This window comes from Musa acuminata, chromosome BXJ3-4 (assembly GCF_036884655.1).
Source record: "Musa acuminata AAA Group cultivar baxijiao chromosome BXJ3-4, Cavendish_Baxijiao_AAA, whole genome shotgun sequence".
Classification (NCBI taxonomy): Eukaryota; Viridiplantae; Streptophyta; class Magnoliopsida; order Zingiberales; family Musaceae; genus Musa; species Musa acuminata.
Genome location: NC_088352.1, coordinates 33,300,060 through 33,372,148, shown reverse-complemented (window position 1 = coordinate 33,372,148; position 72,089 = coordinate 33,300,060). Strand labels below are relative to the sequence as shown.

The window sequence follows — 72,089 nt, the reverse complement described above, 5'->3', positions numbered from 1 at the left end:
AGCAATAGAGGTTGTTTTTATTCAATTTTACACTTGACCTTCCTACGATAATTCCATCTTATGCTAAAATTTTCATCTGATAGGTAATATCGAGTCGACAGATTCTTGAACCTAAATCGAAACCTCATATAAATAAGTTACATCTCTTAGCCGTTGAGATTGTGAATGATGACTTCATCATTTAAAAAATGATCTATCAAAGTCAAGTAATCTATAATAAATTTTAGATTTTATATATAATTAGCAATAGTAATACCTTCTTGAGTTATTTTCATCAATGTGAATAGAAAACTTAGTATTCAAATGCGAAAGCCATTGATGAAGGTGATTTGTGACTTAAACTACGCTTTTACTATAGGGTTACATGAAGAAATTAATAAAGCTATGGAACTTGTATGAGGCTTGGACAGCTTATAAAATAGTTATAATCAAGATTTAGTTTTAATATTGATTCTCCTATTACTTGAATATTTTTGGGTAAAAAACTAAAAGCCATCGATATAACCCAATAGATCATATCTGAATAGGAGGCTTGTGAGTTTTGTTTGTCGAGATGCATAATTATTACCTATAGAGAATTTGAAAAAGATTAGAGTTGTTATATTATTAGATGTGAGCCTTGTAGTTGAGAAGAACTGTTATTTCATGATAAAACAATCATCGCAATGTCAAAGCTATAGTCTTGAGTTGAGAAAGAGGAATCTAGAATCTAAAAATGATATAGATCTGATGAAGAGATCAGATATGGAAAGTGCAGAAGAGATGATTTAATCTAATAAAGGAGAACAAATTTAGGAACTGTGAAGATTCAATTTGATGGAGGTAGAAGAAGACAATATGATCTGATGGAAGAGATCAGATTTGGGAAGACAGAAGAGAGCGATATCGGTGGACTATCACCGAGAGGCCAATCATAGATCGGAGATACCAGTGGATTTGACGAGTAACAAGAAGAAGATGGGGATGCCAATGTACACCAAGGTCAATGTAAGGAATAAGCATACAGTGCAGATGTAGGCACAGAGGAATTGCGTCGATCTGCCGATGGGCGTCGTGTGGTAGGGAGCTCAATCGGATAGGCACAGAGGAATGTGCCTGAAGTGTCATCGACAAGTACTGGAAGAAGGCGTTGGTGTAAGAGCACAAGGCGGATGCAAAGCAAGTAGAGGTAGGCATAGAAACGAAGATGCCTACAGTGTGGAGGTAGGCACACATCCCAATAGACAGAGAGATGAGGAAAATAAGTGTTTAAAGTAAGAAGATTCTAATATGTGAGGGAATTATATTATATTGCTCGATGATGAATCATGTTATATATTTATAAGGTTGAGAAAAATTGATCGTCCTTTAATCATCCTCATGAATCCAACAGAGATAGAACAGGCAAGTATATCATGATTTCCTTCTATCAATCATTGATTTGTGATCGATTCTCTATCAATATCAATTTATTGATGATCGCATCAAAAGATGATTCTTTCTACGATATAAACATTCAAGATTCGAATGGATGTACATACTGCATTCAAGAAAGAAAAATGAACTCCATTCCATCTCCGACCACAAGAAGTGCATTTATAAGATTATACACACAGTATGAGTTTGTTCTTACCAACAATCTGTCTGCTGCTCACTGGGACCTCCTCCCACCCTCGAACAACTCATTGATCCTCGCCTCCACGTCCTCCACGCTATACTTCGAGTATCGGTCCAGGAGCCACCGGGCGTCTCCTCCCTGCCGCAGCCGCGACACCAAGTTACGGTACGCCGGCAGGACGGCCTCCGCAATGCCCCCCCGCAGCTCCGCCCGCATCTGCTCGTCCACCGCCACCCAACTCCCCTGCGTCCTCCATATGTCTTCCAGGTAGTTGTTGAACATCCCCAGCTTGTCCCTTATGGCCTTCTCCGTCGCGACCGACGCTGACCTCGACGCCGCCCCGCCCAAACCGTCCATCCGCAGCGCCGCTACCACCTTGGTCCACGACGCCCGCTGGTACTCGCTCGCCCACTGCCGCAACTTCGAGTTCTGCCGCCTGATCCAGTCCTCCCCTAACATGATCCCCACGTCGCTGCCCTTGGCTTTCTGCAGTATGTACCGCCCGTTGTTCATCAAGAAGACGTAGGTGAGGGAGAGGTCGCGGTAGATCTTGGACTTGGCGTCCAGGTTGTCCAGCAGGATATCTGCGATCCACGCGACGCGGACGGGAAGCGGCACGGCGACCCTCGCGGCGTCTTCAGCCATGACCTCCGCCAGGGTCGGCCTCGAGCACGCCGCCCCGAGATAATTCATCACGTACCGCGTGATCGGATGGACGTCGCCGCCGGGGACGGCGGATTTGACCCGGTCGCGGCGGATCAAGTTCTCTAGCTCCATGAAGATCCTTCTGATGGATGCGCTCAGGGCTCTGTGCACGACTCCCATCTCGTCGAGGACTGCGGCGGAGTACTGGTCGGAGAGGACCGTGTCGATCTCGGGGAGGAGGTCGCGGACGGCCTCGTACATGTCGAGGAGGCCGAAGAGGCGCTCCGGTCCCTGGTCAACGGAGGCGACGGCAGCACCGAAGGATAAAAAGTCAGAAGCTACTGGGACGCATGTGACAGAGAAGGCAAGGTCAGCGAAGGCGGGGAGGGAGGCGAAGACGCGCTCACACAGGCGGCGCTCGCTGGGGATCAAGATGAGGAAGACCATCCGGGCGGCCTCGATCCAGCGGGGGATCTCCTCCTCGATTTCGTCCCAGGCCGCGGCCAGGAATCCGTCCTCGGGAGGCGGGCGGAGGCCGAGGCGGGCAACGGACTCCTCAACGAAGCTGCGGCGGAAGCCAGCGTAGGTTTCCACGCACTCACGACCGAAACCAGCGGCCACCATCCGGTGGGCGATGTCATTCAGGTTCGCGACGGATCCTGGTGGCAGGGCGTCGATGATGATCTCGTAGGTGTCAACGGGGTTGGCCACCGGTATGTGTTCTTCGACTCCTCCATGGTAGGCATCGTCGTCGTCGTAATCTTTGACCGGCGGTTGGGTGGACTCGATGACAGCACGGAACTCCTCGTCGAGGCGGAGCACGCAGCGGCGAAGGAGGTGGTCCATCCGGTCGAGGAGTGGCTTGGTGGCGGGGGAGGCCTGATTGTTTAGGTCAGTAGCGGTGTCGAGGAGGTCGTCGATCGCCTCGAGGAAGGCGGCGGCGTCGGCAGAGTCGGACCAGATGAGACGATTGAAGTCAACAAAGTGGACTACTTGGCCTTCGAGGGCTCGGAGGGTTCGGTCAAAGGAGGCAAGGGGAGAGGGAGATGGCGACTGGCGGGGGTCGGCGGTCGGGGCGTCGCGGCGGCGTTGGTGCCGATCGGAGGTCTTGTCCAGGGCGAAGAAGCGGTTGTCGAAGGAGGAGAAGACTTGGAGGATGTCATCGGCCATGGTCTGGGTGCGGCCAAGGCTTTTGGCGATGTGGCGGACGGCGGCGATCAGCTTCTCCTCTCCATCCTCCAAGTCCTCCATCTCCCCTTTACCAGTTCGATCTCTCTAAGATCTCAGCGCGTGCGTGAGGCGAGGACGGGGACGGAAGAGAAGCAACCGGTAACGAATGACGTACCTCTCGCTGTCGGTTTGGGTAGGTGTCTAGTTTCATATACAAACACGTAAAGTGATTGCACATGGGTTGACCTAGGGAGATAGTAGGTGAACGAGCTCTGGACTGGTTTGGGCTGTGCTGATGCGGTTTGGTCCGATTTGGTTTGGGTGGGTTTTAGTGTCTCCTCGGGTAAAACGTGGCGTTAGAATTGCTTAGACCGGCCGGCCCATCTGGCGAGTTGGATCGTAAGTTTAAAAGATGCTGTGGGCCTGAGTGCGAGGGGATGCAGTCATCGCGATTCGGAGCGAGTGGATACGAGATAAAAGTTGAAAGCAGTCATGAGAAAATAGGACGAAAGACGAGAGAGAGAGAGAGAGAGAGAGAGCACAACAGCACGATGCTGATGCGGTGTCGAAATGATCCTAAGTACACGAATCATGAATCCGGTCCCTCGGCAAATTCTTAGGTGGACCTGATCCAGCACCGCCTCTATGCTACCATCTAAAATTGGCTAATCCGATTAGAAAGGGTGTTGCTGGGCTTTGGTCGATATGCTACCATCGACGTCTTGCTATTTTATAAAAAGATAAAATTTATAAAATAATATTTATCTTTACATAAATATATAATTTTGGTCTTATCATAATGTTACCATCGTTAGAGCTTATGTTTAATAATTATTAGATCTATTGTTATTATTAAATATATTTTTTTATATAATTAATATTAAAAAGTTTAATGAATATTATTTGTAACTTATATCTTTTTGTCATATCTAACAAGTAGTTGTCAAAGTAGTCTAAGATAATAGACCTCTAGGGTATAAATTATAAAAAAAATATTTATCATTTTTAATATATATTATATTTTATATTGATCTTATAGTTGTCAAAGTGGCTTGGATTAATAAATTTATAAAATCATATGAAGGAATTGGTTTTGACCTTAAAAAATAATATTCATAATGGTATACATAATTTAAAAAAATTAAATAATCTAAAAAAATTATTTTAAATAATTATGTGATAAGGTATGATAAAACTATTTTAGATATACTTATAGTTTAAGGTTATATTTTCAAAGGTAATAACTTTGACTCATAAGGATAGTATTAGTTTTTTATAATTATAATTTTTTTAGTAAACATTTGGTATAACAATATTTTACCCAAAAGTATAATATAGATGATATCAATAGTTCATTATATTTTGAAACTTAAAATATTAATATTATATTTTCTTTGTTACATTCTCATGTATTTAATATCTCTATAATCTCTAGATCAAATTACTTTAAATAACCTAGTACATACAATTTACATTAGGTGTGTCAAACTTTATTCGGATTTATTGAAATGATCGCAAACTTAATTTCTGAAAGTTATGTAGGATAAATAATTAAAAAATATCTTATAGGTTTTTTTTATAATTGATAATAATATTTATATTTCATTATAATTTATAACTAGTGTACTAAAATATTTAAAGATAGATTTAAATCTACTAACAAGTCATTAGCTAACACCTTAATCAAAATACTAATTATAGCTTAATATGATAGTATTCGATAAATTTTATATCATATCTTTGTTATGACTAACAAAGTTGTAAAACTTAAAATATTGGACATGATGAGTTACTCTTATGTAAGTTATTTTTAACTTTCTTCTTCCTTGTTTTAGCTCATTTAAAATTTATTGTGACATAAATAAAGGATAATTAAAATTTAAATGAGTTAACAAGGATGTATATTTAGGAAAAAATAAGATTAAAGCATAAAGGATCTTATAATATTTTGACTACTACTTAAGTAGTGGATACTAATAAAAGAAAGCTGAAACATAATCTACTATATAAGTTAATTAAGTTTGAAAATGATATACAAACTTATAAAAAATAATTTTATAGTAAAGTGTTATTTCTTTGGTAAGAAAAATCATATGAAAAATGATTAGTTCTAAAGAAAAATTACAAACTTTACTTTTATATATTTTGAATCAGATATTACATAAATCATTTTTAATACTTAGATTGACTTTGGTACTTCAAATTATATTACTAATAATATATAGAGATTTCTTTTAACATGAAAATCAAAAGAGCATGAAAGATTTTCTATTACAAGTAATTATCTTAAAATGAAAGCAATAGTAATAGGTATTAATCGCCTATACATACAAATGATTCATTTGATTCATTTAATTATTTATCTAAAATTATTAGGATATTGACTTTTTCTAGTGATGTTAAACTCAATATATTTGTTATTTAATAAAAATTGATTATGAATCTATATAATAGTTTATATAGAATTAATATGAATATTGAGTTTCTAATAAATTTACCATCAAATATTAAAATAAAATGTAGTTTCGTTAATCAACCCCTTGAAATTATATATTTTTATATTTACAGATCATTTCATATTCTCTATTTTATGAATTATATATTTACAAATTATATATTTTTATAGATGACCTATCGAGATATATATATATATATATATATAACTAATACATAAAAAGTCTCAAACCATTGACACTCTTAAGCTATACATAAATAAAGTGGAGATATAATTAGATAAAAAGATTAAAATTATTAGATCTAAAAGAAGTGATTGAATTTTATATAGATATAATAAGTTGGGTTAGAATCATAACCTTTTTATTAGATTTATAAAAAAACTAAGATATTTATGCACAGTGTACCTTACCATATATACCACAATAGAATAGTGTTATTGAAAGAGAATGGTGTTATTAAAAGATGAAATCATACTCCTATGAATATTATTAAAAGCATGATGAACTTTTTCTTTATACTTAAGTCTACCTTAAATAGGGTTCATAGTTAGTCAATTTTATCAACTCCATTTGGGTTATGAACTAGTAGAAAATTTATTCTAAGACGTTTACATATTTAGGATTATCCTACAGAGATTAGAGTAAACAAAAATTAAATCAAAGAACTATATTGAATTATTTTATTAGTTATCTAAAAAAAATTCAAGGGGTATAGATTTTATTATGATAATCATAATATGATAATAGTTGAATTTAATGTAAGTTTCAAAGAAAATATTGAAATCAGTGATGAAAAATCTCAAAAATTTGATCTTGATATTAAAGAGATATGAGTTAATGCTCTTTTGTTATTTTCTATTCAAGAAGTTATTATTCCTTAAATCATTGAACAATTTGATGATGATAAATAATAAAATGATATTAGTTATCCTACAAAATATTAATATCATTGTCGATGAACTTATAAAATAATCATAATTAGTAATTTTGATAAGATCCCAAAAGAAAAGAAGTCTTATCATTTTTTATGATTATATGATATATCTAAAATAATTAAATTATTATATAGGAATAAAAAGGACTCTTGTTATTTTCATAAACTATAGAAAATAATGATTTTAAAAAATAGTACAATACAAGGAAACAAAAGTTGAAATGAATAGACTCGGATGATATTTAGGTACTCATAAAATTGTTTAATAATTACAAAAGAGTTCATCGTAAATGTATCTTTTAAATGAATCAAAGGATAATATCGAATAATATAAAACCAAACTTATCATTAAAGATTTTTTTTTAGAAAAGAAGCCATTAAGTATAACAAGATATTTTCTCTAATTTTTAAAAATATCTCGTTACGAATCATCATATTAGTAACTCATTATGATCCTAAGTTATATCAAATAGAAGTAAAAATAACTTTTCTAAATTAAGATATAGATAAATAACTTATATGAATAATACGAAGGGTTCATATAGAAGGAAAAAAAGATTTTGGGTGAAAATTTTAAAAAATTCATTTACGATCTTAAACAAACATATAGATAATGATATTTTAATTTTCATGATATTATTACCTCCTTTAGATTTAAAAAATATTATTAATTAATATATATTTGAAGGTCAGTGAGAGATAATTTATTATATTAGCTCCATATATGAATGATATTTTGCTTATTAATAATGATCTTAATTTATTACATCAAACCAAAAAAAAAATCTAACTAAGAAATTTAAAATGGTTGATATGAATGAGAGTGTTTATACTATTAGTAGAAAGATATTTAAAAACAAATCTCTAAAATTATTAAGACTATATCAGAAAAGATATATTGAGTAAGTCCGGAAGAGATATAGTATGTAGCTTTATTCAATAAATGATACACCTACAATAAAATATTAAAAATTCAATCAAGGTCTATGTTTTAAAGATGACTTGGAAAAGAATAAAGAATTTTTTTTTATATGTAATCAGAAGTCTATTATATGCTTATGTTTATATTAAACCATATATCAAATTTACAATTAGAATGCTGGGTAGATATTAGAATTACATAGAAATATAATATTCAAAGGCTATAAATAAGATAGTGAGATATCTACGAGGGATAAACAATTATATGCTTATATATAAAAGATTAGATTAGCTTAAAATGATCGAATATGATTTTATAAATTACCTCAACATTAGAAATCCACTTTATAATTTATATTTATATTAGATAGAAGGATAATTTATAAGAGAAGTATAATGTAAATTTTATTATCAATAATAGAAGTTAATTTTTGGACATGCTTTGACCATTAATCAAGATTTATGATTATAAAATTTTATCTTAGGATTTCGTATGGTCGAACTCAATTGTCAAGTCACTTAAGATATTTTTTTATTATCATAATTATTTTTTTTAGAATAACAAGTACTTTAATGATTCTAAATATATCGACATAAAATACTCGATGGTTGAATTTTTTTTTAAAATAACTAATGTCAATTAAGCACTTGAGTTTTATTGTATTGATTATTGATTTATTCACTAAAGCATTATAGCTTGAGGTATTTAAGGAATATATTTATATGATTGAGTTTGTAAATAATTTTTAAAGATATGATGATATATGTTTAAGTGAATATTATAATTGATATTTTTACTTATATAATGAAAGTTAATTAATTTTATTATCTTATTTATATTTATGTATATAAATATTATGATATTATGATTGAATATAATAACTAGATTATTTTGACAAGATAAATTACAAAAGTTATTTTATATTATATTAGAAAAGATAAATAGTATTATAATACATAGAAAGAAATATGATATTAATAACATACGACTATTATAACTAACATTAAGAGTTAGATTTAGTGTAGTATTATTATAATTATTAGATTTATTAGTCTATTTTTTAAAATTAGTGATCATTCATAAAATATTTTTAAAATTTTAAAATCTAATTAGATAAGATTATTTTTAAATAATTTTTTTTTATTTTGATTTCAAACCTTTGTTTTATATTTTAAATATTTTTAAATTTTTTTAAAAGTAGGAGAATGTTAAATTATATGATTAAATTAATTTAATATAAAATATATTAAAAATTTGATTAGATCCTGATTAAAATTACGATAGATAGAAAGAAAATCTTAAGAAATCTTGAGAGGTAATCTTAATAGAGAGAGTCTACTAGTTATCTTTTTCCAGATGATTCTTTCTCACAGATAAAATGATAAGACCTCGTGGATCTAAATATAGTTATCACAAATCACCTTTGAGATCTTTTTCCTCTCCTATTTAATTTCTCCCTATTTCATTGGTAACAATGATTTTTCATAAGAGATAAAAAGAATCTACAGTTCTACTTCCTAGTTTAATCGATAGATCGATCAAATAAGTTACATTCCAAGTATCCTATTATTATAACCAAACTATGTAGTCATATAAAGTGAGATGGAGAATCTATATCTATATTTACTTTGTCCTATCAAACTGTCTAATTACTTTTGACGAAACTCACTGTGGCTTTATGCACCTCCTCGGTACTACTGGCAAGATCCTGTATCAGCTATCGAGAAGAGAAGCAAAGGATGGATAAAACGAGAAGCCGTGGGCAAAACAAGGCAGAATGGCAAGTGTTGTTGCTTTTCTCACACTCTATCTAATTGATCTCCTGAATGGGAAGATTACATAAAATCGTCCGATCATTAAATAGTCAACGAGTCAACACCCATGAATAAACAATATATTGATGATATGTAAACGCGAATGCAATATGCACCGACCCACCGACGCCCAATGTTAAAAATGGCTATCAAATCGATTTTTCTCTCGACAGCACTGTGCTGCTGATCTCCGTCTTTACGCCTCCTGACAACATCACGGTAACATTCCTCCAGGATGCTCCTCGGAGCAGCGTACCGAAGCCGACCATCTCCAGTGTCTCCATTCCCATCTTTAGCCCCGTGATTGAACGTTTTATCTCACTCTCTCTTGGTATCTCCATCTCTCGATATAAAAGTGATTAACCCAGTTTTTGGTGTCTAGCATATTCTTCTTTGTACAATCATAAGGTTGCTGTTTGGCGACTTAGGAGACCAGCATTCGAGTCATAGAAACAACATTTCTTAAGCTTATTAAGAGGTAAGACTGCATATATCGATTCTTTCCCAACTCTATTGGGTCTACCCTTTTAGCAGATTCTCCATTCTGGAGTTCATTTTTGGTGCGGTGCAGTTAAGTTTCAGTTATCTACGGAATGTTATTATTGAAATGAAGAGTTGGAATATCAGATCTACTGTCGAAGAATATGTTGCTTCTGAAGTCTGAACTAAGGAATTTCAGTAGTTTGTTTTTCTTTAAATCGATGGAGTGTTCATTTTTACACGTAAATTTGTAGACCATTAATGAAATTGGAAATATAGATTATGCTTAGAAGTTAGAATTACAATTTTGTTCTTTTGCCAACTTCAGAGCAAAAGCTGACTCATTTACCATGACGTATCATGGCCTATAACTTGTGAATATATTAAACAATTTTGTACTGATTATTTCCTATTTCTTTTATCTGCTTCCTATCGTTGATTAAACAGAAAAATTCTAGGAGAACACCCATTGGCGTTCAGTCGAATGATAGCGTCATTCTTGTTATAATGTTGTATTCAAACACAAACTCTACATGTCCGATAAGGAGATCCTAGAAGGTGGTGTTTCATGCTTGTTTCATCTCTTGTTATATGTTTGTTCCATTGAGTGTGCTCATGATATATGCCTTTTAATGATACTCTCGTGGCTACTTAGAAACTAATTGAGCTAGCATCTATAAACTAGTTTTCTGCAGTCACCTATGGTCTATGCACTTGTCATTTTGCTGTGCCTGAAACACTTTTGTCTCTATGCTTGGACATAAATGCATCTCCATTATCAAAACACTTATTTTACCAATTGTAAGTGCATCTTCGTTATGACACTCATATTTATCACCACAACATAATGTTTACAGCTATATTTTGCTTAACTACATGCCTTGGATCTTTTATTTTGTGTGTGTGGGTGTTAATGATATGGAGCTCTTTTATGCCTAAGCTTATTGTGGAAATTAGGTTGAGACATCAACCATTGATCCCAACTGTTTGGAATTGTTTTTTGCAATTGAGCCCTGTCATGTTGAATCATATTTTCTAATTGAATTTCACTAAAAGGAGTTCTACTGATTGTTTGTTGAATTTGAAAGCTTGCAGATCAAGTTAATTTCCAATCACGTTCTGACTTAATCATGTATACCTGTGTATGGCACTGTGCTAATTTTTTTGGATAGTCTGATACTAGCGGGTTAATTTATGAAGCTTCATTTTTATTACAAGATATCCCAAATAAATAGAAAGAACTTCTCTAATTAGATCTTTCTTAATGCTATAGAAACCCAGAATTGAACATGAGTGTATAAGTTGCAGCAGGATGATTTTATCATGGCAATGGCAATTTTGCCTGAGAACACAAGGGATAACATGCATGAAATTTTTTACCAAAAAATTCAAAATAACTATCCTTGCTCAAAATAACTATCTGTGCCAAAGCTTCAATATAGAAATGTAGACAAGTTTTTTATTTTATTTTATTTTTTCATTTTATATTTTCAAATATTTATATTCTAATCGGACTATCTGAGTGAGGAACGACAGAATTCTGTGCTTAATCTTCCAGAACTAGGTTGGAATTTTTTTTTTAATGTTCCATCTACAGTCAAATTTCTGTTCTTTGCATAACAAACAGTTGGATTGATTAAATCTCCTGTTAAGATGATCAGTAAATTGTCCTATTGTTTCCTGCTGCTATGTTATGGTTTGGAGTTTTTAAACAAGGCATTAAAGATTTTATGGAGTTGTTAATAAGAATTTAAGTAATTTTCATTGCCAATTTAGTTGTAAGAGATTCAGGCTGCCTGTTAGTTTGTTGCCCTTTTATCAAAGCAGCTCCTACTTAAAAGAAAACATCATACAATTAATTCTCCAATTAAGCTGTTTGTCAATTTGGGCTTTGGGTCATGTTTGTCTATTAGACTTTAATCGTCTTTCTTAGTGCCATCTGTGGTTATAATTGCCAATTGGTTGCAGCTACTTGGTAGTGTTTAGCGCAGGTTTTTAGTGACCTGCTGATTGTGGTGAACTTTACGTAGCTCAAATTTGACTATTTAAATGAAAACCAAACTAGCTCTATTTACATTTTCAAGAGATGCTGCGTCTTCGAGGAATGAGTACCAGTTTGTGTTCTATATTTGGAAATACTTTTTGGCAAGGATTAGTGACGTAATTACCTCTCGTCCTTTTAGCATACTTATAGAACAATTTTACCGAGCACAAGATTTATGTGATTCTGTACATTCTTTGTTACATGAGAAGTATTAAAAGATAAAGATAATAGGGTAATTTATAAAAAAAATCCTCAGTAATGGGGTTTTAGGGGATGATGCACTCATGGGTAATTTATCAAAATCCTCATTTTTTTTGTTTTTCAATTAAACCAAAATAAATTTTAAAAAAGACATTTGATATCTTTTGACCTTAGTTGAATTTGGTTTGGGGCTTGAATCAATGTGATGGATTGAACCATATCAAATTTATTGAACTCGATCCGTTTAATATAACATAAAGTATTTAATTTTTTGTTATTATGACCTAGATTGCCCTTTAATTTTTTTTTTCTAAATCACCCCATTGCCCCTATTCTATCAATACAATAGTAACATTGACGAAGGTCGCTATTGCAAACCTTCTTGTTGGTGGTGGCTAGCAACGTTGCAATCTTCATCGCCAACACAAGGTACGACTAGTTTGGAGCCCTAGTTGTTGGGTTGAGATTCTTGCTAATAAGGTGTTAGGTTCTTGTCAATAAAGTATTAGTGGTGGCATCGTCATCGTTGGGTTCCTGCTAGCAAGGCATCGTTATAGAGGAGAGGAAGAAGGGTTGTGGTTGCCATTACCAATAGGGCAGGAGGTGGATGAAACTACGTTAGGTTTCTTGTTGTTCATCGTCGTTGAGGCTATCGGTTGAGCATTTAGCTTTGTGTAGCCTCGATGATTACCGGTTTATCATCATGTAGTTTTTTTGTAGCCTCGTTGTATCGTTATGTGACTTACCGTAGTATTTGTGGAACATTTATAGTCTCGTTGAAGCGTCGAACCTTGGCAATGTCACTGATGAAGCGTTGGTTTATTGGCTATCGTTCAATGCATCGTGAATCATTCACTACAATAATAAAAAAAATAATATTAAATAATTATATCTTTTGTAGTTTGATACTATTAATTTTGAATGTCAAAGTATAGGCTACTTATTATAAGGATGCTTCTCTTTTGAATGAAATATTAAATTTTTTTTGGTGAGATGGATGGTTTCAATGAAACAACATCTTTATCAATATCAGAATCAGTAGTGATTCAATACCAGACCTAGTTAAAGGATCTTCTACCTAACCTCAAACTTACAACCTCGATTTGAGCGAGGTATTTGTAATGGATGACAATGAAGATAGTTATAAGATATTTCAAGATTGGATTGAGCAGAGAATAGTATAAGAATTCAAAGAAGATATAGATCATAATACATTTGATCCCCATGATATCGTTGATTGATTTCAATCCAGATATGTATATAAACATCTTGGAGGATAGGGTTACAAAAGATGACTTATTATCCATGACCTATATATTGGATAGGTAGTAATTTGTCACTGTTCATATTACAATATGAAATATGATAATTTGTTGTGATATTTGACACTTGCATTTTTCATGTTTTGTAGATATTTAAAGATATTCCAGAATTTAAAAGAGCTTTATAAGAATATTTAAGAAGGAGGAATCTTGAAATAAAAATTCAAGTATATAGAAGTTACAAGCTTATAGCACGATGTAAGGTTGAATATTGTTGATGGATGATAATTGCTCGTAGAGGCGATACATGTCGGAATATAAAATTCATGAACGAGCACTAATATAATATACTAAAAGGAAATTGAGATCATTCATCTTGCACTAGTAAATTTACCCGAGTAATATTTTTCAAAGTCCAAACATCTATCGAGGCAATCATAGCATACCTAAAAAAGAGGATATGTACATATTGACGTTTTGATATATTTAACATTCCATGGTCTCATGCAATAGTTGTTATTAAGTTTTTGAATTTCAATCCATATGACTATTGTGAAAATTACTTTTTGATAGAATATTTAAAGAAAACTTATTATGACACCATCAAAATAGGTTCCTCATCAAAATATCAACTTGATATCAAAATGCTAATATCAATCAGCACAGCATAAACAATAGAGTAATAAATCAATCACACAGTGAGACCAAATCTTTTTAACGTGGAAAACCCAATGTGGGAAAAATCACGGGACCGCAGTCCACCTCAAACTTTCACTATCAATAATAATGATAATAGGTTTACAATAGGTCTTCTCTAGAATAACTAGAGGATCAGAATAACATCAAGATCATAGATCTTGGCTCAAGAATAGCATATCTTCATCACGTAGGATGGATCTCCTCAAAAGAGAATTATAGGTTTCACGGAGTGGATATCGTAGGAAAGTACCTTAGAGAGGGTAAACTGTAGATCAACACCGTTAGGATTGTAGAGTTTGCTGCAAGGATTCTCCACATAAAATTTGGGCCGAAACTGACAACGTTTAGCCACCGATCGTGAAGCAGAAAACTCAGAAACCTAATCTTTCTCTCTCTCTTTTCTCTGCACGCCGTCGCAGCGTGCACGCTCACTGTGCACGCTGCACTCTCACTCAATTTTGCCCTTTCTTTCTTGATTTCTTTGATTTGGGCTGATGGCCCAAATTTGTCCAAGCCCACATATGGGTTCGACCCAACAATTCTCCCCCTCTAGCTCATATGGTGGGCTGTACCAAGCCGCTCTTCGCCTACATGCTTCAAGCTTCTCCTTAGGCAAAGACTTTGTCAACATATCTGAACCATTATCATTGGTATGCACCTTTTCCAACTGTAATTCTTTCATCTCAAGCACATCACGAATCCAGTGATATCTCACATCAATATGCTTGGATCTAGAATGGTATGTTGAATTCTTGGAGAGGTGAATGGCGCTCTGACTGTCACAGTAAACAGTATATACTTCCTGTTTCAAGCCCAATTCCTGTAGAAACTTTTTCATCCATAAAGTTTCCTTACAGGCTTCAGTAACTGCTATGTATTCTGCTTCTGTGGTTGATAGAGCAACACACTTCTGTAACTTAGACTGGCAAGAGACTGCTCCTCCTGCAAATGTCATCAAGAATCCTGAAGTGGACTTCCTGGAATCAGTATCACCTGCCATGTATGCATCTGTGTAGCCTTCTAACACAGGTTCATCACTGCCAAAACATAAACACAACCTGGAAGTACCTCTTAGATATCTTAATATCCATTTCACTGCTGCCCAATGTTCCTTTCCAGGATTAGAGAGAAATCGGCTGACAACTCCAACTGCATGAGCTATATCTGGCCTAGTACAAACCATAGCATACATCAAACTGCCTACTGCAGATGAGTAAGGCACTTTGGACATTTCTTCTTTTTCTTTCTCACTTGTAGGATATTGTTTCGAACACAGTTTGAAATGACCTGCAAGTGGAGAACAAACTGCTTTGGCTTTACTCATATTGAATCTTTCAAGAACCTTTTCAATGTAAGTCTCCTGAGATAGCCAAATCTTCATTTTCTTCCTATCACGAAGAATCTTCATGCCAAGTATTTGTCTCACCGATCTTAAGTCTTTCATGGCAAAAGACTTACTTAGCTCTCTTTTAAGCTTTCCAATTTTTTCAACATCATGGCCAACAATCAGCATATCATCAACATATAGCAGTAAAATAATAAAATCATCATCTGAAAATTTCTTCATAAACACACAATGATCAGATGTGGTTCTATCATACCCTTGGCTCATCATAAAGGAATCAAACTTCTTGTACCACTGTCTAGGTGCCTGTTTGAGTCCATATAAGCTTTTCCTAAGCTTACATACCAGATTTTCTTTTCCCTTGACTTTGAAACCTTCTGGTTGCTCCATGTAAATTTCTTCTTCTAAGTCACCATGAAGAAATGCTGTTTTTACATCAAGTTGCTCAACTTCTAAATTCAAGCGGGCAGCCAAACCAAGAACAACTCGGATAGAGGACATTTTTACAACCGGAGAAAATATTTCTTCAAAGTCAATACCTTTCTTCTAACTGAATCCTTTCACAACTAGTCGTGCCTTGTATCTTTGTTGTGAGCTATTATTTTCAGTCTTCAATTTATAAACCCACTTATTCTTGAGAGCTTTCTTCTCTTTCGGCAGCTTTACCAAGTCATAGGTGTGGTTCTCAAGCAAGGATCTCATCTCTTCTTGCATGGCTTTAACCCACTCACTCTTATTCTCATGTAGAATAGCTTCTTGGTAAGTTTCTGGCTCTCCCCCGTCAATAAGCATAACATACTCATGTGGAGGATATCTGGTAGAGGGTTGTCGCTCTCTAGTGGATCTTCTCAATGAAATCTCAACTGGTGGTGGAGGTAGCTGTTCAGTTGGTTCAGAATCATCAACTGTAGGTGTATCATCACTAGTATTCTCACCACAATCTTCTTGTTCATCTCCCCCATGATCATCATGAACTACAGGTGAAGGAACTGGACCCAAACTCCAAGGAATATAAACAGAGGTTTCTGGCTTCTCAACATTATCACCATCATCAAACAATTGGTCTTCAAGAAACACAACATCTCTGCTTCTAATAATCTTCTTGTTCACTGGATCCCATAATCTGTACCCAAACTCTTCATGACCATATCCCAAGAAGATACATGCTTTTGCCTTATTATCAAGCTTGAACCTCTCATCTTTGGGAATATGAACAAATGCTTTACACCCAAAGACTCTCAAATGATTATAAGATATATCTTTTCCTCTCCATACTCTCTCTGGAACATCACCTTGCAGAGGAACTGATGGAGAAAGATTTATCAGGTCAACTGTAGTTCTCATAGCCTCCCCCCAAAATGACTTCGGTAACTTGGCGTGAGAAAGCATACACCTAATCCTTTCTTCAATGGTTCTGTTCATCCTTTCTGCCACACCGTTCTGCTGAGGAGTTTTAGGAACTGTTTTCTCAAGCCTGATACCATGGAACCTGCAATAATTCTCAAAAGGACCCCTGTACTCGCCACCATTATCTGATCGAACACACTTTAGCTTTCTATCAGTTTCTCTTTCAACATTGACATGAAACTCCTTGAAAGCATCGAGTACCTGGTCTTTAGATTTCAAAGCAAAAGCCCACACTTTTCTAGAATGGTCATCAATAAAAGTAACAAAATAAAGAGCACCTCCAAGAGTTCTAGTTTGCATAGTACAAACATCAGTATGAACTAAATCAATAACATCATATCTTCTAGATGATGGATATGTCTGAAATGCAACTCTATGTGTTTTTCCAGCTAAGCAATGATCACAAGATTTAAGAGATGTACCTTGCAACTCTGGTAAGAACTGCTTTCTAGCAAGAGTTTGAAGTCCCTTCTCGCTGATATGTCCAAGCCTCTTATGCCAAAGATCTATACTTTCACCTTTTCGAATTGCATTAATCTCTCCTTTGTGTAGCTTAGCTTCCATGACATAAAAAGAGTTAATCTTCTTTCCTTTTGCCACAATTAGAGAACCTTTAGTGAGTTTCCATTTACTTTCACCAAAATAATGTGCAAAGCCCTCATCATCAAGTCTACCTGTAGATATCAAGTTAAGACGAATATATGGAACATGCCTTACATCTTTGAGTATTAATTTGCTCCCAATACTGGTCTCCAAGCAAATATCTCCAATACCCACAATCTTAGATGTACCATTGTTTCCCATTCTAACATTACCAAAATCACCAACAGTGTAAGATCTAAAGAAATCACCATGAGAAGTAACATGAAATGAAGCACTAGAGTCAATTACCCAGTTATTGTCCTGAGCTACAAGACTGACACAACCTTCATCACAAACAATAGTGATATTACCTTCAACAGCAACTGTATTGGTCTCTTTTTCATTTTTCTTCATTTCATTCTGTTCTCGCTTCCAAAACCTACACTCTTTCTTCATGTGACCTGGCCTATTACAGTGAAAACATTTGATATCTCTTCTAGACTTGGATCTTCCTCTATAACCATATGGATTTCTGCTATGACTTCTTCCACGTCTTTCTTGTTTTTCAGTAACAAATGCACCAGAAGAAGATTCACCCTGTTCTTTCCTTCTTGCATCTTCATTTAGCAAACTATCTTTAACCATATCTATGGTTAGAGTCCCCTCTGGCGTGGAGTTACAAATAGTCACCACATACGTTTCCCAACTTTCTGGTAAAGAGCTGAGAAGTAATAATCCCTGCATCTCATCATCTATATTCATTTTCATAACAACCAACTTGTTTGCAAGACTCTGAAATAGGCTTATGTGCTCAACAATGTTACCACCACCATCTTTATACTTCAAATTTACAAGCCTTCTGAGGAGAGAAATTCTATTTCCCACTGTCTTTTTCGCAAAGAGATTTTCTAACCTTTGCCAAACAACATCAGCTCTGATTTCATCTGAAATATGCTCATGCAAGTTTATATCCATCCATCTTCTAATATAGGCAATAGCTTTTCTATATTGAACTTCCCATTCTTCATCGTCCATAGTAGAAGGTTTATCTTTAACCTTGATAGGCTTATATAAATCTTTGCAATAGAGCAAATCTTCCATCAAACGCCTCCAAGTGGAATAATTTGATGAGTTCAATTTAATCATACAATCTGACTCCATTTCAATCACACAAGAAAACTAGCACCAAACAACCTGATGCTCTGATACCACTTGTTGGGAAGAAATCTGTTAATGCGGAATAATTCTTTTCCCTCTTTGTGTATCAAAATAGGTTCCTCATCAAAATATCAACTTGATATCAAAATGCTAATATCAATCAGCACAGCATAAACAATAGAGCAATAAATCAATCACACAGTGAGACCAAATCTTTTTAACGTGGAAAACCCAATGTGGGAAAAACCACGGGACCGCAGTCCACCTCAAACTTCCACTATCAATAATAATGATAACAGGTTTACAGTAGGTCTTCTCTAGAATAACTAGAGGATCAGAATAACATCAATATCATAGATCTTGGTTTATCTTCATCACGTAGGATGGATCTCCTCAAAAGAGAATTATAGGTCTCACAGAGTGGATATCGTAGGAAAGTACCTTAGAGAGGGTAAACTGTAGATCAACACCGTTAGGATTGTAGAGTTTGCTGCAAGGATTCTCCACATAAAATTTGGGCCGAAACTGACAACGTTTAGCCACCGATCGTCAAGCAGAAAACTCAAAAACCTAATCTTTCTCTCTCTATTTCTCTCTCTCTTTTCTCTTGCACGCCGCCGAACGCTCACTGTGCATGCTGCACTCTGACTCAATTTTACCTTTTCTCTCTTGATTTTTTTGATTTGGGCTGATGGCCCAAATTTGTCCAAGCCCACATATGGGCTGGACCCAACAGAAAACAATTTTGGATTAAAAAATCTAATAATAAGATTATCTTACCTCCCAAGAATATAAAATAGCCGAGTAAAAGAAAGAAGGCAAGGGTAAATATGAGACACAATGGTAAAATCTCTGGAAAGTGTTTAAGGTGTCAATAATTGATCACATGCAAATTTCTGATTGTATAAGTCGATGTTCTAAAATATAAAATAGTATAGTTTCTTCGATCTTTTTGTATTACCACATTTTGGTTAGTTTTTCATTATCTACATTGGCTTTTTATGTATTACTTATATAAGTATACAAATATAATTTTTTGACAAGTGCATTGTAATATTATGAGACATTATGAACTTGTGATAATTTTAAGTATAAAGTTATCATTTTGTAATTGATGTTACAATTGTTGTTGTAGAAATATTTTTGATGATATTTGTAGAGTGGATTTGTTAGGATAACATGCTTAATTTTAATAATTACACTAAGTTCATCTAAAAAATATAAAATTGGTATTACTTAATTTAGAATCATGATAGTTTTAGAGAATTTGGTTTTGGTTTAAAAGTCAATTTTAACTCGAATTTGGTTTTAACATTTGGATTATTGCATACTAAAATTTATTAATTACATTAAAATTTTTGTTGTGAATGTTCAACCCTCCTGAGAGATATGTGGGACATATCAAGGGTGATGACATTGAGGATATTGATCCTCTACGAGGAGGCTATTACGAGTATAGACTCGAAGAAGTGGTAAAATGTCATGAATTCCAAGATAGATTTCATATACTCTAACAAGATTTAGAACATTGTTAATGCACATAAGAGTAATGTACCATTGGTTGCAAGTGGATCTTCAAGAAGAATATCAGAGTAGATAGAAATATAGAAACCTATAAAGTAAGGTTGGTAGCTAAAGGGTATTGTGCAAGTATGATGAAACCTTCTCACCTGTGATTATGTTGAAATTCATCCGAATTTTATTGGTCATTGCAACACTATGATTATAAGATCTGACAGATGGACGTGAAAACCGTGTTCCTCAATGACAACCTCGATGAGGTGTATATGATACAGCTTGAGGGATTTGTATCCAAGAAAAGTTCAAATAAGATGTGCAGATTCCTTAGTCCATCTATAGACTAAAGTAGGTTTCTCGAAGTTGGAACATAAGATTTGATGAGGCAATTATGTCTTATGACTTTGTTAAGAACAAAGATGAGCATTGTGTGTACAGGAAGATAAGTGGGAGCGCTATCACCTTCTTGGTGCTATATGTGGATGACATTGTAATCGTTGGGAATGATGTAGGAATGCTCTGTTAATGCTTAGTTATTTAGACACTTCTCTATAAATGACTTAGGGGAAGCATCTTATATTTTAGAGATTCGAATCTATAGAGATAGATCTAAGTGGATGCTTGGCTTGTCATCGTCTAGGTACATAGACACCATTATCAAAAGGTTTGACATGAAAAATTTCAAAAGTGATCTCATACCAATAAGATATGAAATATCACTTTTCATAAGTATGTTCCCAAATACTCTTGTTGAAAGGGTAGACATAGATAGGATACCCTATGCCTCTGTGATAGGATCTATCATATAAGCTATGCTATGTACCAGACTTGATATAATGCATGCTTTAAGTGTTACGAGGAGGTATCAGGTGGATCTAGGTTTGGAACACTAGAAGACAGTAAAGTGTATCCTTAAGTACTTAAGAAGGACTAAGGATCTTTTACTAATATACAAAGGAGGTAACCTCAAGATTGAGGGCCATATGAACTCGAGTTTCCAGTCTGATATTAATGATAGTAAGTCAAACTCAAGGTATGTGTTTACCCTGAATGAAGGAGCAGTAAGTTGGAAGAGTTCCAAGCAAGACACTATTGCTGACTCAACCACTAAGGCAAAGTATATTGTTGTGACAGAACTAGCAAATAAGGTAATTTGAATGAAGAAGTTCATTGCAGATTTAGGAGTTGTGCCTGGCAGCAAGGAGCTGATTCCCTTATATTATGACAACAATAGAGTGATTGCTCAAGCGAAGGAACTCATGTCTCATTAGAAGTTTAAGCACGTTCTAAAGAGGTTTCATTTGATCAGAGAGATCGTAGTCTATTGTGATGTAGCATTGGAAAGAGTTCTATCTAAGATAACATTGCAGATCAATTGACAAAGCCGTTGTCTCAGCTTGTTTTTTAGCGTCATCGGGACCTAATGGAGATCAGGCATATGGGTGATTGGCTTTAGGTCAAGTGAGAGATTGGTAGTTACAAGTGTCATACAAGTCAATCACGTGAGTGATGACACATGTGATATGCTACACGATCTCTTTTGGTTATTGTTATTATGACATTTTCTCATTTTATATAACATAGATTGCTAAATATTCTCGGTCATAGGTTACTCGAGAGGGACATCGAGATAACCGGATAGGTCGGTGTGTTATATATCTGTCCATATGATGGAGGCAGTTGATCTCATAGTTGTTTGTGTTGAGACACTAGGGATATAATGCAAGTGCTCATTGAAGAATGAGTTTTCTGAATGATCCGCTTATGGAATGCTAGATGATTAATGATACCTCATCGTTAGACAGCGATTTCGTAGTCTCAGTTTTGTATTTGGTTCTTAAACTTGAGATACCAAGCATGTCTTATTTGAGTATTCTATTCTTTGATACCAAATTTATAGGTTTGAAAGTTCCGGATCTAGTACAGATAGTCATTAGGAATGACAGCCAACTTTATGAAATCAATTGGGTGTTAACAAATGATCATCCACTCTTGGTATCATAAGAGGAATATCTCATGTGTTTTCACTCAAGCACATCCTTAGCTAGGGTCAATCGGATCATGATGAATCCGATAAGCATTTGATTCAGATTGAGAGAGGAGTTTTTTTAGAGAATTCAATTAGAGTGAGGCTTACATAAATTTCGTATATGCTTGACAACATCATGCCCGGTATACGATCTCTAGGATATTAGATGGATGAGATACTATAAATACATAGTAACAAAGGGTAGATAGGTCAAATAGATTAGATCCTCTTGTATTGTTTGGGGACTATGGCGTAATGGCCTAATACGTCCATAGTCGATGAGTTAAGTGAATTATTATGAGGTTAATAATTCATTGAGTTAGAAAGAGTTTGGAGTCAAAAGGAGTTATAACAATTGCAACTCATGGCCAACTCGGTATTGGACCTAGAGGGTCACACACATATGGTGGATAACACGACAAACAGAGGATCAGATATGATATCTGATAAGCCCATGTTTTAATGGATTCTTGGGAGAGACCTAATAGAGCTTATAATAGTTATTAAATGAGGATTGAATACCCATTAAATCATGGGTAATTGGATGAAGATCCAATACTCAATAAGAAGGATCCATTATGGTTAGTCAAAGGAGGCTCTCTATAAATAGGAGTTGGAATTAAAAGGATCATAAGCTAGACTCCTATTGTCGCCAACCTCCTCATCTCCTCCCCCCTTCTTCCTCCAATCAATTGCCCCTTCTCTAGTGTGAGAGGACAACAAGAGGGACTGATCCGTCCTCGTGTGATGCTACATGGTAGTGCGTGATCACGAGGAAAGAACATACTGCGTGATGAGGTACGTCATCACTGCGTCCATCATGTGGATCACCACTATAGAGGAGTTTGCGAGAGCTCCTTCGTTCACGGACTAGAATATGCAAAAAATAAAAAACAAAACTGGTTTCCCAAAAGAGGCCATGACATTTGGAAGCCGAATAGGACGAGAATCATAAGGAGTTATGATTGACAAGAGTTGCCTACCTTTTGAGCTTAAGTGTGATTGGTCAAGTTCCTCGAGGTCATACTATGACATCAATTAGATCCTGATCCATACTAGAAATTTGTCGAAGATTTTCAATTCACATGCCAAAGGGTGTCATGTGTTTCGCGAGTAAGTAGTGAGAGTAGATTAAGATAAAATTCTATATCTTAATTATTTTTTCATAAAATCTAAAATCTGTATGTAATTTATTTTCTGTTACATCTTTACTTTTCAAAAATGTCGCTTGCAAATCCCTTACGTGGCATACAAGATGTTAACTATCTCACTGGTCCAAACTATACGGATTAGCTCCGCAACTTTGAGAATTATTCTTATGGCGGAGAAATTCACATATGCCCTTGACACAGTTGTGCTCGTGCCTACGGAAGGGGCAAGCGAGGATGAGATTGCTCGCTACATAAAGTATATAGATGATTCCACTGTTGCTTAGTGTTACATATTGGGCTCTATGACTCCCGAATTATAGAGGCAGCATGAAAAGATGGATGTCAAATCCATCCTCCATCTCCACAAATTATTTGAGGAATAGGGAAAGACTCAGCGATATGAGATATCCAAGAGTCTCTTCCGCGCAAGGATGATTAAGGTGACATCGATTCAGAATCATGTCTTAAAGATGATTAAGTAGATAGAGAAGATTACGAGTCTATGAATGGTTCTAGAGGATAATCTGTGTGTGGATTTTATACTTCAGTCCCTCCCAGATTTTTTTTTTCATAGTTCATAATGAATTTTAACATGAATAGAGGTGATTCTCTCTAAGCTCTTAATATGTTGAAGGAGGTTGAGGGCACCATCAAGAAAGAGAAGTCAGTTCTCTATGTTGGTGAGAACAAAAAGAAAAGGAAAGTAGAGAAGTCTCTTAAGAAGGGTAAGGGCAAGGGCAGGCCGAGAAAGACAAAGGTTGCTAAAAAAGGCCTAGCAAAGGACAAAGGGCAGTGCTTCCACTACGGTAAATACAAGCACTAGAAGAGGAACTACAAGGAGTACCTTATAGAAAAGGCGCAACAGAAGCTTAGAGAAGCTTCAAGTACATTCATGATCGATCTTCATTTGTTAGAAAGTTATGATAATGCACGAGTATTGGATACTGGCATTGCATCTCATATCTGTAATTTGTTATAGGTTCTGACAAGGGCTAGAAGATTGGCGAGAGTCGAGGTGGACCTCAGGATGGGGAATGATGTAAAAGTTGCTACTATTTCCATTGACGAGGTTATCCTATAATTGCTTAGTAGAGTTATTCTTGCATTAGATACATGCTATTTCGTCCCTTTGATCCTTAAAAATATTAATTTTATTTCTTATTTGACAAATAATGGATATAAATTAGTTTTTGAGAATAATGTTTGTTCACTGATTTTAAATTATATCATCAATAGAGGAACATTAAATAATAATTTATTTGTGTTAGATGTTGTTCCGTATGTTATGAATATTGGTGTGTCTAAGAGGAACTGAGATGAGGTGAATGATGCATACTTGTGGTACTGTAGGCTAGGTTATATCAACAAGGGAAGAATTCAAAGGTTGCTAAAGGATGAATACTTAGATATATTCGATTATGAATCATATGCAACCTATGAGTCTTGCTTTTAAGGGAAATTGATCAACTTACCATTTAGTGGAACTAGAGAGAGAACTACTGAGTTGTTAAGACTCATACATACTGATGTATGTGGTTCTATGTCAACTAAGGCTATAAATGGTTATTTATACTTTATTATATTTACTGATAATTTCTCTAGGTATGGACATGTGTACTTGATGAAGTATAACTCCGAAGCCTCCGAGAAATTTAGGGAATACAAGAATGAGATAGATTACCAGATTGGAAAAAGTATCAAGACTCTTCGATTAGATCAAGGAGGAGAGTACTTGAGTACAAAGTTCACCAAATTCCTCAAAAACCATGAAATTCTATTCCAATAGACTCTTCTTTATACACCTCAGCTAAATAGTGTATTATAAAGAAGGAACCGCACACTGTTGGACATGGTGTCGTCCATGACGAGTTTCGTCGACCTACCCGTCTCTTTCTTGGGCTACTCTCTAGAATTTGCAACTTGCTTTCTGAATAGAGTTTCATCTAAAGTAGTAGTGTCTACACCATATAAGATATGAAAAAGAAAGGAACTTGATCTTAAGGTTGTTAATATTTGGGGTTGCCCTGCTCACGTTAGGAGACACAAACCCGACAAGTTGGAATTAAGAATGAAACGATGCAAATTCGTGGGATACCCCAAGGAGATTTGTGGGTTTTACTTCTATCACCCCGAGGACCAAAAGGTCTTTGTTGCTAAGAGGGCAGTATTCCTTGAGAAAGAACACATTCTTGGTGGAAATAATGAGAGCATGATAGAGTTGAGCGAGGTTGGAGAACTTAGTTCAAGCACTATTTTGCAAGACGAGTCTGTTCAGGTACTTAGCACATAAGTTTCGACTTTGCGTTGGTTTGGTGGAATGTCTAACACTCTTGACAGATATGTGGAACATATAAAATATGATGACATTGAGGATATCGATCCTCAGACATACGAGGAGGCTATTACGAGTATAGACTTCAAAAAGTGACAAGAGGCCATGAATTCTGAGATGGATTTCATATACTCCAACAAGGTTTGGAACCTAGTTGATGCACATGAGGGTATTGTACTTATAGGTTGCAAGTGGATCTTCAAGAAGAAGATCGAAGTAGATTGGTGGATCTTCAGGTAGACCTATAAGACAAAGTTGGTGGCTAAAGGGTATCATCAAAGACAATGTATTGACTATGACGAAACCTTCTCACCTGTGGCCATATTGAAATCTATCCAAATTCTGTTGGCCATTGCAGTACACTTTGATTATAAGATTTAGTAGATGGATGTGAAAATCACGTTTCTCAATGACAATATCGAGGAGGAGGTGTATATGATACAACTTGAAGGATTCATGTTCAAGAAAAGTCCAGATTGTTGAATCTCGGATTTTGATGATGAAGTCAATTGTCATTTGTTGTCTAATCTATGTATTGAGATAAGTGTGCAGGATTAACTACGATGAAAGTTAGACAAGCAGCAGGAGTTGCGCCGGAGTCAAGTCAATGATCACGTTGGGAGTTCGAGAGTTCGACGGAAGTTGGGACAGTCGTCGGAGGTTCTGCGAGAACAGATCCGAGAAGTCCAGAAGCTTGCCAAGAGAAGCTCGTCGGAACTCGCCAAGTGGATCGTCGCAAGTCCAGGAGTTTGCCGGAAGTCCGCAAGAGCATCACCGAGGGTTCATCGGATGATCGACGGAAGTTTGCCGGAAACTCGCCGGAAGAAACGATTGATGCACCGAAGCAAAGCTGCAGAAATTATCTTAGAATTAATCATAGTTAGCACGTTGATTAAGTTGGAAATGGGAGGTGATCCCATTAGCTTAATCTTGGGGCAATTGGGCCCCTGAAAAACCAAAATTGGGCCGAATGGAGCTAACCATTCGGACCCTGATTGCACCAGGAGGTGCAACCGCCCAAGCCAGGAGGTAGCACCGCTTGGGCTAAGTCTCCCAGGGAGACTGGGCGGTGCAACCGCCCCAGCCAGGAGGTGGCACCGCCTGAGCTCAGTCTCCGAGTGAGACTGGGCAGTGCAACCTCCCCTGACAGAGAGGTAGCACCGCCTGAGCTCAGTCTTCGAGCTCTGGTAGGAGGTGCAACCGCCTCAGTCAGGAGGTGGCACCGCCTGGGGCTCAGTCTCCGAGCCAGACTCAGGTGGTGCAATCGCCCCTGACAGAGAGGTGCAACCGCCTGGGCTCAGTCTTCGAGCTCTACCAGGCGGTGCAACCGCCTGATCCCGGAATTCCGGGATTTGATCGTTTTGAGCTCCAAATTTGAATTGGGTTGGGGCCTATAAATACCCCACCCATTCAGCACTGAAAAGATATAGACCTACACCGAAATCTTGATCTTTTCTGTGATTCTAAGAGCTCAAAATTGTTGTAAAGCCTAAAAGTTCTCCTCCTTCTGTTCTTCAAAGTTTTGAGTTGTAAAGAGAGGAGAGAAAGGTTCTGTAAGGGTTGTCTCCTGAGCCCGTCAAAAGGAGTGAAACTGTAAAAGGGCAGTTGGCCTTCGCCTATTGAAGGAAGGCCTCTAGTTGACGTCGGTGACCTCGTCGGTGGAGGAAGCCAAAAGTGGAGTAGGTCAAGACTGACCGAACCACTCTAAATCTCGGTTTGCATTTACTTTGAGCATTTTATCATTACTGCAAACCTCCTAAATAGCAACTGCCTTCTGCGCTTTTACGAACGAGTTTCTAAGTTCAGATCTTTCCGAATCTGCGTTTAGACGTAAATCGGCGTTTTCGTACGATCATTACATTGCAGTTTACGTTTACGTTTTGACTCCACTTATAACTGCAAACTGCTTTTTGCGCATTTATAAAACGCATCTCAAAGTTCAATATCTTCATAATCAGTATTTAGACGTAAACTACGTTTAGACGTAAAACTGCGTTTAGACACAAACTACGTTTAGACGTAAACTGCGTTTAGACGCAAACTGCGTTTAGACGTAAACTGCGCTTAATCTTAAGTAATCTTAGAATCGGCTTTTACATCGAAATCATTTTTATCGAACGAACGCAGCTTTCGGTTTTAATCGCTGAAAGATTTCCGCTGCACTAATTCACCCCCCCTCTCTTAGTGCTCTTGATCCTAACAATTGGTATCAGAGCAAGGTTAACTCTCTAACGGATTAAAACCCAAGAGAGATGGCATACGCCGGAAACCAAGAGGGGCATTCTATTACACGTCCACCCATGTTCAGTGGGATGGACTACACCTACTGGAAGACCCGAATGAGGATCTTTCTTATTTATATGGATTTTGAACTATGGAATCTTGTCGAAAATGGATTTTCGAAGTCTTCTCTTCCAATGATCGATTGGAATGAATTGGAGAAGAAGGCTTTCGCTCTTAATGCAAAGGCTATGAATGTCTTATTTTGTGCACTTGATAAAAACGAGTTTAACCGTGTTTCAACTTGTGAAACCGCATTTGATATTTGGCACACACTCGAAGTGACTCACGAAGGCACAAGTAGAGTGAAAGAGTCAAAGATCAATCTGCTGTTACATTCTTTCGAACTTTTCCGGATGAAACCGAGTGAAACCATTGGCGACATGTTTACCCGTTTTACGGATGTCGTCAACGGTCTAAAAGGACTCGGAAAAAGCTTTTCGGATTTTGAGCTCGTAAATAAGATACTAAGATCCCTTCCTAAGAGTTGGGATCCTAAAGTCACTGCTATTCAAGAGGCAAAAGATCTACGCAACTTCCCTCTTGAAGAACTAATCGGGTCATTAATGACCTACGAAATGACTTGTAAAGCTCATGAAGAGTAAGAAGATATTCTTCCAAAGAACAGGAAGGATATGACACTTAAAACTTCAGAATGCCACTTGAGAGAAAACTCTAAGTGATGAGGACTGTGATGATGACTTGGCACTTCTAACAAGAAAATTTAAAAAATTCTTTAAAAGAAACAAGTTTAAGAATGATGCAAAAAATAAATTTGAACCTAAGAAGGACCAAGTTATTTGCTATGAATGCAAAAAACCGGGACACTACAAGAGTGATTGTCCCCAAGTCAAAAGGAGAACATCAAAGAAGAAGGCGCTTCAAGCAACATGGGATGACTCGAGCGCGTCCGAAGAAGAGGAGTCCAACACCGAGCAAGTTGCTCATTATGCCTTAATGGCCATCAGAGATGAGGTATCAAATTTAATAGATGCAGATTTATCATTTGATGAATTATTAAATGCTTTCCATGAATTATTTGATGAATGTAAGACTATTAGTAGAAAATACAAATTGCTAAAAAAGGAGCATGATAGTCTTATCTGTAATTTCGATAAGTTAAACGTTGAACATCATGATAGTTTAAGCTCATGCATAAAATGCCATGATCTAGAAACTCTCCAAAAAGAAAACTTGCTACTTAAGGATACCTTGAAGAAATTCGAGGTTGACAGCAAGTCATTAAACATGATCCTTACAAATAAGGGTCACGTTCCCAAAAGAAGTAGAATTGGATTTGTGAGAAGTCCTCACCAAAATCCAACCACCTTCATAAAAGGCTCCATCTTACATGTTCAACATCAAAACAAATGCAACTTTTGTTGCAAATTTGGACACAAGACGCATTATTGTCCATTCAAGAAAATAAGTCCAAACAAATTGATTTGGGTTCCTAAAGGAACCATGATAAATTCTATGCAACCTGATAGACAATTTAGATCTATTTGTGAGGCACCCAAAAGCAAATGGGTACCTAAAAATCATCCCTTCCTGTAAAAATATTAAAATTTTAGGCTGGAGCAAGAAATAATATTCTGCTCCTTGTTTCTCGATTCAAAAAGGAACTTGCACTATTTAAATAACAAGTGGAAATTATGAAATCACAAATGCGATTTGGATACAACCTTATTTGACTTTTTAGAATTAGAAACGTATGATTCCCAAATTCACATATCCCCTTAATCTTCGAACCTATTAATTTCATCCATTCATCATCTTCGAATTCAACCTTGTATCATGAAGAAACTAAGTATGTCATGAACTTGAAAGGGTTACCAACTTACTATCACAAACATGTGTACGACATTGGGAGTATGCACGTTAAAAGATATATCTTGATCGTACAAGAGTCTTTGCCTTAAAATAAAAAAACTCATACGTAATTACGCAAGAAAAGTAAATTGCTCTGAATGAAAACTCTTCTCAAAACAAAAAACTCCCAGATCAAATCACGCTGATCAGAACAAAGTGTTCACTGCCTACAGGAGGTGGCACCTCCCCAGCAGGCGGTGGCACCTCCAGCTCTCACGGGTTGCCAGCGGTTGCACCGCTCCAGCCAGAGGTGCAATCGCCCGCAACTCTGCCCTTTTTAACCCGAGCTAGGGCCGGCGGTGAAACCGACCCCAACTCACTCCCTTCCTTCCTCCACTCTTCCAAGCCTCCTCCATCCTCATTTCACCCCGTTTAGCATCCCCAATACCCCTCATTTCGGAGCAAAACATCAACAATCCTTTCCTCTCTTGAAGATTTCACTAAGGTACTCTCCAAGAACCCCTTAAACTCTGTTTTTTCTTTCACTTACTCTTGCTTATCATTATCCCTCTAAACAGTAGTAGTTATGGGATCTAGAAGATCCTCAAGGGACAAGGGAAAGAGGAGATTAGTAGAAGATTTTGATCTCACCCTTTTTGATTAAAAAAACCATGCTGAAAAATTTTCCTATTTCGAACTTAGGAGTGTCAATAAGGGAAAATACGTAGATCTGAATGAACTAAGAGACTTAGAGACTATCCAATGGTTTGCAAACCTAGATCTACTTCCAATCTTGCAAATTAACGAACCCATCTATCCAAGACTAGTTAGATTGTTTTACAATAACATACAAATAGATGATGAAGAAAGAATGTCCACCTATCTTTTAGGACAACACATCTCAATCACTGATAGATTCATTTGTGACATGATAGGCATTCCCATGAAAATCATAGGACTTTACTTTAGAGGATCATGGGATGATGAAACTATTGGAACATCCTATGTTGAAGCCTTAGGAACAATCTTTGCCAATCCCAACTTAGCATTTGTTCCTAAAAGTTGTGAACATCTACTGCCTTTAAACACTAAGATACTTCATCATATCCTGACTAGCATAATTCTTCCTAAACAATACCATCATGATGAAATGAGTCAATTAGAATTGGGAACTATGTATTTGATCATGAAATGACATGACATTTGCCTTGGTTATCTTATCCAACAAAACATGTTAGAACTATATAAGAAAGACATGATGCTCCCATATGGTGGTATAATCACTAGAATAATGAAAGCTTACGATATTTTAATACCACCGGAAGAAGAAGTAAAAAAAGTAGATAGATTTAGCATAATAAACAAAAATCTACTAAGATGTTATTATAGAAACGGTAACTGGGTTAGAATGCCAAGAAGAACTGATCCCCCTCAACCTGAACCAGAACTGAAAACACCAGTATTTAGGGGTACCCAATCTCCTCCGATCTGTCCCTTTGAGGAAACACATCCATTTGAGCAAACTCATACATCATCCGTCGAAGATATTGGGATTCGGATGGACCGATTTGAATAGAGACAAGAACGGCTTGAACAATGACAAGATCAAATCCTATCTGAGCTACAGCAAATTCATAGTCAATTTGACTCCTTGTTTAGGCACTTTAATTTTTCACCTCATGAATGAGCTTGTATGAACATCTGTTGTTATTGTAAACTCCTTATGTTACTCACCATGATGTGCTTTGTCTTGATCCTTGATATAGTTGTAAACATCTATTGTGGTAAACATATGCCTTGTGCCTTGTGGTAAATATAAACTGAAAGGTTATCTCGGATTTTTATGGTATTATTTTTTGGTATGAAATGTTGATGTGTCCAAATAGACAAACTAGTTAAAATCATTTTTCGGACTTTATTGAATGATCAAATCACTTGATTACATAACATGTGTTGAAATGTTTTGTCTTCATGATTGTATTTGAAAATCAGTAGCATAATCGTGTCCGAATGCATCTCATTATCCAAATGCTATAAATCATATTTTCTCGTACACTTTTATAAAAAATATTTTTCTAAAATAAATTTGATGAAATGATTCCTGCTTATGAATTCCATCAAATATGGGTAAAAGTATTTTTTGCAAAAAGATGTTTCAAACACATATCTTGACTCAAAGAGCTGGAATCACTAATGGCCTTCCTCCTTCATGCACAAAGGGTTATACAAAGCAATCTACATACCTTCCCTTATATGCTTGATAACTTGCTTATATTGTTTTCCTGCTATCACAGCTATCATGCTTTTTGTTGATGACAAAGGGGGAGAAATATATGAATTGATACTATAAATTGATGCTAGAATTGATGCTATAAACACTGATCTGATGCTATGATTATGCTGCCATGCTTGCATCACCAAGAGATATATGAACAGATGCTATAATCTGCATTATGCCTTGAGTTGATATCTTACCATGTGAAGAAATGCAATACTTGCTTATATGCTTGATATGTGTACATCATGTAATGATATCAAAATCTAACTTCACAGCTTCACATGTTGATATCTTACAATATGATGAATTGTTACTATTATCATCATTCAAACTTGAAATGTAAAAACTGAAAATGGATGTCAAGCCTTGACATCATCTTCAAAGAGATACATCATGATGGGTATCATGATGGGAGTATTGATAAGTTCAAATGATTTGACTTATCAATAGGTCTTATCTCAAGTATGGCATATAGACAGGGGGAGTTAAGGATAACTCCATTATCAATTGATTGTCATCATAAAAAAGGGGGAGATTGTTGAATCTCAGATTTTGATGATGAAGTCAATTGTCATTTGTTGTCTAATCTATATGTTGAGATAAGTGTGCAGGATTAACTACGATGAAAGTTAGACAAGCAGCAGGAGTTGCGCCGGAGTCAAGTCAATGATCACGTTGGGAGTTCGAGAGTTCAACGGAAGTTGGGACAGTCGTCGGAGGTTCTGCGGGAACAGATCCGAGAAGTCTAGAAGCTTGCCAAGCGAAGCTCGTCGGAACTCGCCAAGTGGATCGTCGCAAGTCCGCAGGAGCATCACCGAGGGTTCATCGGATGATCGACAGAAGTTCGCTGGAAACTCGCCGGAAGAAGCGATTGACGCACCGAAGCAAAGCTGCAGAAATTGTCTTAGAATTAATCGTAGTTAGCACGTTGATTAAGTTGGAAATGAGAGGTGATCCCATTAGCTTAATCTTGGGGCAATTGGGCCCCTGAAAAACTAAAATTGGGCCGAATGGAGCTAACCATTCGGACCCTGATTGCACCAGGAGGTGTAACCGCTCAAGCCAAGAGGTAGCACCACCTGGGCTAAGTCTCCCAGGGAGACTGGGCGGTGCAACTGCCCCAGCCAGGAGGTGGCACCGCTTGGGCTCAGTCTCCGAGCGAGACTGGGCGGTGCAACCTCCCTTGACAAAGAGGTAGCACCGCCTGAGCTTGGTCTTCGAGCTGAGGTGCAACCGCCTCAGTCAGGAGGTGGCACCGCTTGGGGCTCAGTCTCCGAGCCAGACTCAGGCGGTGCAACCGCCCCTGACAGAGAGGTGCAACCGCCTGGGCTCAGTCTTCGAGCTCTGCCAGGCGGTGCAACCGCCTGATCCCGGAATTCCGGGATTTGATCGTTTTAAGCTCCAAATTTGAACTGGGTTGGGGCCTATAAATACCCCACCCATTCAGCACTGAAAAGATATAGACCTACACCGAAATCTTGATCTTTTCTGTGATTCTAAGAGCTCAAAATTGTTGTAAATCCTAAAAGTTCTCCTCCTTCTGTTCTTCAAAGTTTTGAGTTATAAAGAGAGGAGAGAAAGGTTCTGTAAGGGTTGTCTCCTGAGCCCGTCAAAAGGAGTGAAACTGTAAAAGGGCAGTTGGCCTTCGCCTATTGAAGGAAGGCCTCTAGTTGACGTCGGTGACCTCGTCGGTGGAGGAAGCCAAAAGTGGAGTAGGTCAAGACTGACCGAACCACTCTAAATCTCGGTTTGCATTTACTTTGAGCATTTTATCATTACTGCAAACCTCCTAAATAGCAACTACCTTCTGCGCTTTTACGAATGAGTTTCTAAGTTCAGATCTTTCCGAATCTGCGTTTAGACGTAAATCGGCGTTTTCGTACGATTATTACATTGCAGTTTACGTTTACGTTTTGACTCCACTTATAACTGCAAATTGCTTTCTGCGCATTTATAAAACGCATCTCAAAGTTCAGTATCTTTAGAATCAGTATTTAGACGTAAACTACGTTTAGACGTAAAACTGCGTTTAGACGCAAACTGCGTTTAGACGTAAACTGTGTTTAGACGCAAACTGTGTTTAGACGTAAACTGTGTTTAGATGCAAACTGCGTTTAGACGTAAACTGCGCTTAATCTTAAGTAATCTTAGAATCGACTTTTACATCGAAATTGTTTTTATCGAACGAACGCAGCTTTCGGTTTTAATCGCTGAAAGATTTCCGCTGCACTAATTCACCCCCCCCCCCCCCCCCCCCCCCTCTTAGTGCTCTCGATCCTAACACAGATAAGGTATGCAGATTGCTTAAGTGCATCTATGGACTAAAGCATGCTTCTCGAAGTTGGAACATAAGATTTAATGAGGCAATCAGATCTTATGACTTCGTTAAGAATGAAGATGAGCCTTGTATGTACAAGAAGGTAAGTAGGAGCGCTATCACCTTCTTGGTGTTATATATGGTTGACATCCTAATCATTAAAAATGATGTCTTCATGGTTAAGGTTTGGTTATCTAGACACTTTTCCATAAAAGACGTAGGGGAAGCATCATACATTTTGGGGATTTCAATCTATAGAGATAGATACAAGATGATGCTTAGCTTGTCCCAATCCATGTACATATACACAATTGTCAAAAAGTTTGGCATATAAAATTTCAAGAGAGGTCTCATACCAATTAGACATGAAATATCACTTTCTAGAAGTATATCCCCAAAGATTCCTATAAAAGGGCAGACATAGATATTATACCCTATGCCTCTGTGATAAGATATATCATGTATCCTATGTTATGTATCAGGCCTGATATAGTGCATGCTCTAAGTGTTACGAGCATGTATCAAGCGGATCCAAATTTGGAATACTAGAAGGCAGTAAAGTGTATTCTTAGGTACTTAAGAAGGACTAAGGATCTTTTATTGGTATACGGAGGAGGTAACCTCAAGATTGAGGGCTACACGAACTCGAGTTTCTAGTCCGATGTCGATGATAGTAAGTCAAACTCAAGGTATATGTTTTCCATGAATGGAAGAGCAGTAAGCTGAAAGAATTTCAAGCAAGACACTACTGTTGACTCGACCATTGAGGTAGAGTATATTGCTGAGGCAAAAGCAGCAAAGGAGGCAATCTGGATGAAAATGTTCATTGCAGGTTTGGGAGTCATGCTAGGTAGCGAGGAATTGATTCCCTTATATTGCGACAATAACGGGGCGATTGCCCAAAGCGAAGGAACTTAGGTATCATTAGAAGTCCAAGCATATTCTAGGGAGGTTCCACTTGATCAGAAATATCATAGCCTATGGTGACGTAGCATTGGAAAGAGTTTCATCCGAAGATAATATTGTAGATTCACTAGCAAAGTCATTGTCTCAAATTATATTCAAGCATCACTAGGACCTGATGGGGATCACACATGTGGGTGATTGACTTTAGGTCAAGTGGGAGATTGCTAGTTATATGTACCATACAAGCCAATCATGTGAGTGATGACACGTGTGATATGCTGCACAATCTCTTTTAGTTATTATTATTATTATTATTATTATTATATTTTCTCACTTTACATGAGATGATGAATATATATTGTTGTATCCTTAGATAGTGGGAGCTTGATAGAGTTAAGCGAGGTTGGAGAACCTAGCTTAAGCATTACTCCACAGCCCGAGTCTACTCAGGTACCTAGCACATAAGTTCCAACTTTATATAAGTTTGGTAAAGTATCTCATCCTCTTGAGAGATATGTGGGATATATTAGAGGAGAAGATGTTGAGGATATTGATCCTTAGACTCAGACCTACGAGGAGGCTATCATAAGTATAGACTCCGAAAAGTAACAAGAAGCCATGAATTCTGAGAGGGATTCTATGTACTCCAACAAGGTTTGGAACCTAGTTGAAGCACCCGAGAGTATTGTACTCATCGGTTGTATGTGGATTTTCAAGAAGAAGATTGGAGTAGATAGAAAGGTAGAGACCTATAAAGCAAGGCTAGTAGCTAAAGGGTATCGTCAATGGTAAGTTGTTGACTATGACAAAACTTTCTCACCCGTAGTCATGCTAAAATCCATCCGAATTTTATTGGCTATTATAATACACTATGATTATGAGATCTGACAGATGGATGTGAAAATCACGTTCTTCAATAACAACCTTAAGGAGGAGATATATATGATACAACTTGAGTGATTCGTGTCCAAGGACTGCTCAGATAAGGTGTGTAGGTTGTTTAGGTCCATTTATGGACTAAAGCAAGCTTCCCGAAGTTGAAACATAAGATTTGATGAGACAATCAGATCTTATGACTTCGTTAAGAACGAAGATGAGCCTTGTGTGTATAGGAAGGTAAGTATGAGTGTTATTATCTTTTTGCTGTTATATGTAGATGACATCCTGATCATTGAGAATAATGTAGGAATGTTATCCACAGTAAAGACTTGGTTATCTAGACACTTCTCCATGAAAGATTTAGGGGAAGCATCCTATATCTCGAAGATTCAGATATAAAGAGATAGATCCAAGAGGATGCTTAGCTTGTCCCAATCCAGGTATGTAGACACCATTGTCAAAAGGTTTACCATAAAAAATTTCAAAAGAGGTCTCGTACCGATGAGACATGAGATATCGCTTTCTAGGAGTATGTCCCCATATACTTCTGGAGAAAGGGCGAACATGCATAGGATACCCTATGCTTCAACGATATGGTCTATCATGTACGTCATGTTATGTACCAAGCCTAATATAGCGCATGCTTTGAGTGTCATGAGTAGGTATCAGGCATATCCAGGCTTGGAGCACTGAAAAGCAATAAAGTATATCCTTAAGTACTTGAGAATGACTAAGGATCTTTTACTAGTATATAAAGGTATTAGCCTCAGGGTTAAAGGCTACACGGACTCAAGTTTCCAGTTTGATATCGATGATAGCAAGTCGAATTCAGGGTATGTGTACACAATGAATGGAGGAGCAATATGTTGGAAGAGTTCCAAGCAAGATATTACTACTGACTCGACCACATAGGCGGAGTACATTGCTGTAGCAGAGGTAGTTAAGGAGGGAGTCTGGATGAATAAGTTCATCATAGATTTGAGAGTCATGCCGAGTAGTGAGGAGCTAATTCTCTTATATTGCGACAACAACGGGGCGATTGCTCAAGCGAAGGAACCCAAGTCTCATCAGAAGTCTAAGCATGTTTTAAGAAGGTTCTACTTGATTAGAGTGATCGTGAACCGAGAAGATATAATAGTGGAAAGAGTTTCATCCGAAGATAACATCGTAAATCCACTAACAAAGTCGTTGTCTCAAATTATCTTTGAGCGTCATAGGGGTCTAATGTGGATCAAACACATAGGTGATTGACTTTAGGTCAAGTGGGAGATTGCTAGTCATAGGTGTCCTACAAGCCAATCACGTGAGTGATGGCACATGTGACTTAACACATAGGTTTTTTGCTTATTATTATTATTATTTAGCATTTTATCACTTTATATTACTTGTTTTATATATATATATATATATATATATTGTAATGTCCATGGATCTGTGTAATGAGAATCAGATCGTGATGAGATCACGATAATGAGACTGATTTGTCTTTAAACACAAACCCTAAATAATCTTGTTCAAATGTTACTCGAGAGGGACATCGAGATAACCAAACAGACTAGTGTGCTATATACCCGTATATATGATGGAGACAGTTGGTCTAATAGCTACTCATGTGGAGACACTAGGGATATAGTGCATGTGCTCATTGAAGAATGAGTTTACTGATTGATCTACTTATAGAATGTTGGATGGTTAATGATACCTAATTGTTAGACAACAATTCCATTGTCTCAATAGTGTACTTGGTCCTTAAACTTGAGACACCAAGGATGTCCTGTATGAGTGCTGTACTCTTTGATACTAGACTTATAGGTTTGGATGTTTCAAATCAATCACAACTAATCATCGGGAGTGATAATCTACCTTACAAGGGCTATTGAGTGTCGATAGAGGATCATCCGCTATTGGTGTTGTGAGAGAAATATCTCATGTGTTTTTATTCAGATAAATCTCTAGCTAGGGTCATTCAGATTGAGAGAGAAATAGTTCTTCGGGAGAATCCGATTAGAGCGAGACTTGAGTAGAAATTATATGGGTCTGATAGCACCATGTCCGATATACGGTCTCTAAGATATTAGATGAATAAGGGACCATAAATACACGATAACTGAATAAAGACATGTCCAATAGATTGGATTCCCCTGTATCATCTAAAGACTACGGTGTAGTGGCCTAGTACGTTTGTAGTCGATGAGTTGAGTGAATTATTATGAAGAATAATTCATTGAGCCAGAAGGAGTTCTGACAGGTATGACTTATCACAAACTCAATATTGGGCCTAGAGGGTTACACACATATGGTTGGCGTTGCGACGAGTAGAGGTTCGGATATGAGATATCCGTCGGAGCCCCTATCTTATTAGATATTCAATAAGCCCATGAATTATTGGATCTTATTGATGAGATCTAATCAGAGTCGATGAGAGATTATTGGATAGGGATCCACTAATCTAAGATGTTTGGATAGTTGGATGAAGATCCAATACCCAATAGGGTATGATTCATTAGGGTTAAGTTGATAGGGGACCTCTATAAATAGGAGGAAACCAAAGGCTCCTAAGTTAGAGCATCTCTTAGTTGCCACCTCCTATTCTCCTATCCCCTTCTCCTCCTCAAATAGCAGGCTTGGAGATTTGAGGAGCATCGTCGTAGCCTTGTTCTGTGGATCACCGCTAGAGAGGAGGGCGCTTGACTTCCTTCCTCATCTCCTAAATATCTGCAGGGATTCCATGATATACGATCTCCCTAGGTAACACAACTATCTCACCTGTGTTTTTTAGTTTTACGGATTTTACACACCAATCTTCGCACGACGACGAACATATCTTTAGAAAATTTGGGGATTTTGTTTTTTGTTCTTTCACTATGCATGTGATGTCGCCTCTAGATTTCCCTATAATATGAACCTGATAGCACTATGCCCAATATATGATTTTTGAGATATTAGATGGATGATGGATTATAGATACATGGTAACTGAGGGCAGATAGGTCTAATAGAGTATATTTCCTTATACCATCTGGGGACTATGGCATAGTGGCTTAGTATGTCCACAGTGGATGAGTTGAGTGATTTATTATAGGGATAATAATTCATTGAGTCAGAAGGAGTTCTAATAGGCATAACTCATGGTCAGCTCGATATTGGAACTAGAAGGTCACACACATATGATGGACAATGCGACGAATAGAGGATACGATATGAGATATCCGATAAGCTCATGTTTTAATGGATTCTTGGGAGAGACCCAATAGAGCTTAGAATGGTTATTGGATGAGGATTCAATATCCATTAAACTATGGGTAATTGGATGGAGATACAATACCCAATAAAAAAGGATCAATTAGGGTTAGTTAAAGGAGGCTTTTTATAAATAGGAGTTGAGACTAAAAGGGTTATATGCTAGACTTTTAATACCGCCAACCTCCTCATCTCCTCCCCCCTTCTTCCTCCAACCGATTGCCCGCCCCCTCTTTGGTGTCAGAGGACAATAAGAGGGACCGATCCCTCCTTGTGTGCTGTTGCATGGTGGTATGCGATCATGAGGAAATAACTTGTTGCACGAGGAGGTGCGTCGTCGCTGCGTCCATTGTGTAAATCACTACTAGAGAGGAGTTTGTGAGAGCTCCTTCATCCACGGATTATGATATGTGATCTTAGGGGATATACGAGTTCTCTTAGGTGAGAACGTCTCAACCACTTTTTGTAGTTTTTTGGTTTCATGAGTGTTACGCTTTCGATCTTTACACAATGATTCAATAAGATTGTTTTGGGAAATTAGTTTTTATTTATTTTCCGCTGCCCATGTGATGCTCTCCAAGGTTTCCCAACAAACCCAATATATGTCTTATCTTGTTATTTAGTAGTGTGAAGGACAAGATCTAGTGCTTGCTAAAAGATTGCAAGATCCAACACTATCTAATAGATCTAAGGGTCTTTGGACAATGAGAATGGGGAGGGTCGGGGGAAGGTGAGTGTAGTGATAAAATAGTCTTGCAAATTAGTTCTTTCTAAAAATTTAAAAATATATATGAACTCTCACACCCTTTCAAGAAGAAAAAAACCTTATCAAATAAGCCATATCATAGGTGAAGGATTTTTTTATATAAAAGAAGCAATTTTTTTTATGATTTGCAACCAAATGCATAGAAAGGAGTCGGCGTTAATATAATTTAAATATAGTTTACTTGTTTTTGAGCTAATTATATATTATTCTCTATAGTTAGCCTTAATTAGCATTTTGATATCTATACTTTAAAAAGATTAAATTAGGATCCTTGTATTTATGTAAGTAAAATATTTAATTCAAATTTTCCTCACATCGTCGGTCGATTCTATTGACGAAAGTTAACCCTGTACTTACTGCATTTGCAGTCACATGTAGTTTCTGACACTAAAACAATAATTCACAATCTTGCTGAAATATTAATTTCACAATTGCTATTTACCCTTCTCGCTTTCCTTCTCGACTTCTTGCCCTCTATCTTTACTAACCCTCCGAGAACTTACCCAATGACAATGTGTGACAATGATTACGATTTGATACGGGAGGAGAGGAGAAGAGCAAATCAATAATATTTTCATCATAAATCTATGGTCGTAGAAATGCTACACTTTCCTTTGCCTTTTGTCACCCCTCTTTCCTTCCTGTTCCATTGGATCTTCTTGAGGAGCTTTTGTTCCCATCGAGCCACAAAAATTATCATCACATAAATGATCAAAGATTGCATCTTGTTTGAACCCGAAATTAACAATAAGAGTTCTTCCACTTCAAGCTCTGCATTCGATTTCTTTGCAAAACGACCTTTTATCCGAGGCTTGGTTTTAGCATTTGCCTTTCTCGAGACATATCTCATGGTCTTCTCAAACTTCCTCGTCTTACTCTTCTCCCTATGCCTCGTGACCGGGGCTTCTCTATCCATGGGATTGAACTATGGTGGAACTTGGAGAGGATGATGGCCTAAGAAGAGATCTATGGTTCATTTTGGATGCTCGAATGTGAGATGTGTTGGATGTATCACGACACTTGCATCAATTAATGACAAGAAAACCTAAATGACGTAGATAGGAGAAGAGAGAACAACGAGAAAGATCTTAGTGAAATCAGTAATATTTTTTTCACTAAAATTAGCAATAAAATCTAGGTATGAGGCTAGGGCGGACGACAAGGCCAACATCGACCAAGACGGGGATGATGAGGATACTAAAATTAATATTTTAATGAGACTATAAAATTATTATTTTATTTTCATTTTATCGTCAGAAATCATACATGACAACATAGGTAAAAACTTCCGTTAAGTGCGAAGAAAAACAGAATTAAATGTTTCACTTATATAAATAAAAGAATTTTAATATATTTTTTTAAATATATAAATTGAGACGCCCACGGCCACGGCTCCCCCTCCTCCTCGGCCGCTTCCGCCGCCTCCTCCAACTCGCCCATTGGCGCCACCGTGACTGGTCACCTGTTCCTCGCCTCTCCCGCCTCATTCAACGATGCCCTCGGCCGCCTCAACCTCCTCTCCCTTCGCCACGCGGCCGCCTCCTCCGGCCGTCCCGCCGCCTCCCTCCTTGGATGGTTCTCCGGCCGACGCCGATCTCCCCTCCGCCCCTCCATACGGGACCGCGCCATCTCCCACTCCCTCTTTCGAACCCTAGATCTCCTCGATGTCTCCGATGACGCTCCGCCCGATTGGTCGTCGGAATCCCCCGATCTTCCTCTTCGGCCTTCCATATTTCTCCTCCTGTCCTCCTCCACTACCGGAAACCAGGCCGTCCATACCCACGAGTACAAGGCCTTCATTCTCTGCCCGAGGGCCGGCGGCGGCGTTCTTGAACCGAAGTCCCTGCATATCGTCAACGTGGGGCCAGCTTTTACGGCACGGTACGGCTCCTTCTCGTCAGTGACGGCGTTCCCATGGATACAGTCCCAGTTGGGGGGGGTTTGAGGAGGGGGAGCGTGAGTTGGGGAACAAGAGAGGAGAGGGGAAGAGCTTGAACCATCTCCGGCAGTTGGCAACGGAGCAGCAGCATTTGTTGGATTTGCCAGCGGAGGGGTTCGGCTTGAACAGATTAGGGAAGTTAGTTGGTCCTGCAGTCACCGAGTACGCCTCAGAATTGGAAGATTTGTATGGAAAGATGGTGCTTAAGTTAGAGAATTTGTCTAGGCTTGTGGAAGAGAGTTCTTCCAAGGTTCTTGAGCAGGTTGTTATTATATCTTTCTTCTCGTACTTCTTGAGCAATTTCGATTGATATCTCTCAGTTGGCATCTTAAATCGATAGATCATAGTTAGTTATTTTATGTGCAAGCTGTTTTCCTACACTGCAAGTTCAAAGAAATTATAGTGATTTGTTGAGTAGCACTTGTCTCTGAATTTGCTGTTGTTGTACTCTCTCTCCTAGTGACTGACATACATATAACCCATCATACAAATGGACAGGGAGAGAAAAAAAAAAAATCAAAAGATGAGGATACAACAAGAGTAATTGTAGCAAATGGACAGGGAGCATAAAGCCATAGAAGAATAGAATGAGAGTGGTAGTTGATACAGAAGTAGGAAAAGGGGGATGAGTAACACTGACAACAATAGATAGCAGAAGAGGACAGAGGAATAGACTAGCTATAGGAGCAGATGCAACAAAAGGGTGAACCAACATGCATAACTGAAGAAATATCAGTAGTGCAGTTAAATTAATTTGGTAGGTTTTCTCTACCATGTAGAGTACCTGGACTCATGGACTCCATTGTTCTCTTATCACTGTTTAGATAAATTGAAGTAGGGCCTTAGTCATGTTAATTACCTCGTTTATTTGCGAAATAGGTATTTCTGGGAGAGGATGGTTGTAGCCTGTGCCAGTCCATCACTTAGAATCATGGTTTTGATGGATTGGTTGATCCTAATATAGGTGGACAACAAAATAATTTTTTAGCTGAGATAGGATTAGAGGACTCCTAGAAATCAGAACAGGTCAATTCCAAAGGGGAATTGACTTCATGCACCGAGGTATAATATTACAAGTTTGTTGGATTAAAAAGGATGCTTTAAGTAACCTATGTTAAGGTTTTGTTGTACTGTAATAGTAACTGGTTCTTAATTTACTTAATATTGTTATTTTATGAAGTTTTTACAAGTTAGAAATATATTGATAATCCTTGTTATCTGAGATGAGGATGCTCGAGTTGGATGGGGTTATTGCATTAGAAGAGATTTGATGATAAATGATTGCACAATTGTTAAGTTGGAAGTAGCTCCAATCAATGTTAATTTTTAAGGGAAAATATGATTTGGGCAATTCTGGCAAAGGCAATTTTGTTTCCATTTAAGAAAAGAACAATTACCTTATGTTCAAGGTGTAATGACAAGGGATGAAGAATAGTGAAATTAACAGATGCAATTATTTTCAGACTTTGTCGTTATTGCTTTTATAGTTATTGAGATTCTTTATTGTTATCATCATCCTCATTTTAGGTTTCATATATGTCATCCTCATTTACTTCTTCGTGCATATGGCCAACATGATTAAATTCCCTCTATAGGGATTGAAATGTCTTCTGTTAAAGGTGCTTACTTTGTGATTTGACAGGAAAACCGGATTTCTGAATTACAAAGCAGAATGGAAGGATTAAAATGAGAAATTTTCAGTTGAAGTCTGTCCATGTGGTATGTTGTTACATTTTATTGCTTTTGCTGTTGATTCATATCTTTTTTGGTATTTCCTATAGTTATTAGTGACCTATTCTTACAAAGGTAACTCTTGTATCTGGGAAGAACATTCATCTCTTGTTAGTTACTGGTTCAATTTTACATATATGTTGATCACAATACCATTGTTCTAATTTGTCAATATGATGTTATTTTTCTCTTTAAGGATATGTTGGAATATTCTATCAAAAAGTAGCTATGCCATTATAGGATAGATGACTAGAGATAGGAACAGTATAGGTTTACAATATAATCAAGTTTTTCTAGTAAGATTCAGCTGATCATATCTTCTTTGAATGTGATCTTGCTCTTGAACTTTGGAATACTATTGGAAACCATCTCATAGTTGATTTCCCCAACTTTGATAGTTGGCATCTCGGCTCTGGCTTTTCCAAACCTCCTCTTCCCCTTTCATTGACCCTACTCTACTAAAGAGACATCATTGCAAACTCATTATGCCATCCTTGGCCAAACCAAAATGATTCATGCTTTCACAACCACCAGGCTAGGGTGCTCACCATATGGAGAAATGTGGTTACATATCCATCGATGACCTCATCCGATACGGAACAAAATATGAGGAGACTCATCCTCCCATCCAAAACCTGTATGCCCTAAATCATCTAGCCAATAATCAACTGTCTAACTATAACCTATATGGCTCAGTTAATTCTGATCTGGATTGTGCGTGCAGGTTTTGGTTAAACGGCTTGCAGAAGGTGCCCCGACCTGCTACGCCTCTATCCCTCTTCATGCTAAAAGCTATGCAATAATCGAAGGACGTAAAAAGCTCATGATCAGGGGCTCCAACAAATTTTGCTTTAAATAGACTTGGTACCTTCACTCCTTGTTTTCCGGATATTTTTAGTTCGTTCACTAAAGTTGTTGAGGCTGTTCATATTCCTAGAAATGTCGATAGGGAGGTGCATCTTCTCTTCTGGTCAAGAGGGGCTTCAACTCCTCTAACAACAGCATCCGGAGGGGTCATCACTCTCTGGCTGATCCTTTTCGTAAACAGCTCTTTTGATTATTTAGGTAGCATCCTTTTCGTAAACAGCTTCAAGTATGTATCATACCAAAGAGGAATTGATGTGGGGCATATTTCCCAAGTGATGGTTGGTGCATTTTTAGGTAGCATCGTTGTAAATTAAATGGTCTTTGGACACTATCTTCGTTTTTTGCTTGATACAAGAGAGGACTTGGCACCCACAAACTTCAGCATAGACAGCTCGATTCAGATCTAACTGATATAAATAATGGGTTTTGAGTTGGGTGGGATTGCTTCGTCTAGATATTGCTTTCATTGCTTTTAGCCACATTAGATGACCAAATCGATTTGGTCTGATTGAACTATACAATGCTATTAAGCAGGTCAAGGAAATAGAGCTAACAAGATGGGCGTGGGCCGAGAGTCGCCGCGGTCCCCTACTGCTTCATCATTTTGCCCAAGTAACTATAGATACAAATAAGAGAATACAGCTTATCTCACCCATTAGGATTGTATCTGTCTATTTATTTTCTCCGGTTAATTTCTTTTTTAATCTACCAACAGATCTACTTAGACCTCAATGATATGCAATGAACAAATGGAACCAACATAAAAAAAATCAACCAAAAAGAAGGTTCCTTTGTAAAAGGAAAAAAAAGACGCAAAGGATTCCAAAAAAGAACCTCAAAAATAGACATCACTCTCGACAAATTCCATCCACTTTCTCTCACCGGAAAAAGGAAAAAATGTTAAATTCAGACAAGATTTTGTTTAATCCTCCAACTAAGAACACCAATTTTTTTGTTTATAAAAAAACAATTTAAAAAAAAAATATAGGAACCGATTTACCAAATCCCATAACAAAAATCTAATCAGAGATTCGTGGGGGGAGTATAATCAAATCATTCTTTAAGCAATATAACTCCCTTTTACTTTAACAGATAGGAGTAAATATTTTTTTGTGCATATCTATATGTTAATTTAATGAGCATAAAAGACTTGTCTAAAACATTGCCAGATAATCTTTGTTTAAAATTTTATTTTTAGCAGAGTAGATAATCCTTAACAAAGCTGATTTTCAATTAGAATATTCGATGATTAATTTGAGGTAGTTGGATTACCATTCACTTTAACTTCACCATTAATTCAGTCTATTTTTTGGGACTATTTTCCATTTTTGTTGCTTGGAGTATCATTGTTCTAAGATCATAACTGCTCACTAGACGATGTAGGTCAGTATCATTATATGCATGACTCGTTTTTTTCTCTTTGTTTTGGCTACTGAATTAAGCAGGAAAACTTTAACCATGTCTCTAAAAATATGTCGGCATCGCCTTAATAATCATGATCATGTCTCATTTCAGTAGAGCTTTATAATGTTTACCATACATCGCCTAAAATGTTCATCAAGTCAAGTCAATACAAAAGCAACGAGAATAAAGCAACCGACAAAAGGAACATAAATAAATAAATAATGTACAATCACTGATGTCTTTGATAATTGAAGGCGCAAAAGAAAGTGTGTTCTACGATGGCAAACATTTTTTTGTTGGCTTCACGAGGCATTGCCATCACCCAGCTTGACCTGCCTCATGAGATGTTTTCCTTTCTTTTAATCCCCAACTTATTTGCACGCAAGATGAGCTTACAAGAGTGCTGATCAATGCTTGACCTCGCCTTTGCAACGGGTGGCAGAGATCGATTCCTTGTGTGTGCCACACCTGTAAAAGAGAAACATGGGGACAAGGAAGAGCTTTTTATTCCTGGGCTTGAAGTAACTAAGGGCATGTGACAACCTTAGTACCATCTCATGAATGATAGACTACAATAGAGACCACTTATGCAGCCCTAACGATGCCTACAACCAGAAGAGGTCATCCCTATTTTATTTGAAGTTAATGAAAGAAATAATGTCGAATATATCAGTGGTTGTTGCCTCGCATGCAAGATCCTACGATGGGACCACTAATAGCCACCCACCCTTCAAAAGGATGTTATGGAATACGTATAACGATACAACTGATGCTAATGAAATGCTCAAATCTAGTGATTGCTTACAGTAGAGCCATCCCAATCAGTTGTGCTTGGCCTTTGTGAAATGTGAAATTGATGCCACTTTCCTTCAACTTCTAGGCAATAAAAGTTCTTAACAGTGAGAATAAATTATTTCACGAGTAGGCAGAATCAAACTCTTGAGAATCATAACAAAAAAATAAAGTAGAAAGATTCATCTAAGAAAACATAATCTCTTGATTCGACATTCTAAAGGCTTTCATTGACAATACGACGTACTTCAATAATACTTAATTTAAAGAATTGAATGACTCCTTTGACATATCATTACATTTCAGGTCATTATAGAAGGACTAAAGTAAAGGATGATCAAGCCAAAGACACTAGACAAGTGTAGTAATTACATCTTGTGCAACAATAATATAGTCGAGACTTTTCTAATTAGTTATCGTATATTGCCTAAATGAGAATAATGGGCCTCCCATTTCTGACTTGAGTTGAAGACAATATTGGGCGTAAAATAATTCATCCGTACCACCTTGTCATGGACATTCGACTTGAAATCTAAACCTGGATAACGCAATCTACAACAGACATTTGATGTACAGGTCTTAAGCCATATGCGTATGCAGCCATGCATTCAACTTCACAAAGAAGAATTAGGACCCAAACCTTAGAACCAATTTGAAACACTGAAGTCTCGAAGCTTCCGAAGGTGATGCTCCATCTCTTGTCTGGTCTTTGCCCACTCTTCTCTCTCTATGACAGTGGTTGGATCATCCCTTTCACTCTAAAATAAGTTCCAGGCATTAGGCAAATATCACAAAAGATTAGAAGAGGCAAATGATAAAGATCACAATACCTTATCAATAATTTTGAATAGGTTTCCACCATCACGTATGATCAAAAGATCATTCCTCCTATCTCTGTTTCTCCCTCCTGTCACAGTAACCTGTCACCAAAAATACACATCATCAAAGTAACTAAATGTTTCTATAAGCCAAGGTTCCTTGAGCATGAAGTGACGAATATTCTTTTGAGGGAACATTGATATTGTGAAAAGAAACATGCAGAGATGACATATAACACATAATATCCTAAAAAGAGTACCACTGCCACATTAAGGCATCTAACCAAAATGACCTGTGACTTAAAGATCAATACATCAATCTTACATCAACTTTTGGTAATGTAATAGCCACCTAAATACTAATACTAATCTGCATCTTTGAGTAACATTTTCCAATTCTCCTTTTGTGCTTCCCACATTTTGAATGTCTATGTAAATGAGGATGCTGGTCTTATAAATTTCAATCTTTAGATTGTCATATAGGCTTAAATATAAATAACCATTATTAATGTTATTAACCAGTTCCTATGAAGATGTGTATATGATTTCTGGATTCAATTACACAATAGTTGTCATCCAAAGAAAAGCTCTCACATTGTACTTGATAATAACCACAATAGCTTGACAAGTTGGGTGCAGCCGATAGAACCAGTTACAAGTGGATGGAGCAGGAAAAAATAAGCAGGTCACTGGATAGGTAGGAAACAGGAGAAAAAGTTTAGTGGCTAGGTAGGAAATTAAAAAATAAAATTTTACCAACCTCGGGTCGGTATTAATATTTGAATACATTATTCTTGTGGTATGTCAGCTCTAATTTTGTTAATAAAAGACACAAACATATACGAAACATCAGTAGCTAAACGCAAAAGGATAGAATCGAAAGACATTGTGCGATGACATATAAAATTGACAAACAGCTAATAAAAAGATCACTTACCAAGACTTTAGCTCTTGTAATGGATTTAGTTTTTGAGTCAATGACATAAATTTCTTCAAAGTCGAGAACAAATTCTGCATCACCTAGTCGTCTGTTTCTATAATGTTTCGTTAAGAAAACCTATAAGAGAAAGAAACAATATCACATGAAAGAGGGAAGTTGATTAAACTACAGCAAGCTGGATGCATCTAAGCATGCTTGAAAATCGTCATATAAAGAGAGATTCTTATATTCAAACTCAGCATATAGCATTGCAGCAAGCATATGATGCCAAGACAATTAAAGTAGAATGAAATGTGTCGACATAGTATGAAAGCAATTACCATGTACTTAAACTAGAAATTTATAATAAGTAGAACTAACAAATCTAGCAAAATATAGAAAAACCTAGAAAATAGTTCACTAGAGCTTGTCTACATGTTTGTAGAATCCCCAACTGAAAGGGATTGAACAATCACTCATCTAAAAATTTCTAAATAAGAAAGGAAAAAACAAATTTTAGTGGTCCCCAATCACAAATTTAGAGCAATAAGAAAAGAAGATGAATATTAAATAGGATATATGGTAGATGGACTGTGACATGCGTATGATGGAAAAAGAATCACCTGCAAGTTAACAAAGCTTTAAAGTAAAGATACAGGCAGTGGGTACCTTATGTTTCTGATGCCCTGTCAAACAATTTGGAGGACAGGTCGAGAGAAGAAGATATGATAAATCATAGCAAACTCAAACAAAAGAACTTAGTAAACTGGATCTAAAGGGTCCCTTATGTTAGTTAAGAGCCATCAGAATCCATATAGACTAGAACTGGCAAAATAATTGGATTAGGATGCAGCTAGAAAAAGATAGACTGGAACTGGCAAAAGAAAAAACCAGAGAGACAATGAAAATATGAATCGTATCCTTGTCGTGGCACCAGGTAATCTATCTTTTGGTAATAAAAAAAAATAGCTTGAGCTGGTATTTACTAGGCTGATTCCATAAGCCCTTTAATTATCTCTCCATTCATTAATTTAATTAGATCATATCTCCTAGTTTGACATCAACTGATTTCCAACAGCACAATCAACAGACAGGGAAAGTAAACTTCTAATACGCATCCATAGCAGGAAAGAATACTGCAGGAATAAATAGATTGACATATATGCATATATTTATATCACCCAAAGAAATGAAAAGAGGGCTTTACATGCATGCATATATAATTAACTTGACCATGAATCAAGAGCATATTCTAAGGGGATATAGAGAAACACGAACCAATTGTCAGAAAACAACTAGATTTACAAGGTTGATTCCATAAGACCTTTAATTATCTCTCCAATCATTAATTTAATTAGATCATATCTCCTAGTTAGACAACAACTGATTTCCAACAGCACAATCAACAGACAGGGTCTAGAAAGTAAACTGCTAATACACATCCAAAGCAGGAAAGAATACTGCAGGAATATATAGATTGACATATATGCATATATTTATATCACCTAAAGAAATGAAAAATGGGCTTTACATGCGTGCATATATAATTAACTTGACCATGAATCAGGAACATATTCTAAGGGGATATAGAGACACATGAACCAATTGTTAGACAAGAAAATAACTAGATTTCGAATGAAATATAGAGAAAAAAAGAACTGTTTTGTATTTACTATAATGACAGAGCAATCATAGTGATCAAAGAAGCTAACATCATCTGCACAAGAACTGAGGAAGCATTGAAAAGAGCATTATTCAAAACCAAAACCATCATTAGGACAAATTGCACTAACAAGGAGAAAACTGACTGTTTGTGAATATTAGTTTAATGGCTAAAAGATTCTCTCAATCAACAAATAACACAATTACGCAACACCTGAAAGAGCAAAGCATGCACTAGCAATTGGGTCTCAGTGTGTACCTTCAGGATCTCCCGCTCAGTTTTGTATAATGGATCTCGAGGTGCATCTATCGGTGGCTCCATAACGTTGTAGCAACCAAAATTAGTTTTGGAGCAACGGATGTACTATCGAATGCAAGAAAAGATGGAAAAGTGCAGTTAACAATAAGTACAATTTTGATGAACCAAAGCAATCATCCCTAATGGATGATCCCTTCAACATTATTTTGTCAACAGCAGAAAGCACCCACTTTAAAACTCAAGCATGAACTAAACACGATAATACTGACAAAACATTGCAGCAAGCAAATTCTCCACCAGGAACATGACATCAAGGAGGAAAGAAAAAAGAGTTGTGATTTTCTTTTGGATACCTTCTGAGGCATAGGCGCAAGGACCTTCGGAATCGAGTAAACATCCGTGTCGGGAGGAGTAACATACATCTGCTTGTTGAAATGCCACAACGAGATTTGCATGAGAGTAACAAGAGAACGCCACTATAGAATTTTTAAAACGAGAAAGATGGAAGGCTGAAGACCTCTCGAAAGTCATAGACGTTGTGATCGGGGTCGGGAGGCTTCCGGATGAAGAAGTCACAGTGAAGGAGGCGGATCTTGTGGAACTCCTCTTCATTGATGCGGTAGTCGACAACGGTGTCGGAACCCCAACCCTGGGTGGACACGAAACTCTCGCTGGTGACCATCTCGATATCATCCGGCGATGAGTCGGCGCCGGCGGCAGCGGCAGTGGCGGGTGCGGAGATGGGGGAGCCTAGGAGGCGGTCGTACTCGACATCGTAGTCCTTCTTGTTGTCGAGCTCCTCTACCTCGTCCTCCTCCATGTCGTAGTCGTCGCCAGCGCCAGCCTCCACGTCGTCGTCGTCGGCGGCCGAGGTCGCTGTAAGGGGTCTTCGGCCTCTCGCCGTTTTCGTTATTGCCGCATGCTTGGGGTTGGGCCATGGTGAGGAGCGGGTGGTGGCTAGAAGTGGGAGCTGGACTGTGGACAGGAGACGCTGCGTGGAGGTTGCGAAGAAGGGGAGAGAGGGTGGTGGTGGGGGAGTCAGGAGGAAGAGAAGGGTAGAAGTCCTCATGATGTACTTGGTCTTTTTCTTTTGTGTTCGCCGCTGCTGCTGCTTTGGCTTAATATTTCCATCCGCTATCGTCTGGGATTCGAGGATGCAGTAGATAAAGAGAAGGTTTGGGACTTGCGTGAACACGGTCCCGTGAGTCGTTCCAATACAATTGTGATCTGAGCGTTCATTTTCAGAACGACGGTTCTGATGGTTCACAGCCCCATCTATTTCGCCATACATAGGGCTCTGCGCATTCTGAATGACCGTCCTGATGTTTCTGGAGGATGTGATGTCTACGCGAGACGCATAGCTAATCACCCTCGTGGATTCATATGACGTGTACTTCGATTGCAGCAACCTGCTTGCCTGCTCCTGCCCAGCGGAAACCAAACACCCATCTAATCAACAAAATGAGAGGTGAAGCCTTGTGAATCTTTGTCTGTTAATGAAGTATGCAGATGCGCAAAGATTAATAAGTATAAAAATTATAATATACTATTATTTATAAAAAAAAGTTAATATTAAAATATGAATCAAATTAATATAGATCCCTAAATTTACAATACACACTTTTTGATGATTTTCAAAAAGCTTTTATCTAGAATGTGAATATAACATCATCCAATTTAGGGACAAAAGGTATAATTTAGAGAAGATATTTAATTTCTGGTTTACATAACTAAAATAAAATAAAAAAATTTATAATTTCTCAGTCATATTATATATCCACACATCCGTGTATCCATGTATTTAATTATTATGTATATAGTACCTACGAGTTTCTATTTATATATATATAGGCGAGAATAAAAAGTCCAAGATAAATAATTAGAAAAGTCCCTCCCATAAATAAAGATCATCACCTAAGTAATTCGATCACAATTTAACTTTTTCTATTGATCGATAATCATAATTAAATTCCAATCATATTTATAATATATCTTACCTAATTAGATAGTATCATATAATCTAACATTCTTCCACTTGCCCATTAATTAGTAAAATACAAAAGCGTTCAAAATAAAAAATAAATAAAATAAAATTTATTTAAAAAATAATTTTATCTAATTGGATTCTAAATTTTAAAAATTATTTATATATATACGAATTAAAAAAAAATAATAAGTTAAATAAATATAATAATATTACATTAAGTCTTACTAGCAATGCAAGTCATAGTGATTATATGACATCGATGTCATACTTTCTTCTATGCATCACAACATTATTAGTTTTTCATAATATAGTATAAAATGACCCTTATAATTTATCTTGTCTAGACAATCCTATCATCATATTCAGCAATAAATAACTTTAAGCACATAAGGAATATCAATTATAATGTCAACTCAAATATGCAATCATAAAATGACCCTAATGTAGTTGCTCACAAATTCAATCATAACAACATGTTCTTTTAAATACTTTATGTTGTAAATCCTAAATGAATGAATTAGTAATCAATATAGTAGAACTCAAGTTATTAATTAATATTAGTTATTTCTATACTCTTTTATCTAACCATCAAATACTTTATATCATAATAGAGTTATAATAGTACTTGTCATCCTTAAAGAAGAAAGCTATTGTGATATATTACAAAGTATCTCCAATGACTTAATAATTGAGTCTGACCACACTAAGTTCTAAGAAAAATATTCATATAAAGTTTGATTAGTAGCATCAAAGCATACCATAAAATCAGCTTCTATTGTTAGTAATATAATAATATATTACTTTATATTTTTTCTTGTAAATTGATATAGATATAAATTAGAAATTGGACTTTCGAGATAATTTACAAAATCAGCACTTGAAAAATACCATCATTTCAAGCTAATTTAATTTCATATATATGAGCATATAATAATCTCTTCTAAATATTTTATTATTTTCTTTGTAGTTTTTTAGTATTTTCATTCTTATGTACCTATAGTATCTATATAGTATTTCAACTACAAAGCTAAATATGTATAGGCTTGAGTACATAATAAACTTCCAACTATGCATACATAAAGAATATTTTTCTTTATCTAATTATTTTTTAAGTTATTTTTAAAAAATATTTATTTTAACTAATTTTTTTACTTTTATCATTTGTTGAATAAAACTATATACTAAATCTCTCGAAGACTCGATCAATATATAATTTCTAAGACAATCCTAGCGATCGTTGGGATCTATTATTGAAAATTCTTGATGAAATTTTTTTTTGATTCAGTACAATAATCCAAGATCATTACTAGTAAATAAAATATTATTCATATATAAGATCAATATAATAAACTTGCACCCACTAATATTCAGATATAAATATTGATTAATAGTATATTTTTTAAATCTAAAGAAAATAATGGTATCAAGAAACTTTGTATACCATTCTTTAGAAGCTTGTTTAAGATAATAAATAGATTTTTTAAATTTATATTTCTTTCATTTTCTTTTCAAATCGTGTAGGTTAATATATATAAATCTAGATTCCCAATCAGAAATTTTTTTTTACATCATTTTGATGTAACTTAAAATCATAATGAGTTACTAATATCATGATGATTCTTAACGAGTACATTTAAAAAACTAAAAGAAGATATCTTGGTCGATATATTCTTTATGAGTAAAACTTTGATCATAAGTTTGATCATTGTATCGTTCAATATTATCCTTTGAGTCATGTTTACGTAATAGACTCTTTTATAGTTATTTGACAATCTAATGAGTTCTCAAACACCATTTTAATAATTGATTTCAATTTTTTTTTTTTATATCATATTACTTTTCAGAATTATTACTTTTAATTAACTCATGAAAACAATGAGAGATCTTTTTGATTCTTATATCATAATCTAATTTTTATAAATATATCACATAATAGTAAAAAATGATATGTCTCATTTTCCTTTAAGATATTCTCAAAACAATCGATTATGATTGTTCTACAAGATCATAAGTAACGATATCAATATCATGTAGCAGTTTACTAATGTTATTTTGTTATTCATCTTTTTAAATCATTTAATGATTGAAATAACAATAATCTCTTGAATGATAAAAGAGTATCAACCTGTATCTCTTCAATGTCAAGATTAAATTTTAAGATTTTACTCCCACTAATTCATTATTTTCTAAGAATCTTATATTACTATATTCAACTATCCTCATACGATTAGGGTAATAAAATATGTACTATTTTAAAAAAAAATTAGATAAATTATAAAATATCTAAAAATAATCATTGAATCTAATTTCTTTTCATATGAATTTAAGACAATTATCTCTACTAATAATCCTAAATATGTAAATATTTTAAATTGGGTTTGCTACTAGTCCACAACTCAAAAGAAGTTGATAAAATTGACTTACTAGAAACCCTATTCAAGATATATATAATCGTCCTTAGAGTTTCTTTTCACATTAATTCGAGTATAGAATAATAACCTATCATACTCCTAACCACATCTATAAAAGTATGATTTCACCTTTCAACAATCTTATTCTACTATGGTATATATAATAAATCATACTAAGCACACATATTCTACATTTTTATGAATCTAACAAAAGAACTAGAATTATGATCGAATTCATTATAATTACTATAAAATTTATCACCCCTGTTAGTTTTCATAATTTTAGTTTTTCTTATCTAATTATCTCTTGACTTTATTTATGTATACTTAAAGGCGATAACAACTTAAACTTTACATGAATTAGATATATATAGTTATATCTCAATAGATTATCTATAAATGTGATAAAATGTCTTTCTTTGCTAAAGCAAAAACATGAAGTGACCCATAGATATAAGCATATTTAATTTTAAGAAGTTTATGAAACTATATTTTATCCCAATATTTGATTACAGGATCATTGTAAACTCAAGATTTACATTAATTCTATATAAACCATTATACAGAATTTAAATATTAACTTTTATTGAATCATACTGAGTTTACAACCACTAATAGAGTGTTGAATCTCGAATTTTGATGATGAAATCAATTAATGAGTTTATGGACTAATATGCTTATGAGATAAGTAATATAGGAAATACTTCAATCATGAACTCGAACTATCAAAAGACAAATTGTCAAAGTAAGAGAATAGGACGTTTTGTTAGGAAAAGTATTATATCTAAAATTGGACGTCGATTTGGAGGATTGGTTGACATACTGAAGATTGGACTTCGTACTATAAGTTTGAGTATCATATTGGAATGATCAAGTATTACGCTAAAAGATCGAATGTCATGGAAAAGTTGACATGCTGATAGATTGGGTGATATGCCGAAGATTCTGATGAAGTGCTGAAAGATCGGACAACATGCTGAAATAGCATATAATGTACTAAAAGCTTTGTAATTGTGTCGGATATGTGGTTGAATTGTTAAAGTCTTGATTGAGGTCTTTATAGATCAAATTAATTTGGTATTGGGCCGAAACTATGCTAACTTATTGATTGACTTGGGCTTGAACCCAAGCTTAATTGAGCCTGTTAAAAGGCAAACCAATGGTCTAATGTAGGCCTGGGTGATGGTATTACCTGAGTTAGCTAGCAAGCACACATAGTACTTATCAACACTATCAGTAGTGGTACCACCTATGTTGACGGTAGTACTACCTAGGGCGATAGTAATGCTACCCAAAATTCAAAAATTATGATGTTAATATCGAACAAAAGTATAAAATTACAGCATCAAAAGTTATAGTGATAGTTTTGCCATATGTTAACATGGTACCGCTTGTACCCCAAAATTTCAAGGATTTAAATTTTTTGGCTCTATTTTTTAAGCCTCTTAAGACCTATAAATACCCCAGTAAGGCTTGGTTGATGAAGAATCAAATTCTAAGTTGGTGAAGGGTTGTAGCTCTCTATGAGCATTATTTGAGTCTCTTCCTCTTTGATTTTAGAGATGATTCTAGATTGTAGAAGGTGAGAGATCTCATACAAGAGTGAGTATGGAGGTTCTCTCCTAAGCTTATTAAAAGAGAAAAGGCTATAACAAGGATAGTTGATCTTCGCTCATTTGAAAAAAGATTAGTAGTAAAAGTCGGTAGCCTCTAGGTAAGAGGAATTGAGAGTAAACATAGGTTGAAAGACTAAATCACTATAAATTGGTTCACATCATTATTTTGCTTTTGGTTTGTTGTTGTTTACTGATTCACTTTACTGGCAACCCTTACTCACATTTTTGGTTAATTATATTTTCAATATGGATTTATCGATCAAACTTTAAAATTAGTTAAAATTTGTTATAGCACTAGTTATGTCAAACTAGGAAGAAATAAAAGTTAGAATAAATTGTAGGAGAAAGAACTCAACTACCTTCAATATTCCTGAGCTTATAGTTTTGTCAGCTATATTGAGAATATAATATTAAATTTCTCAAATACTATCATACTAAATTTTAGTTAGTTCTTTTGTTAATATGTTAGCTAATGAGGAGATAACATTTATACTCCTTTCTTACAAAAAGACCTTTCACCTCCCTTAGAATACCTTCTAGATTCAGGGAGGAAGAGACTCAATACTTTTCAAGAGTTTACAATACTTTAAAATCATAAGCTTTTCATACACTTGCAAGCAATATGAGAGGGGTATTTATAGGCCCTAAATGGCTTTAGAATTGGAGCTAAAAATTTAAATCATTGGGTTTTCATGGTACTACTTCCTACCTAGGCAGTACCACCACCTGATATAGTCTGAAAGACTATATTATGGTGATACCACCATTAGTCTGGGTAGTACCATCGCTAACTCTGGAGATGCCACTGTCAGGTTTTTTGGAGAAGTATATTCCGTACTTTCCAACTCACAAGCGATTCCACTGCTTGGCCTAGTGGTGCCACCACTTGGCCTAATCTCAAGTCATTGAATTGGCCTTCCAATAGGCCTAATTTAGCCCTGATTCAAGCCCAATTGGCTCATAATTAAGTCAGCATGGTTATACCCAAAACCAACTAAATTAAACTCTATGTTACTTCGATCAAGACACAACAACTACAAATTATAAAGTCTGCATTGTCCGTTATGTCCTTAGTTTATCCAATACTTTGTCCGAACTTCCAGTGCGTCATCCTTTTTTTCGGTGTATTGTCTGATCTATCAGCATGTTGACCTCCTACAATATCCGATCTTGGTGCAATGCCCGATCCTTCTGGCCCTACATCTGAGTCTCCTACTTCAATCGATTTATCTTTCCATAATCGAAGTGTGTCCTACATCACTTTTCTTAAATGTTTATTTATTCACAAACTCATCAATTGATTTCATCATCAAAATTCGGGATTCAATAGAGACCTCTCTTGAAATTTTTCATGTCAAATCTTTTGACAATGGTGTCTATATATCTGGATTATGATAAGCCAAGAATCCTCTTAAATTTATCTCTATAGATCTAAATCCTCAAAATGTAAAATACTTCTCCTAAGTCTTTCATGGAGAAGTGTCTAGATAACCAAGCTTTAACTGTGAAGAGAATTCATACATCATTCTCAATTATTAGGATTTCATCAACATATAGCACCAAGAATGTGATAGTACTCCCACTTACCTTTATGTATATATAAGGCTTATCTTCATTCTTAACGAAATCATAAGATCTAATCGTCTCATCAAATCTTATGTTTCAATTTTTAGAAGCTTGATTTAGTCCATAAATGGACTTAAGCAATCTGCATATTTTATCTGAACTTTCTTTATATACAAATCTCATATACATCTCCTCCTCGAGGTTGCCATTGAGGAATATAATTTTCACGTCCATTTGCCAGATCTCATAATCATAGTGTGCTACAATGGCCAATAGAATTCAGATGGATTTCAGTATAGCCACAGGTAAGAAGGTTTCGTCATAATCAACATCTTATTTTTTATTATACCATTTAACCACTAGCTTTGCTTTAACCTTTCCGTCTATTCCGATCTTCTTTTTGAAGATCCACTTACAACAAATAGGTATAATGCCCTCAAGTGCATCAACTAGGTTTTCAAACCTTATTGGAGTACATAGAATCTATTTTGGAATTCATGGTCTTTTGTCACTTCTTAGAGTCTATACTCGTAATAGCCTTATTATAAGCTTAAGGATCGATATCCTCAATGTCATCATCCTTATATATCTCACATATCTCTCAAGAAGGTTGGACACTCTGCCAGACCTATGCAAAGTCGGAACTTGTATGCTAGGTACATGAATAGACTCATTCTATGAAAAGGTGCTTGAGATAGGTTCTCCAACCTCACTCAACTCCATCACGCTCCCACTATTTCCACTAGGAATTATTCCTTCTCAAAGAACATTAACCTCTTGGCAATAAAGATATTTTGATCCTCGGGTTGATAGAAGTAATACCCATAAGTCTCCTTGGGGTATCCCACGAATTTGCATCGTTCCATCCTTGATTCCAACTTGTTAGGGTTGTGTCTTCTAACGTTGGTAAGGCAGCCCCAAATCTTAAGAACCTTAAGATCAGACTTCTTTTCTTTCCATATCTCATATGTGTAATATCTCTCACTTCTGAAATTTATAAATAAGATCCTTATTTATAAATTTCAAAAGTGAGAGATATTATAATATGGTATAAATACTACTATTTTAGATGAAACTCTATTCAGAAGATAAGCTATCGACTCTATGGTGTAGCCCTAGAATAAGACAAGTAGATCGGTAAAACTCATTATAGACCACACCATGTCCAATAGTGTGCAGTTCCCCCTTTCTAATACACTATTAAACTAAGATGTATGAAAGAGGAGTCCATTGGGATAGGATCCTATCGCCTTTGAGGAAATGGGTGAACTTTGTACTTAAGTATATTGAATCTTGAATTTTGATGATGAAATCAATTGATGAGTTTATGATCTAATATGTATTTTTGAGTAACACAGGACTAGTTTTGATCAAGGAGAGGCAAATTGATTAGAGCAGGAAGAATCATATTGGGCCGGAGTGAACATGTTAGAAGATTGGACGTCGGGCTGGAAGATCGGTTAATGTGTCGACAGAAGACTCGTGCTGTGAATTCGGGCATCGAGTCAAAGGAGCGGATATTATGCTAAGGAGATCCGAGTTGCGGAGGTCAACATGCTAATTGGGCAAAAGACTGCAAAAGAGGATGATGTACCAAAGGATTAGATGAGTGCCGGATGAACCAATGACATGTCGGATAAAGAATTCATGCTTTGTAATCATATGTCTAAGGTCGAAGCAGTTTAGGGGGCTAATTGAGTTAGCTTTCGGTGTAATCATCCTAACTCAATTAGGGGCCAATTGGGCCTTAATTGGGCTTATTGGGAGGCCCATTCAGTGACCCAAAAGTTAGGTCAAGTGGTGGCACCGCCAGAACAGGCGGTGGAATCACTTGTGAGTTGGAAAACTCGAAAAACCTAGTCTCCGAGACTGTTAGGCGGTGGTACCGCTAGTCTAGGCGATGGTACCGCCAGTCTAGGTGGTGGTACCGCCAGTCTGAGCTATGGTACCACTAGTCTGGGCGATGGTACTGCTCAGACATAGTCTCCCAAGCGATAGTACCACCAGACAGGATAGTGGTACCGCCCAATGTCAGGCTACAAGTGGTGGTACCGCTCAGTGCAGGCGATGGTATTGCTCGTACCTCAAAATCTCAAGAATTTAAATTTTGGGCTCCAAATTTGAATCCATTTATAGCCTATAAATACTCCACTTTTTCCTGCTTAGAATGATAAGAATTGGGTAGAAAGGGGGAAAGAATCCTTGATGAAAAAGAGTTGAAAAAGCTTGAAAAGTGTTGAGTGTTCCCCTCCATCTCTTAGAGTTTAGAGTTCATTCTAAGGGAGGTGTGAAATTTGTAAAGGTTCTCTCTTGGGCCCGTCAAAAGGAGAATAGAATTATAAGAGGTGATTGGTCTTTGCCTATTGAAGAAAAACCGTTAGTGGATGCCGGTGGCCCCGACGGAAGAGGAATCGGGAGTGGATGTAGGTCACGACGAACGAACCATTATAAAATGGTTTACATTTATATTTAAGTAATTTATCTTTACTGCAAACTACTTAACTTGCCTACTACTTTCACTACCTTACGAAAATGCTTTCAAGTTAACATCTCTCCGAAACGACTTTCGTCGAAATTGATTTTTATTATACGAAGATATTTTAAACCGATACTTTTATCCGCTACACTAATTCAAACCCCCCCCCCCCCTAGTGCTGACTCGTTCATAATAAAGTTCTCTCCTCATCAATCTGATCGAAGAGTCTTAATACTCTTTTTTATCTATTTTTTTATCTCATTCTTGTATTCTCTGAATTTCTCAAAGGCTTCAGACTTATACTTTATCAAGTATACATGTTCATACTGAAATAAATCATCAATAAATGTAATGAAGTATGAATAATCACCTATGACCTGAGTTGATATAGGACCACACACCTTAGTGTATATAAGTTTTAGCAATTCATTGGCTCTCTTTTCAGTTCTACTAAATGAAGAGTTAGTTAATTTTGTTTGAAGACAAGACTCGCAGGTTGCATATATTTTATAATCGAATAGAACTAAGTATTTATCCTTTAGCAACATTTGAATTCTTCCTTCATAGATATGACCTAGCTTACATTATCATGCTAGTCATAGGTGCCCTGCAAGCCAATTACGTGAGTGATGACACGTGTGACATTATATGCATTCTTTTTATTCATTATATTTTGGCATTTTTATCACTTTATATTGATTGTTATATATATGCATATATATTATGATGTGATCTGTGCAATAGAAATCGAATCGTAATGAGATTACGATAATGAGATCGATTCGCCTTTAAACATAAACCCTAAATAATTATGGTTATATGTTGCTCGAGAGGGATATCGAGACAATCGGATAGACTAGTGTATTGTATACCTATCCATATGATAGAAGCAGCTAGTCTTATAGCAACTCATGTGGGGACACTAAGGATACAGTGTAGGCGCTCATTGAAGAATGAGTTCACTGATTAATCAGCTTATGAAATATTGGATGGTTGATGATGCCTTATTATCAAACAACGATTCCGTAGTCCCGGTAGTGTATCTGGTTCTTAGACGTGAGACACCAAGAATGTCCTGTGTGAGTACTCCACTCTTTGATACTAGACTTATAGGTTTGGAAGTTCCAAATCTAGTACAACCGGTTACTAGGAGTGGCAGCCAACCTTACAAGGGCTATTGAGTGTCGATAGAGGATTATCCACTCTTGGTATAATGAGAGAAATATCATGTGTATTCTTACTCAAACAAATCTTTGACCAAGGTCATTCGGATTGGAGAGAAAGAGTTCTTCGGGAGAATCCGTTTAGAGCGAGATTCGAGGAGAAACCGTATGGGCCTAACAGTACCGTGTCCGATAAATAGTCTTTGGGATATTAGATGGATGAAGGACTATAGGTATATGGTAACTAAGGATAGATAAGTCCAAAGGATTGGATTTCCCTATATCGTCTGGGAACTACGGCGTAGTAACCTAGTACGTCCATAGTCGATGAGTCGAGTGAATTATTATGAAGATAATAATTCACCAAGCTAGAAGGAATTCTGATATGTATGACTCACGGTCAGCTCGATATTGGGCCTAGAATGTCATACACATATGATAGGTGTTGCGATGAGTAGATGTTCGGATATGAGATATTCGCTGGAGCCCCTATCTTATTGATATCCATCCTCATTCGTCTCATCCTCATCGATCCCGTCGGTATCTCGGCGCATCTTCATGTCGATGATTATCTGACTCATCCTCATCGCCTCCATATTCCTACTGTATTTTCTTATGTAATTACAACTTAATTACAAGTATGTACACCTAAACATGTATATATATATATATATATATATATATATATATATATATATATATATATATATAAAAGAAACCTTGATCTTATCAAGAGAATGTATAACTTTGAGAGAGATAGAAATACATGCCAAATTTAATGAGAGAGAGAGGGAGGCCAGAAGCCTCAATAATAATCACATATACACACATCACACATAGTCCATGATCATTTATCCACAACACACATCGTATATATATATACATATCAGACTAACTAGGTAGTAATCAATTAAACTCTTCAATTGATTTTGGATTAACTCTTAATCAATCGAATTTGGATTAACCTTTAATCTAACCTAGGAAAACACTATAGATCCATGGGGCAAGGTGCCCATAGCAGCCAGGAAACCCTAGCCGCTTAGCCCCTTGGGCGGTCAGGAAACCCTGGCAGCCAAGGTTGCCCCTTCAACCAGGAGTCCCTAGTTGCTAGGGCTACCTCTAGCTAGGTGGCCCTTAGCCATGGCAACCCTTGGTCAGGCCAAGAGCAGCTAATGTTGCTATCAGCCAAGGTTACAAGCAGCCTACGACTAAAGATGCAAGGCAACAACCTTTGCTGCCCTCCTTCCCTATCAAGTCTGATGTCAAAAACTATTCATATGCCAAAAACTATGCTGTTCTAATCTCAAATCAATGAAAACATAACTTATTTACAAGGAACCAATTCAACACAACAAGCGATTAATAACTTACCATCGCACAAGCAACCTAGCTCTGATACCACTATTATGAAACCTTAGGAAGCATCACATATATGCAGTGAAAATAAAAATAAAAACTAGTTTCCCAAAATAATCTTATTGAATCATCATACGAAAATCAAGTGTGTAAAACTTATAAAATTAAAAACTACACAAAGGTACGAGACATTCTTACCTAGGGAAACTCATATATCCCCTAAGATCACAAATCCAAGTGCATGGATGAAGTGACTCTCGCAAACTCTTCTCTAGTGGTGATCCACATGATGGACATAGCGATAATACACCTCTTCACATAGTACATTCCTTTCTCGCGATCGTACACCACCATGCAGCAGCACACAAGGAAGGATTATTCCCTCTTATTGTTTTCTCACACTAGAGAGAGAGCAATCGATTGGAGGAAGAAGGGAGGAGGAGATGATGAAGGTGACAACAATAGGGTTTTAGCTTATATCCCTTTTAGTCACAACTCTTTTTTGTAGAGTCTCCTTTAACTAACTATAATAGATTATTCTTATTATGTATTAGATCTCCATCCAATTACCCTTGGTTTAATAGATATTAATCCTCATCCAATAACCATTCTAAGCTCTATTGGGTCTCTCCCAATGATCCATTAAAACATGGGCTTATCAGATATTTCATATCCGATCCTCTACTCGTCGCGTTGTCCACCATATATGTATGACCCTTTAGATCAAATATCAAGCTAGTTGTGAGTTACACCTATCAGAACTCCTTCTGATTCATAACTCAATCTAACTCAATGAATTATTATCCCCATAATAATTTACTCAACTTAACGATTATAACGTACTATACTACTACGCCATAGTCCCCAAATGGTACAGGGGGATCTGATCCATTGGACCTTTCTACCCTCAGTTATCATGTATTTATAGTTCATCATCTATCTAAAATCTCAAAGATTATATATCGGACATAGTACTATTAGGCCCATATAAAATCTATCCGAGTCTCACTCTGATCGGATTCTTCCGGAGAACTTCTTTTCTCTCAATCTGAATCTTATGCTTATTAGATTCATCATGATCCGATTTACCTTGACTAGGGATTTGCTTGAGTGAGAATACATGAGATATTTTTCTCATGATACCGAGAGTAAAATTTCTTTATTGACACTTAATTGCCTTCGTAAGGTTAGTTGTCATTCCCTATAAGGAAATCTAGGGGCGATATCACATGCGCAGTGGAAGAATAAAAAGAAAAATCTCATATTTCCACAAAAAGGTTTTATTGTCATGAGAAGATTGGTGTGCAAAAATCATAAAATCAAAAATCGTATATGTCAGAGAGATTTGTTTTACCTAGGGATATCGTATATCCCCTGAAATCCTACAAATCTATGAGAGAGAATGAAGGAGGTTAAATGTCCTCTCCTCTAGCGATGATCCACATGATAGAGGCTGTGAAGAAGCTCCTCAAATTGCTATCCAAATCTCCATACACTCTAAATAGGGGCTACTGGCTAAAGAGGAGAAGGAGAGAGGAGAATAAGAGGTAATGACCAAAAAGGCCTAGCCTATGATGCTTTAGTTCCCTCCTATTTGTAGAGATCCCTTATCAATTTAACCATAACAGATCCTACCATATTGGGTACTGGATCTTCATCCAACTATTCAGGCCTCTTAGATTAGTAGATCTCTACCCAATAATCTCTCATTGTCTCTAATTGGATCTCATCTATAAGATCCAATAATTCATGGGCTTATTGGATATCCAATAAGATAGTGGTTCCAATGGATATCTCATATCTGAACCTTTACTTGTCGTAACACTTATCATATGTGTATGATCCTCTTAGCCTAATAACGAAATGGTCGTGAGTCATATCTATTAGAACTCTTTTTGGCTCAGTGAATTATTATCTCCATAATAATTCACTCGACTCATCGACTGTAAACGTACTAAGCCACTATGTCCTAATCCTCAAACGATAAAGGGGAATTTAATCCAATGGACTTATCTGTCCTCAATTACTATATATCTATAGTCTCTCATGCATCTAATATCATAAAAACCATATTCTGGGCATGGTGCTGTTAGACCCATACGATTTCTACTTGAGTCTCGCTCTAATCGAATTCCCCCGGAGAACTCTTTCTCTCTCAATCCAAAATACCCTAGCCAATGATTTGTTTAAGCAAAAACATATAAGATATTTATCTCATGACACATAGAGTGAATGATCCTCTATCGACACTCAATAGCCCTCGTAAGATTGGTTGTCACTCTCGATAACCGATTGTACTAGATTTGAAATTTCTAGTCGTATAAATCTGGTATCAAAGAGTGGAGTACTTATACAAGACATCCGCGATATCTCAAGTCTAAGGACCAAGTACACCATTGGGATGACAAAATCATTGTCTAACAATGAGGTATCATCAACCATCCAACATTCCATAAGCAGATCAATCAGTGAACTCATTCTCCAATGAGCACTTGCACTATATCCATAGTATCCCCACATGAGCAGCTATAAGACTAACTATTTCTATTATATGGACGGGTATATAATATACCAATCTATCTAGTTATCTCGATATCCCTCTTGAGTAACCTATGACCAAGATTATTTAGGGTCCATGTTTAAAGGAGAATCGATCATGGACTCGAACCATCGAAAGGTAAATCATTGAAGTAGGAGAATCAAATATTGGATCGGAGAGCATCATGTCAGAAATTGGACATCAGGTCGAAAGGATCAGGTATTGCGCTAAGAAAATCTGATGTTGTGAGAGGTCAACATGCTGATAGATTGAGCAATACACCGAAAGAAAGGATGATGCGTTGGAGATTCAAACGAAGTACCGGATGAACAGATGACATGCTAGACAACATGTTGAAGGCTTCATGATTGTAATTAGAGTTGTTAAGTCTTGATCAAAGTCATTTAGAGTCTAATTGAATTAGTTTTGATGTGTAACCATACCAATTTGATTAGGAGTCCATTGGGCCTGAACCATGGTCAAGTTAGGCCTATTGGAAGGTTAATTCAGTGACTTAGGGTTGGGTTGGGTGGTGATACTATCAGGCCTAGGTGGTGGTACTGCCATGCCCAAGCAATGGTACCGCTTAAGAGCCGAAAAGCATGAATTATACTTTTTTAGAAATCCCAACAATAGTATTGCCCTAAGTAGGCAGTGGTACTACCAGAGTGAGAAAAATATTAAATAAATAATAAACAAAAAGAGTGTGTGTCATATCACACATGCCATCACTCATGTGATTGGTTTGTAGGGCATCTATGACTAGCATTCCTAATGATCATCTATACTAGATTTGGAACTTTCAAACCTATAAGTCTGGTATCAAAGAATGAAGTACTTAAATAAGGCATCCTTGGTATCTCAAGTCTAAGGACCATATACACAATTGGGACTACAAAATTATTGTCTAACAATGAGGTATCATTAACTATCTAATATTCTGTAAGTGAATCATTTAGTGAACTCATTCTCCGATGAGCACCTGTACTATATCTCTAATGTCCACACATATGCAGTTATAAGACAAGCTACCCCCATTATATAGACAAGTATATAGCATACCGGTATGTTCGATTATCTTGATATCTCTCTCGAGTAACCTATAACTAGGAATATTTAGAATCTATGTTTAAAAGTGAATCGGTCTCATTATTATGATCTCATCATGATCTAATTCCCATTGTATAGATCCAAGGATATCACAATATATATTCATCATCTAATATAAAGTAAGAAAATATAATAATAATAATAACCAAAAGAAATTGTGTAGTATATCACACGTGTCATCACTCATATAATTGATTTGTAGGGCATCTATAATTAGTAGTAACAATGGTAGTTAATCTTCATCTATTGGAGAGAATGTCGATAGTGAAAATTAGAGGCCTCGAGAAAAAAGAAATCAGGAGTAAATGTATGTCAGGAAGACCGAATCACTATAAATTGATTTGCCTCTTTTTACTTGTGACCTAGTTTTATTCTCTTTACTTATAACTCTAACTTAATCAATTGAATTTCTAAAATATGTTAATTTATTTATCAAGCTTTAAAATGATTAAAAATGATATTACACTAATTCACACCCCCCCTCTCTCCCCCTCCTTTCTTCGTAAGTGACCTAGATTATATGCTACATGATGGGTATGCATTTTATTAAAGTAGATTATTTGAGACCTCACGTAGTCCTAATATGGGATTTACATGCTGGAGGTATAGTTGGACACCATGGTAGGGATCACACAGTTGCACTCGTAGAAGATCAATTTTTTTAACCTAACCTAGCAAAGAATATAGCTAAGATTGTTAAGCGTTGTCACACCTATCAAGTAAACAAAACCAAAAAACACAACATAGGCCTATACACCACACTATCAGTCTCGTACTTATCTTAGAAAAATATAATTATAAACTTTATCTTGAGTCTCCCTTGCACTATTTCCAAGCACAACCCCAAGACTCTGATGTCTCTCATATAGCAAAGCTATTCCTTAAAGAGGTCATTAGGTTTCAGAGTCTTTCCAATTCCATTACTGATTGAGATGTATATTTTGTTAATTATTTTTGGAAGATCCTATAAAAATTATTAGGAACTAAACTTAGGTTCTCATCAACATACCATCCTTATGTTGATGGTTAGATTGAAGTGGTCAATAAGTCATTGGATGACTTTAATTTTTTATAGGTTATTGCATCTAGGATAGGATACTATATATAGTTGAGTTCATATTTAATAGCGTTATCAATCACTCAACTAGTATTAGTCCACTCTAGGTTATCCTTAGTTATCAACTTAGAAAACCTATCGATTTTGCCCCTCTTCCCACCCACTTTCGTCTCTCAAATATTGTTACGTTTTTACTAAACACATTCATGAGTTGCATGATAAGATTATACGAATGATTACTTTGAGCAATTAATTATATAAGCTAGAAACTAAACACATTCATGAGTTGCATGATAAGATTATACGAATGATTACTTTGAGCAATTAATTATATAAGCTAGAAACAAATATGCATTGTAGGTATCAATCTTTTTACGAGGGAGAGTAAGTGATGGTAGGAATCTAACCTGAGAAATATCCCACTAGGATCATAAAAAAATAGTATCTAGGAGCATAAGTTCTTATAAGATACTACATATGATTGGTAATAATGCTTATGTCCTACTAGAAGACATGGGTATCAATGATGTCTTCAACATGGAAGACTTATTACCCTATCATGAACCGAAAGAGCCCACATTAGAGATATTCTTTGACATGCAATAATGACAATAAGATCATTCTTTTTCTTTTATGCTAGTATCTCTAATTCTAGAATTCCATTCACACATAGACCATTGAGGAGTAGGAGGAGAACACCCTAGATGACTAGCTCATGATCTCTCCCATTGCCCGAGAGCAAATATATTTGGTATGATGACATAGACAATCCAACCTTGAGGACCCATGGATTTCAAAAGAAGACTTAAAATTGACAAACCCCAACCTCCTAGAATAGTATCTCAATTTTCATTCTTTAGAAATGAATTTGTCCCACCCAGGGAAAGTTGATGAGGATCAAAACACTAACACACTATTATAATGGTCCAAAAGAACATGGAGAGCTTTGAATTTTTATGTGAGTCTTATGAATCTTAAAGCCTATGGAGAGCCTTTCCTACATATATTTTATTTTTTTATTAGATTATAGTAGAATTTATGCATGAGATAGTCATCCAAGGAGATGTCATGCATATATCTTAAAGTGTGCATGGTATAGAATCTTAAAGTAATTATATATCTTCATCCTATGAATATCTAACCCTCTCTCTGTCATATTCATGCAAGGGTAGATACTTATCTTTATCCTACGGATTCCTACCCAACACTCTTCTAGAATGATATATATATATATATATATATATATATATATATATATATATATATATATATATATATATATATATATATATATATGGTATTCATGTACCGATAAATACTTATCTCCATCCTATAGATCTCTATCCATAACTTTTCTAGGAGGGATGCAACACTCATTCAAGAGACATTCATTCTTATAAAAATATTATAAACCCCACATTTTGAAATGAATGAATGGAATAAAGAGTTAAGAGCTTATAGCTATCAAGAACCATAGGTGAGATATCTAAACGAGGAAAAAGTACTCAAGTGAGAAGAAAGTCCTTAAGATTGAGAGGCATTGTCATATTTATTCTTTCTCTTTTGTTCCTCCCCATTACCTTTCTCTTTCATCACTATCACAATAAAACCACCACTTTGATCGTCATCAATATAACCCCTATCAACAACTACCATCCGATGCATTACCTCTTCATTATCCAAGCTAAGAGCAATAGATCGTTTTCAATTATGTTAAGAGCTATTTGCGTGAGGAATATTCTCTACCCTCATAACCTAAGTGATGTATTAACTTGAGAAATATGATTAATTTAATCCTTTGACTGTATCTTATTTAGAACTAACTCTTGACATACTTTATTTCTATCCCTTCCACCCAAGAGCCTTTTAAATCCTCTTGTTTCAAAAAATTACTCGATTAGAAAGATAAGTTACTATCCTTATTACTACTACTTGTCTTTCTCAAGCTCTCTAATTTTATCATCTCTCATTATACCTTTTATTTTTGCTCACCACTCACCCCTACATTTGAAAGATGGATGCAAAATTATTTACATGGAATTTGACTCAGACTTTTTCTCCTCTATGGGCTTTTAGAAATATAATTAAAGATATTCCACATAAATGGATCTTTTTTAATTCCTATATAATCATGGAGTGGAAATGAAACAGTGAACTGATTAACCCAATATGATAAAATAATTAAAATTGTATCATTCTGGAGAGAGGAGAGTGACCCTCTCATTTGTATTATTTTTTTGTTTATGGTGCTTCTTTTCTGTTTTTAATGCTCAAGTAATTAAAAATATATATATAATCTACGTACTTCCCATTGGTCATGTGTTGCTGGCGCATACTCGATGATTGTTGGGTGTTTAAGGTCTTAGGTACAACACTGGCTGTCAATTAAATCTGCCCGCAGCTCTCTGGCTGCATGCATGGTCAAGAAGGGTACTCAGTGAAACAAGTTGATATCGGTTGGTTGGAGATGGTCGTTGACCCTATGCAGCGTTAAGTTGGTTGACTGGACGTCACAGATATGGCAAGCCCACTTCGGGCGTTCGGATAACTAGTACCCTCCGAAAACGAGTAGTACATCTATCGGGTTCCGCCGCGGGAAACTTTGATCGAGATCTTGTAGGCTTGGTTTGTCATGGTTCAGTACGTTTTCAGGTATGTATGCATGCACTTGTTGAAGGAAATTGAACTCTCGACGACACTCATTGATGGTGACGCAACTCAAAGGGCACGACCCATTGCTAACCAGACAAGTTGTCTACTGGTTTAATATTTAGCTAATCGAAGCATGACAAAGACAAACATCTCTTATTTTAGCTGTTCTACTTTTCGGACAGTAGTGAGCCAATGGTGAAGCTTCGCTTGATAAGTCAACAAGTCGTCGCCGGATATCATATCACTAGATGCAGAGGTGAATCGGTGTCGATTGCAGTGGTTATTAGATATTCCGTCAATCAAAACCACACCAGACACTCATGTTTTCTCTGTCGACTATATATATATATATATATATATATATATATATATATATATATATATATCAATTTTCCTCTACTTCAAAATGCATGTCTCCGTCATCTTTTCCTCGTGTTTAGCTTCGCACGAGAGGATAAGACTCGGTCAGTCCACGTTCCATGATAGCTACTACTCCAGTCCTCAGCCGAGGAGTATCAGTCTTGCGTACTCCCTCCCCAGTATACAACAGTGACGAAAACAATGGGAGGGAGATATAAGGTCCCACGGAGTTCCTTGGGTTGATCAGGACTCCACGGAGACGATGGTGTCAGGGCATGTAGAGTTTGTTGCCGCATTTGCACCGCCACGCCTCTGGGTAGTACTCGGTGGTCACCGGAGTGCCGGGCGGCACAGCCACGTGCACCGGGTTGCACGGGGTGCAGTCGTCGCACTTGCCCGTACACCGTGGCGGGTACGACCCCGGTCCGCCGACGAGCTTCCTCCGCCTCGCGGCCACCGCCACCTGCAGCCAGCCGGCTTTCAAGTTAGCACGAATAACCCAGGCAAAGTAAAGCTGCGGGCGTGCTTTGCCAGGCCCCGGGGGCCTGCAGAAGCGCAATCAATGACTCCCGTGCGTGAGCTGGCGGCGCAAGTTAGCCGAGGACCAGGGAGGCCCCACTTACACGGTGCGCGGCAGACGGTGTCCTCAGGCGTCCTCCCCGCACACCCACACTGCGCACACACACCGCACACCACCCCCGCCCCGCCGCCCGCGTCTTCTTTTGCCACCACTTCTTTGCTGACCCGGCTAACATGCGCCACTCGTTCAACAAGGATTTAGAAGAACAATGGCGTAATTTGACTGCGTGACTTGCTCCCCTCCAGGCCCACGCCTTACTTAAATGGCGATTAGGTAGTGATCGGAGAAAGAACAAGAAAGTATTAGGAAGAGGAAGAGCACCTGAGAGTGGGGGTCAGTCGCCATTAAGCTTCTAACACCTGTGACAATGACAACAGGGATGTAACTATGCACGGACGCTGAAAAAATTAACCACACAATGCCAAAGCTGCTGCTCAAAATGCTAAGATAAGGTTATGGAACAATCGGTTATGAAACAGACAGGAGAAAAGAGGAGAGATTCGGAGGACATCAAGAAGAATGGATCTCAACATCTAAGTCGTAGATATAATAGCTTGTGATCTTGGTGTCTTCAACGGACGAAAAAAGATATATTGGCAGGT

At 36.6% G+C, this 72,089-nt stretch overlaps 3 protein-coding genes and 1 pseudogene across 6 annotated transcripts in view; 1 reads left to right on the top strand and 3 right to left on the bottom strand.

Annotated features, from left to right (window-relative positions):
- Window positions 1–1,430: 1,430 nt before the first annotated feature.
- LOC135635517 (exocyst complex component EXO70B1-like) lies at window positions 1,431–3,594 on the bottom strand. Its single transcript, XM_065146629.1, has one exon. The coding sequence runs from the start codon at window positions 3,491–3,493 to the stop codon at window positions 1,631–1,633; it is 1,863 nt and encodes a 620-aa protein (XP_065002701.1). The 5' UTR covers window positions 3,494–3,594; the 3' UTR covers window positions 1,431–1,630.
- Window positions 3,595–25,482: 21,888 nt separating this feature from the next.
- On the top strand, window positions 25,483–44,953 carry LOC135636396 (uncharacterized; annotated as a pseudogene).
- Window positions 44,954–46,241: 1,288 nt separating this feature from the next.
- Window positions 46,242–51,939, bottom strand: LOC135634913 (PLASTID TRANSCRIPTIONALLY ACTIVE protein 6, chloroplastic-like). Of its 3 annotated transcripts, none has more exons than XM_065145657.1 (7): window positions 51,132–51,939; window positions 50,968–51,036; window positions 50,615–50,719; window positions 48,712–48,831; window positions 47,787–47,876; window positions 47,597–47,714; window positions 46,242–46,632 (listed from the first exon to the last, which is right to left on the bottom strand). In XM_065145657.1, the coding sequence occupies exons 1-6, from the start codon at window positions 51,903–51,905 to the stop codon at window positions 47,598–47,600; spliced, it is 1,275 nt and encodes a 424-aa protein (XP_065001729.1). In that variant the 5' UTR covers window positions 51,906–51,939; the 3' UTR covers window positions 46,242–46,632; window position 47,597. The 3 variants fall into 3 exon arrangements, with proteins under 3 accessions (XP_065001729.1, XP_065001731.1, XP_065001730.1); XM_065145659.1 differs by lacking the exon at window positions 46,242–46,632 and adding an exon at window positions 46,675–47,037; XM_065145658.1 differs by lacking the exon at window positions 46,242–46,632 and adding an exon at window positions 47,142–47,508.
- Window positions 51,940–70,630: 18,691 nt separating this feature from the next.
- The window catches only part of LOC135636005 (EPIDERMAL PATTERNING FACTOR-like protein 4), a 2,273-nt gene continuing 814 nt past the window's right edge, over window positions 70,631–72,089 (bottom strand). Inside the window, exons 2-4 of one of the 2 annotated variants that reach the window (XM_065147505.1) lie at window positions 71,809–71,846; window positions 71,531–71,740; window positions 70,631–71,370 (exon numbers count right to left, since the gene is read on the bottom strand). In XM_065147505.1, the coding sequence (XP_065003577.1) occupies window positions 71,176–71,370; window positions 71,531–71,740; window positions 71,809–71,846 (443 nt within the window). In that variant the 3' untranslated portion in view covers window positions 70,631–71,175. The remainder of the gene's footprint in view (window positions 71,371–71,530; window positions 71,741–71,808; window positions 71,847–72,089) is intronic. The other variant, XM_065147506.1, reaches the window with a different exon arrangement.

Coding starts and splice junctions, on each gene's coding strand:
- LOC135635517 (XM_065146629.1), bottom strand. CDS start 3,493: ATGGAGGACTTGGAGGATGGAGAGGAGAAGCTGATCGCCGCCGTCCGC.
- LOC135634913 (XM_065145657.1), bottom strand. CDS start 51,905: ATGTATGGCGAAATAGATGGGGCTGTGAACCATCAGAACCGTCGTTCT. Junction 50,720..50,967: donor TTGCGCCTATGCCTCAGAAG/GTATCCAAAAGA, acceptor TGCATTCGATAG/TACATCCGTTGCTCCAAAAC. Junction 47,715..47,786: donor TATTCAAAATTATTGATAAG/GTATTGTGATCT, acceptor AACTTATTTTAG/AGTGAAAGGGATGATCCAAC.